The sequence below is a fragment of the Sinohyriopsis cumingii genome, chromosome 10 (genome assembly GCF_028554795.1).
Source record: "Sinohyriopsis cumingii isolate HCF-2022 chromosome 10, ASM2855479v2, whole genome shotgun sequence".
Classification (NCBI taxonomy): Eukaryota; Metazoa; Mollusca; class Bivalvia; order Unionida; family Unionidae; genus Sinohyriopsis; species Sinohyriopsis cumingii.
In genome coordinates, this window is record NC_142970.1 from 67,201,169 (window position 1) to 67,265,054 (window position 63,886).

Consider the following 63,886-nt stretch of genomic DNA (forward strand, 5'->3'; position numbering starts at 1 on the left):
CTGGATGGTATATATAATGTTATACTAGATGGTATATATAATGTTATACTGGATGGTATATATAATGTTATGCTGGATGGTATATATAATGTTATACTGGATGGTATATATATTGTTATGCTGGATGGTATATATAATGTTATACTAGATGGTATATATAATGTTATACTGGATGGTATATATAATGTTATGCTGGATGGATGGTATATATAATGTTATGCTAGATGGTATATATAATGTTATACTGGATGGTATATATAATGTTATGCTGGATGGTATATATAATGTTATACTAGATGGTATATATAATGCTATACTGGATGGTATATATAATGTTATGCTGGATGGTATATATAATGTTATACTGGATGGTATATATATTGTTATGCTGGATGGTATAAATAACGTTATACTGGATGGTATATATAATGTTACACTGGATGGTATATATAATGTTATGCTGGATGGTATATATAATGTTATACTGGATGGTATATATATTGTTATGCTGGATGGTATATATAATGTTATACTAGATGGTATATATAATGTTATACTGGATGGTATATATAATGTTATGCTGGATGGATGGTATATATAATGTTATACTAGATGGTATATATAATGTTATACTGGATGGTATATATTATGTTATGCTGGATGGTATATGTAATGTTATACTGGATGGTATATATAATGTTATGCTGGATGGTATATATAATGTTATGCTGGATGGTATATATTGTTATGCTGGATGGTATAAATAATGTTATGCTGGATGGTATGTATAATGTTATGCTGAATGGTATGTATAATGTTTTGCTCGATGGTATGTATAATGTTAAACTGGATGGTATATATAATGTTATACTGGATGGTATGTTATGCTGGATGGTATATGGAATGTTATACTGGATGGTTATGTAATGTTATACTGCATGGTATATGTAATGTTATACTGCATGGTATGTATAATGTTATGCTGGATGGTATATGTAATGTTATACTGGATGGCATGTATAATGTTATGCTGGATGGTATATGTAATGTTATACTAAATGGTATGTATAATGTTATGCTGGATGGTATATATAATGTTATACTGGATGGTATATATAATGTTATACTGGATGGTATAAATAATGTTATACTAGATGGTATATATAATGTTATGCTGGATGGTATATATAATGTTATGCTGGATGGTATATATAATGTTATGCTGGATGGTATATGTAATTTTATACTGGATGGTATATATAATGTTATACTAGATGGTATATATAATGTTTTGCTAGATGCTATCCGTAATGTTATACTGGATGGTATATATAATGTTATACTGGATGGTATATATAATGTTATACTGGATGGTATATATAATGCTATGATGGATGGTATATATAATGTTATGCTGGATGGTATATATAATGTTATGCTGGATGGTATATGTAATTTTATACTGGATGGTATATATAATGTTATACTAGATGGTATATATAATGTTATGTTGGATGGTATATATAATGTTAAGCTGGCTGGTATATATAATGTTAGGCTGGATGGTATATATAATGTTAAGCTGGATGGTATATATAATGTTAGGCTGGATGGTATATATAATGTTATGCTGAATGGTATATATAATGTTATGCTGGATGGTATGTATAATGTTATGCTGGATGGTATATATAATGTTATGCTGGATGGTATATATATAATGTTATGCTGGATGGTATATATAATGTTATGCTGGATGGTATGTATAATGTTATGCTGAATGGTATGTATAATGTTATGCTGGATGGTATATATAATGTTATGCTGGATGGTATGTATAATGTTATGCTGAATGGTATATATAATGTTATGCTAGATGGTATGTATAATGTTATGCTGGATGGTATATATAATGTTATACTGGATGGTATATGTAATGTTATACTGGATGGTATATATAATGTTATGCTGGATGGTATGTATAATGTTATGCTGGATGGTATATATAATGTTATGCTGGATGGATGGTATATATAATGTTATGCTAGATGGTATATATAATGTTATACTGGATGGTATATATAATGTTATGCTGGATGGTATATATAATGTTACACTGGATGGTATATATAATGTTATGCTGGATGGTATATATAATGTTATACTGGATGGTATATATATTGTTATGCTGGATGGTATATATAATGTTATACTAGATGGTATATATAATGTTATACTGGATGGTATATATAATGTTATGCTGGATGGATGGTATATATAATGTTATACTAGATGGTATATATAATGTTATACTGGATGGTATATATTATGTTATGCTGGATGGTATATGTAATGTTATACTGGATGGTATATATAATGTTATGCTGGATGGTATATATAATGTTATGCTGGATGGTATATATTGTTATGCTGGATGGTATAAATAATGTTATGCTGGATGGTATGTATAATGTTATGCTGAATGGTATGTATAATGTTTTGCTCGATGGTATGTATAATGTTAAACTGGATGGTATATATAATGTTATACTGGATGGTATGTTATGCTGGATGGTATATGGAATGTTATACTGGATGGTTATGTAATGTTATACTGCATGGTATATGTAATGTTATACTGCATGGTATGTATAATGTTATGCTGGATGGTATATGTAATGTTATACTGGATGGCATGTATAATGTTATGCTGGATGGTATATGTAATGTTATACTAAATGGTATGTATAATGTTATGCTGGATGGTATATATAATGTTATACTGGATGGTATATATAATGTTATACTGGATGGTATAAATAATGTTATACTAGATGGTATATATAATGTTATGCTGGATGGTATATATAATGTTATGCTGGATGGTATATATAATGTTATGCTGGATGGTATATGTAATTTTATACTGGATGGTATATATAATGTTATACTAGATGGTATATATAATGTTTTGCTAGATGCTATCCGTAATGTTATACTGGATGGTATATATAATGTTATACTGGATGGTATATATAATGTTATACTGGATGGTATATATAATGCTATGATGGATGGTATATATAATGTTATGCTGGATGGTATATATAATGTTATGCTGGATGGTATATGTAATTTTATACTGGATGGTATATATAATGTTATACTAGATGGTATATATAATGTTATGTTGGATGGTATATATAATGTTAAGCTGGCTGGTATATATAATGTTAGGCTGGATGGTATATATAATGTTAAGCTGGATGGTATATATAATGTTAGGCTGGATGGTATATATAATGTTATGCTGAATGGTATATATAATGTTATGCTGGATGGTATGTATAATGTTATGCTGGATGGTATATATAATGTTATGCTGGATGGTATATATATAATGTTATGCTGGATGGTATATATAATGTTATGCTGGATGGTATGTATAATGTTATGCTGAATGGTATGTATAATGTTATGCTGGATGGTATATATAATGTTATGCTGGATGGTATGTATAATGTTATGCTGAATGGTATATATAATGTTATGCTAGATGGTATGTATAATGTTATGCTGGATGGTATATATAATGTTATACTGGATGGTATATGTAATGTTATACTGGATGGTATATATAATGTTATGCTGGATGGTATGTATAATGTTATGCTGGATGGTATATATAATGTTATGCTGGATGGTATGTATAATGTTATGCTGAATTGTATATATAATGTTATGCTGGATGGTATGTATAATGTTATGCTGGATGGTATATATAATGTTATACTGGATGGTATATGTAATGTTATACTGGATGGTATATATAATGTTATGCTGGATGGTATGTATAATGTTATGCTGGATGGTATATATAATGTTATGCTGGATGGTATATATAATGTTATGCTGGATGGTATATATAATGTTATATGGAATGATACTTCTGTTGTCATACTGAATGTTATACTGAATGAAATCTTTAAAGTTGTGGTGAATGCTATACAGGAAGATGTTTTTGATGTTTTGACATGATGAAATCACGACATTTTACTTTCGTTTTAAATGAATATTGTTCAGATGATAATATGATATTTATTAAAATGATTCATTATTAAAACCTCAATACAGTTTAATGAAGTGCGGCTAAAGGTAATGAAAAGATGGTTGATTTTGGAGGCATTATAGTCATAATTCTGTGGTTGTATAGTGACAATCTCACTTGATTGTAGTATAAGGAATTTCCATTGACAATGGTGTGACAAAACTGTGTCATTCTGCCTTATCACCACTGATATCTAACAGCTCTGATTGTATAAGGTTTGGTCGATGTGGAGAAAAACAGATGGCGCCTGAAACAAAATTAAAAATTTAGAGTTAAAATTACTATAGGAGAAATTTAATAGTCATATATAATCAAAATTTATGTTTTAGGGTTCCATATTTATTGTCCTAATGGAAATAGCATTATATTAAATTATAGACATCATATTTGCAGTACACATAGACCGATATACAAATAATGTATGAATACGCGTATGAATACGATTTCAACAATAGACTATTACTTCTATACTCTCTCAAACAGTGCTGAAACTCCACTTATGAAATATAACTGACGTAAGAAATAAACGAGAAACATTGTAACGGTACCCATTTTCTAAATAAACTAAACATAGTGCAAAATTTCATATAAATCCCTATGCGTTTCCTTTTATCTGTCTCTCTCACTCACTCACTTACTCACGCTATCTATCTATCTATCTATCTAGCTATCTATCTGTCTGTCTACCTACCTACCTACCTACCTATCTATCTATCTATCTATCTATCTATCTATCTATCTATCTATCTATCTATCTATCTATCTATCTATCTAATGCATAAAGAACAAAATGTAGAGGTGGGGGGGGGGGAGAGGGGATGGAAGAAACCCTAGAACTTGCATCAAGTAGCCTAGGGGAAGCTTGGTCGTCTTAATATAATGATGTTCACAATACCAAGGACATACAAACAGCCATGCCAAGACCGAATATACATTTCTTGGCTATGAGGCACACACATACTGTAATCTATTTAATACTTCCTTTGTTGTTTTTTTTAAAGCCATTAATATGGTGTTAATAAACAAATAATTGTTAAATATTAACATGTTCAACCTTTCATATAAACTATTTTTAGTTAGGGTTATGTTTTATTGGTATTGCTATTACAAGTATAATATTTCGTATGTACCTATTGTGCCAAATCTATTATGTATTATTATACCAACTTAGAAATGAACTCGTAGCAAATCGAGTGCTGGAGACCTCATATTTTGCAACAACCAGGTGAAGTGTGTCCTTGATTTACCTGGAATCTGTACATAGATAATCGTAACTTCATTACCAGACAAGGCTATAAGTGAGGTTGGAAGGGCGTCTTTTTGTTTTGTGTGGATCCCTGGAGTTTTCTTTTTTAAAGTGGCATAAGTAGTATGTATATTGTAAAATCTGGATCCCACATATTCTGTATTGATCTAGTGGTATGAGAACATTGCCAGTCAAAATGAGCAATGAGGTGGACTTAAAGATTCTTTAAAAATCGAGAAATAAAAATCGTCTTCCACTCATATTTACTGCATGTCAACATTTCCTATAGGTATACGATACTTAAATGTCAACAGCTTCGAATGAGAGATCTCCCGGCTGGAATACCATTTTTATATACGATGTAAATTGTCTTGCACAAACTATTTACTAAGACCATTTAAGCGCATGCAAATTAGCTCTTAAGAGAATCAAAACTTGTCAAATCTCAAGTTTTAAATGCTCAAGTAATTTTGTTTGTATTTATTTCACTACTATTATCTTAAGTACAACAGCTTAATATACATGTTTTAAACGTATATTATATGTATGTAATCTTTAAACCTGAACCTTTAGAATGTATAAATTTTATCAAAGTTCCGACCTTGATGTCTACAGATTATGACCAAGTGTGTAGTTATTTGCAACCTGCAACACTGCGTACGCATGTATAGTGTTGGTATCATGCGACTTGTGCACTGCGTACGTATGTATAGTGTTGGTATCATGCGACTTATGCACTGCATGCGTATGTATAGTGTTGGTATCATGCGACTTGTGCACTGCGTACTAATGCATAGTGTTGGTATCATGCGACTTGTGCACTGCGTATTAATGCATAGTGTTGGTATCATGCGACTTGTGTACTGCGTACGTATGTATAGTGCTGGTATCATGCGACTTTATTACAAATGGTTAGAGATGTTCATTTTTTCTTTTATGCTGTTCATGTCATCAAAAATAAAATGTGGACTATTTTGTCCGATATCTTAAAATATTTCCAAGCTCTTTTTCAGGTTGTCGTTCATGTCATCAAAACTAAAATGTGGACTATTTGATACCGCCTCTTAGAAAGTATTCAAGCTAATTTTTGAGAATGTTATAACATGGGGATATAGCTAAATAATTTTATTGAGTTGTATTACCATGAAATTTTCATCTTTGAAAGATCTATTAAAAACTGAACAATTAAGAGAAATAAGGATCGAGATTATGAAATTGTTTAAAACAAGTGAGATTCTAGAGCTGGGTACCACGAACAATTTGTATCGTGGTAAACCGCGTTATTTCAGAAAATACCGCGATACACTACTCAACTATTAGGGACCAACAATTTATTGCCCTGGAGCTGCGCCTGACACTTTGTAAAAACAATTCCGTCTGTCGATGGCTTTGATTTACAGCATAATGGCATCAAAGTATATGCATTATATTATTTGAAAAAAATATTCGACTCCAAAAACAATCGCAGCTCCCAGCCCCATTCTCCAATATCAAATGATCAGTACTTTATAATATATGAATTTCTATGTGTATATTAATTGCTGTAATTTGCAATCTAAAACCTGTAATTAAAGTGCGACGATTAGGTTTACACAATAGCTGACACCTGTCAAAAACATTGTGCTGACATTAGAGAAGTTGTTGATTAAAATAGGAAGTTTTGACACCGACGCAATTTACTAGCAACACAATGACATAATATGCAGGGGTGGGTTATGTTGCCAACATTTGCAGAAGATATGTTTCTGATAGATCCAGTAACATAAAACACTCTTACTAAACAATCGAGAACATTTTAAATGGACTTGATATTGATGTAAAATATTGTCCTAAAAATCGATGGATGATTCGCAGTACACAGAAATACATGTACGTAACACATTAACATATTCTACTAAATGATGACAAATTGTAAGTAATTTTTTTTAGCGTAATTCGGATTTGATCCGAATATCGTTCCTAGCATCCACTTGGTAATCACGTTATCATAACTGACACGTCTCAAAACGGTTAATAAAGGATCAAAAATATAATTATATATGTAACAGTTAACATTAATTTATGACAAATATAAGTTGTGTAATTTTTGTTATTTGTTATGAAAGAACGAAACGGGGATCGAGCTCGCTGAAACTTCTAATATGTATACCTATAACAATGTGGAGTATGTGGTAATATCATACAATGACTTCGGGAGGTTTCTCTTCCGGATCTGCGATACGAGGAATCACAAAAAATATGAGCAGATTAAAGATTTTAAAATGTTATATTTAGTACCCCAAATACCATAGATTTTAAAATGTTATATTTAGTACCCTAAATACCAAATATGAGCAGACTAAAGATTTTAAAATTTGATATTTAGTACCCTAAATACCATAGATGGTTCTTACCTAAACATCTCCATCACGTGTCTTTGACCACCTGTCTAAGAGTTTTCTCCACACAAGTCTGGCAATGTGCCATGGTGCAGCATTTCTCCAGTTTTTCCTTTTCATTGAAAGGTTGAATTTCTCCATCGCCTTGTCTATCTGTCCTATCTTCAAATAACAGTCACCAAGCAAATTTAGGGGTGTTGGAAGATGGGAATTTGGAGGCTCACTACAGATGCTTTCCATTATTCCTATGATTGTGTATGTAGCTTCGTGATTTCCCATATCGTAGTAGGCTTGAAATGCCAGAAATGTAACGTAGAAGTATGAGTCAACCAACAAACACTGTCGGAATTTGGACAAAGGGTTTAAACGATCTTCGTCACGCCCAACCTTAAACATCTCAACCTTCACATTGCCAGGGACTGCATATATCTCGTTCTTCGCGAATATGACATCATTACTGGAAACAAAATTCACGATGCAATCGACCAAATATCTCGAGATATTTGTCAAGGATAACGTTCCAACCATATCCTCCATAATGGCGTTTAATATGTGTGACCTATTGTGAATACATTGTACGTTTAGAGGAACGTCAACATTCATCGCCTTTACGCGGAGATGGAGATATCTCTGAAGCAAGTCAAAAGCAGTTGAAAGAGTGGACTGAAACTTCCCACACATGTATGCATAGTTTGCATGTTTTGCTAAACAATCCACATGGTTTCGCCAGCATGAAATTTCTGTATATATTTCACCAGCAAATTCCTCGGGTCTACTGTTGTCTGACATGCATGAGACTGGAAGGCGTTCTAATGAAAGGCATTGCGTTCCATAACTACTGCACAATCTGGCGATAACATTCTTCAGAACATCCTTTAGTCTTTCGTCACGAAGAGAATATACCTTCATAGTAAGTTTATTTATGATCTCGCTGAATTTAGAAGTTATCCTACCTGTCTCATGGATTTCGTAAATGTCTAATTCGGCAAGATATATTTGTAGTATCCATGTCTCAACATGTGGAGCACATAGCTGATGGAAATCAAGCAAATAATTGATATTTTGCCACATCTCATCCCACTCTGTCCAAAAATCTTGTTCGATAGTGCTGATGACATTATAATTCATGGAAAAAGTGGGGAGTCTGAAAAGAAGTAACCATCCCTCTGAAATTATGTCATGCATTTTAGCTAGCACCTCTTCTTTATTCTCCAGGGTAGCTCTTTCCTGGAAAAGATTTTCGGTGGGTATGAAATAACTCGGACAATTGTTTTCTTCGATGCACTGGGCTAATCTCTTCAAAACAAGAAATATACACTCAACTAAGTTGGCTGGAATCCATGCTTGAAAGTCAATCTCTTCAACCGTCCAGAACATAAGGGTCTTCAAGTGATATGAGGTTATGACGTCATCGGTGAAACAGGGTGTTACAAATTCACATATTATTCTCTTTAGCAGGACATAACATTTTGCTTGGGTGGAGTTGAATGAGTTCACAAGTCGTCTTTCAGCATAGTTGAAGGAATATCTCCATTGTATTTCTTGAGAAGGATCTTGCTTGCAACCAATGGGAGCAAGACATATTCCTTTTCCTACTATTTCCTGCTTAAGTTCTTGACACGGCCAGCCAGATCGACTTTTTCTTTCGACCCATTCCAATGCAGATGAAGGCCAGTTTGGACAGTGGACGACATGCACGATATCAAATTTTGTTAAGCTCATGAGCATGTCTATGCTTTGCATTTGGGCTTTGAAACGACAACATGTTGCTGGTCCATGCTGATCCAATTCCTCCAAATCCAAATCAGGTTTATTGCACATATCACGAATATTATTCAAAAACGAAATGGGTGCGTTACAATTGTGCATGCAACTTTTAGAAATTTCTTTCAACGCCAACCCCGAAAAGTAATGACATCCATAAATTTCCTTAGTTAATGGAATCATGGTGTTTGGAGACACCAACAAGGAGCCCTCATTTATCACACGAAGGTAGCAATAACCGGGTCGACTTGGGACGTTTTCAATTAAATATATCCTTATTTCAGACGCATATTGATCTGTCTCAAAAACATTTTCTATTGCTATATTATTTGGCAAGATACTTACTAAGTCTATATCTCTTTCACATTGAGTATTGAGCGGATACACAAGGCCTTCACCCATGCTACCGTATATTTGTACATTTAACATTAGAGGTGTGTCACACAATGAAAAGATGGTCTCATGCCATGAGACTGATGCTTGAAATATTCTTCTCAAAAAGTCAAATCCCTCGAAGCACATCATCCTTTCAATATTGGAACTTATTATTTTCAAGCCTGGTAGTATATTTTCATTCCTTTCTACTTCATTCGTTATTTGAGACGCCATTGTAGGTTTCTGATATAGATCGCGTAATGTTATATGGTGATAATAGTTTTCGTTTCCTCCCTGCCATTCTTGTCCTGAAAAGAAACCAGCTTGAAAAAGATAATGGTTTACAACCTGAACAACTTGGATTCTCAAAACGTTGTTCTTTATTCAATATCAATTATGTTGATTGACTACTTCTTAAAATGTAATTAATGCAACTGTAGTTAATTTTCGTTTTCATCTAATTTTACGAAAACTGTTTTTACTACTACGTAAGGCAAATTCTCCCCAGTAATGTTTTCTCACAGTTTATGATAGTATGGCGAAAAAATAGTGAAATAACAATGAAAAAGTGCAGTTTCAGCAAAATATAAAAATAATTAAACACTTATAACGTAAATCTTCCTCTCGAAACCGACAGGGCTGGTGACAATTTTCAAAGCCGATGTGTAATAAAGAATCAATTAAAAAATGCACCGCATGATACTTTCTTTGAACGTATAAGGAGGGGGAGGTAATTTGCTTGATTTTATGACTGACACGTGTTCATAGACTCCTTGAAACTACAACAAAATGTTTGGCTGAAAACTAGGAAGACACACAGACGTGAACAGGAAAAGTTTTTCGGAGACACAGGTATTGACACATGATCGAGACAAGTGGAGGGAACTGGTCAGATGTTCAGCAGCACAGTGCCTCAACGACTACACTAGGTCATGAGACTGATGATGATGAGCCTGTTTTGCCTTACCCCACGTCGTTCTACTGGTCATTATAAAACCTACTCTGCATGCAACATAAATATAAATACAGCTTTGGTGTAGGATTCAGAACAGTTTTGTTTTATTAATGATCTCGGGACAAATGCTGAATGGCCGTTTCGTGCAATGAAAGTATGTAAAGCTACCGAGTTTGGATCTCAATGAGTGAGTCAAAGGGTGGATCACAGAGTAGAGTTTGAAGGCGATTCAATGATCTATCTTGACTGCGTGTGTTAATTTAACTTGTCATGAAAAGGCATGGCATATGATATCATGATGTAACTGAAGTGCGCACATTTATTTTTCCAGAACACAATACGTTTTCACGCAGCTTTTAAGTTAGATTTTTATTGTGGTTATCAATACAAATGTGGCCTTTAAATCAACGTCTACTTTTAAATACTACTTTTACAAAGTTCTAGAGATTCGTTTAGTTCTTCAGGTAGATCTAAAATTACAGCTTAATACTGCAAATCTGAACTCTTGAAAATGTTTACTAAATTGACACATTTTCTTCCTATCTATATAGAGCTTAAGTTTCATCGTTTTACTTTTTTAACATTATTTATGCTCTCTGCAAAACGGTTATTGAATTACACTTATGTAATTGTTTTTATTTCGTAAGTGCAGTTGATGAAGAACGTAGCTTGGTACGTTTAGTTTCTAACTTGAAGAATACTGAATCTACATCAAGCAACTGTCTAACCCTTCCTAGTTTCCATTGTCAAGGATTTACCACCATGTTAAGTTGAGTACAAATAGATACCTAACTGCAGTATACGTTAATATGGTTGGGCAATGTGACTTTTTCCCAAACCACGAACTTCTGTAACATATTATCAGAGTCTAAGAATCATACGATCCTGTCAATCTATGTGACATGTGAATATTTACGTTTGCCCCAAAAATATGGTTGTGCAGCTGTTTCTGAAAATCGCCGAAGTTCCTCGTCAACATTGTCTTTGTATATAAAGAAGCATATTTCGTGAAGATCAACCCGATCATGCCAAGTTGCTGTACAAAGCATATTTCGTGAAGATCAACTAGATCATGCCAATTCACTAGTAGTGAATGGGGACAGATTAGCCTCAGTGGGAATTAGCATTACAGCCCCCCCCCCCCGGGACAGATTAGCCTCAATGGAAATTTAACATGGAGAAAAATCGTGGGACAGATTAGCCTCAAGGGAAATTTAACATGGGAATATGGGACTGTTGAGCCTCAAGGGAATGGAACATGGGACTGTCATTCTCTTTTCGAGACCTATGAGTGGCCCTGAAAAGGGCCTTTGGGTTTCTTCTGCTTCTAATTTTTTCTATTTCTCCACCAACTTCTTATTTTCTCTCCTACACTCTTTCTCTTCTTTTCTTCCTTTTTTTCTCTTCTTTCTTCTTCTCCTCCTCTTCTTTCTTCCTCTTCTCATTTTCTTCTTCTTTTTCAATTTTTTCATTCCATGTTCTTATTCTTATCCTTTCCTCTTCATCCTCCTTCTCCTCCTTTATTTCTTTCATCACAGCACTTATCATTTCCTTTACTTTTCTTAAGTTGTTAATCTCCATCTTTACTCGATGGGGGCTATAAGAATAGTGATCTTCATTTAGTCTCACTAGCATTTGTTCCATCATGCCCAAATTGTCCAGGACGTCTTGCAATGTTTGCATTTTATCGAGGTGGTTTGAAGCCATCTTCTCTGTAGAATGGTTTGAATGACGAATACTGTGGGTTCTTATAGTGAAAGCGCGGACGTGATGGAAAACACCCCCCTAAGACATAAAATTGATATTACCTAGATCATGACCAAACAACGCGCGGACGTGAAGGAAAACATCCCCTATTTTTCTCATTTCATATGATCTACTATCCATATACGTGAATCAGCAATAAACAAACCCCAAATCTACTGTTTACACACGCAAATCATTTAAACTAAATCCATAATCTACTATCCACACAATCGTACGTGAGCGGTTACAAAACCCTAACTATACTCTCCACATACGCTAACAAACAATAAACAAACCCATAATCTACTATTCACACAAACGTACTTGAGCGCTTACAAACACAAACACACAAACACAAACACACAAACTCAAACACATACCCTCACACTAGGAAAAAAAAGAGTCAGTGTTTATATTCACACTACTCTACATACACACACACACATTGGCAAATCGATTGTTATTTCTTTTCTAGAGTATTGGGTAGCCCTGAAAAGGGCTGTTTGTTTTTTTAACTCCAGATGCACCTATCTAATGATGGCACCTTCCAGGCCTGGCACCGCACACACATCTTCTTCCCCAGTCTCCTTTTACCTTTCTTCTTGGGAGTGCAGAGGGGGGATAAGTGGCTTCAGAATCCCAATTTTCTGTCTCTGGGATTCTGAAATGTTCTCTCTAATTTTCCTCCTCTTCTTTTTTTCTTCTTTCGTCCTCCTCTTTCATCCTTGCCTCTTCGACAATGGCCTCCGCGGCCAGTTCATTTAGTATGCGCCTGGCATATTCCAGGTGCATCTGGAGTTCTAGCAGTTTCACAATTCTGGTATTCATTGTCTTGTCAACGTATGAACAGGATAGCTAGACTGCCCAGCGAGTTTAAATTTATACTGAAAGCGCGGACGTGAAGGAAAACATCCCCCTAAAACGAAATTGAACTTACCTAGATCATGATCCTAATGTGACGTCATCGCTGCCGACCAATCGTGGCGGGAGTCACATACTGCTTGATTTGACACCTGGGGCATTTCAATCCAACTAAGAAACACGAGTGTGTGGTGTGACTATTCCCACTCATGTCTATTAGCCTTTCAGTCAGGTTGTTAAGGACTAGTTAGTCCTACACCTGAGTGGCTAAATTAAAAAGTACTCTTTGAGTACATAAAAGCCTGGGGGATGAGGCTCCTTTTCCTTCCCCCAGGAGTAATTAAAAATCACGCAGTGCGTGAATAAAAAAGTGGTACATGTTCAAAAGAACGAAAACCACTATAATCCAACTAACTAACTATGACCAAACAACGCGCGGACCTAAAAGAAACACTCACTCACTTTTTTATACTGCCCATCACTATTCTAAAAAATTTTCATTAATCACTTCAATATACTATCCACATACCCAAAGCAATCCAATCAAACCCCAAATCTACTCTTCCACACCTCAAACAGCAAAAGAAAAAACATGATTTTAATCTACTATCCACACCAACGTACGTGAGCACTTACAAACACACAATCCTATACACAAACACATACACTCACATCACAAAAGAGTCAGTGTTTATATTCACACTACTCTACCTACACACATTGGCAAATTGATTGTTATTTCTTTTCTAGAGTATTGGGTAGCCCTGAAAAGGGCTGGGTTTTTTTTGTTTGCTATGGCAATCTTTTAGTTTCTAAGAATGCGTCGTCCTCTGAGGATAGACTTTCTGACGATAGGTCTGCTTCTTCGGAAAGAGAAGAAGAACTCTTTGGTGTCGATACAACAATCGACAAAGCCTCTGTCAGGTTCAGGTTCCTGCTGCTGCTGCTGCTGTTGTTGTTGCTCTTGCTGCTGTCTCTGAAGTCTGTACTTCTCTGTCCATTCTTCTTTCTCCCTGTTCACTTCTTCTCTGAAGAGCTCTTCTATTAGGTCTTCAGTGACTTTTAACATTCTCACATTCTCTATCTCTTCTGGCTTCGGTATCAGACTGTGTCTGACCCTGTGCAAATTCAAGTAGGCTTCGTTTAGCTTAGCTAGTTTGGAGCACATCTTCGTAGGAGGATGAGTCGACAATGGATGGGTAGACTGGAAACTTCCCGGTTCTTAAAGTCAAAGCGCGGACGTGAAGGAAAACATCCCTCCACGCTTTTCGAGCCGCAACGTTCAGTGAGTGTCATGAGAGAGATAGAGAGAAGTGAAAGAGCATGAATCAACATTCTTATAGCCAAACAAAAGACAAAGGCATTTTTTCAAAACACAACATTTTTTTATTCAAAAATCACGTAACACTAACCAACAACTCTAACATTTTAACAATAATCCAACAATATAACATCAAACATTTTTTCAAATGACAAACATTTTTTTTCAATTCACACTCTACTTTAAACAGGGCTGACAACGTTGTGAATGAAATTGTGATTTCCACTGTTGGAAATCATTAGGCCATTGATGGACACTACGTTTCCTAGCTTGAGACAAAAGATAAGCATAATGGTCACAAAACCATCGATCTACTTTCACATCGTTTCTTGAAGAAGAACGAGGATCAAAATGAGTCACTAAATGTTCTAAGGAATAGCCCAGGCTGCGATGATGCAAAAAATACACACAATATTGTCCACACACTAAGGAATCTGTGCCCTGTAATTTCACATTATTGAATCGGGTGGTCTGAGCATTTCTTCTCATAAAGTCAATGATATCGTCTTCCAAAGGGGGCAATCCGTACGAATCGAAATATTCCACACATCCTTCTTGAGGAAAGTAAACGGCTACCCAGTGGGTTCCTGGGAGATGACTGTCGTCCTTGTTGATCACATAAGCTTGATGGTCTTGAGGTTTGCGATGAGGGAGTTCATCTTTAGAACAGACGACAGGATTCCAAGAAGCCGTATACGAACTGTGGTTCAAAAGGTAATAAAGTTCCCAGGTATCCATGTTTTTTTTCTTCTTCACAGGTAATAATAAGTCATCAATTCGATCCTGACTTTTTGCTTGAAAATGTCTGACGAATAACCGTTTCTTCGCTTCGTCTCCTCACTCTGATTCAGGAGAGCTTCGATAAGATCGATCTCTTGAGTGGTTAATGGTGGACAAGAATGTTCACGCAAGTCTTTATACCACTGGTGCAACAAGTCTTCGTCCGAGATGAGACTCCAAGCATCGTCCAGATACTCGTCCAATTTTTCTTCTTGACTCAGCATCAGGTATTTATCGTGTTGAATTTGACTGGGATGATCGTTTTGACATCCATAGCAATTTTTCTTGATCAATTCCGTCATTTTTTCGAGCAAGTGTTTGGCAAGACAGCAGACTAAATGGGATTCTTGTTCTGGGCATCTTGACTTCATCATGATAACTTCTTCTTTTTCCATGGTCTCCTCACATGCCATGTCTAAAGTTTCTCCACTAGGTAAAGACGGATAACAGTCTTCCATGGCTTCTAATAGTCTAGAATGACTTCTCTCAAACTGTTGATTTCTATGGTATTATCAAATTCGGCATACAGGAGGACGTTCACCGTTTCATCAGGATCCCGGATTGCAAACTGAATTTCCACACGAATTTGGCCAGATTTTATAGGGTGGAAATGTCCCTCGTCGCTGCCTTGGTCAGGAGTGAAATCGAAAGCCCACAAAGCATAGCCTCCTGCATACTCCTCGTACGTAATGCCATGACTGGTGTTGGTTCCTAACTGTCCCGTGGCTTCGTACAGGGACAAGTACGATCTCAAGTAATTCTTCTTCTCAAAGTTAGGTTCGAAAGGTCGGGTACACAAGGTTTTGCGATCGCGACTGACTTCGATCTTGGACACGCCAAAGTGTTGAAAGTAGAAAGGATTTTTGGCGATAGCTCCGTTGAAGGCTGTATTCTCGACGATACCAAGTATCAAACGTTTGGGTAACTGTCCTTGGAACAGATGATCTTCGACCATGGATCGCTGTCCCTTGGGAATGCTGAAGGTTTTCACTTCCACGCGTCGTATCGGATACTTGGCGGTCGTTCTGCTCAACGTCTGACTGATGTCGTTTCCCACTTTGGGTAACACTTCCACGCGTCGTACGTAGAGTCTAGCTTCTGGGATTTTGGTTTTGTATTCGTCAGTATCAGCCAACAAATGGAAAGCGGTACTGCTCCGATTCAGTCTCAGGCGGACATCCACCCCGTTCAGCAAATACTTTTCTTGCAACCACATGTCCAAATGCAAACGATACATCAGTTCTAAACTTGTGTTGGCTCCCGTGATTCTGTTTCTTCGTTCTACAAATCCATCATTGTTGTCTTTGGTTGTACTAGTTTCGAATGTTTCAAACTTGCCCGCTTCTTCAGCTTCCCATACCACGCAAGCATTGAGATGAGTGTTCTTGGCGTCTATTCCGTACGTCAAGAGATTTTCCAGGTAGGCACGATAAGGGTAAGTATCCATGCTGCTACTGACAAGTTTGTTATTCACTCCACTCCACTAAACAAGGAATGCATGAAATTGTTGACGGGAGCTACTGCTTCATCGTCTATAGGACCTCCAGTCTTATCTAGAACTTTGACTTTCAGGTACAAGTAACTGCTTTTCAGATCGATGTGATCTTCGGGCTGTCCCTTGATGTCAAACTCGATCGGAGCAGAATCGGTCAAAGAGGAGACGGGATGAAATTCCACCCACTGGGATTCTTGCATGGTCATCATCGTGGGGGGCATGGCAAACAGATCCAGTTCCGACTTGGAACAGGCGCAAGACTCTCGGTGCATCAATTTGTTCTTTCTCAATAATCGAAAACGTCTAAGTCTCGAACGGTTCTTCTTTTCTTTGCCTTTCTAGCTTGAAGTCTGGTGAAAGGGTGTTTTCTTCGTCGTCTCCTTCTGCCTTGTCCTTGCTGAATGCCTGACTCGGTAGCGTGCAAGGCATTTATAGGTGTGTCTCGTCGGCCCAAAAGGTCTTTACCCGTTTGCAGCAAGACATTTTTGCCTGCCCTCATGAAGGCTTCTTTAGGATTTTGTTTGTCGATGATGACATTTTGGAGAAAGTCTTTGCCTTGCGTCAGTGCCGCATCTTTCAAGGCGTGCAATCCGCGTGTCACCATCGGTTTCAACACCGGGGCCACCGAACGAAAGGCCGATTTTAACATATCTCCTAAACCGTGTCCTCGCTGTCGTGCAACCCCTCGATACACTGGATACATGACTTACGAGTCGTCAGAGAACCGTTTTCGAAAATGGAGTTTCACCGTGACTTTTCCTTTGGTGAATGGAATATTTTGTCCCAAATCTCCTTTTATAGCAATGTTGACCGTGTCCAAATACGACCTGCTGACTGGCAAATAATGAGGATGTACAAATTCGCGGTGGACGTGATAGGTCTTTCCACCTTCCTGGTCACTGGCCGTGGTACTATCCACTTTGAAAGGAATGACACGCAGTAACGGCACGTAGGTGTGTCCCACCACGTTCTACTCCACCACATCGGAGGACACAAACATCAAATTCAGTCCTTGGTTCCGTTCTACAGGAATCGAACAAACTTGTAAAATTCCGTATTGCTGTTGATCTTCGGTTTAAAATTTGGAGCCATTTTTGTGTCTCCACCTAAAATATGAAACATGTCACGATTGAAACTGATGGACAACGTTTGGGTATCCTGAAATTTGATCAGTAAGCGACGAGCCACTTTATGGTACTCCACGGTGACACTTTTTTTTTATTCTGTTCAGGACTTTGCCAAAGGCTAAGTCGAACCTGGAAGCAATGGTGTCCACCAAATGTTGGCCACTAAAATAAAACCCTGCCGGAATTTTCAAGGTGTAGATAATGAAGGGTGAATTGTTGGATGGTCTTGTGTCCCCTGAAAACCCCATTTCATTCATGGTTTCTTGCAATTGTTGGTTCAGGATTTCGACCTCAAAAGTGTTTTGCTTTTCAGTGATGTTTTGGATTTGTGTAGGGTGAATCATTTCTACCAAAGCCACTTCCCAATGGGCTTCGTGATCTAACTGGATGGCCTGAGATAATTTGGCCGTGTAACAACACAACGTGTTGTAGGAAAACACCTCCATGGAACTGTCACTGTGTAAGTTTAAGTAAAATTGGTTTTGGTGACTCATTATTCCAGAGTTCTGTGGCTGTCAGAGGGGTTACTGGACGTCAGAGGCGTGTCTCCGCCCAAAATAGGGTCGTTGTTGTTGTTGTTGTTGTGGTTGGAGTGGTGACTGGCACTGACACTGGACACAAGGTTTCCGTGGTTCCCGTTCGAGGAGAATTTCAGGGAGGGATTGGGAAGCAGATAACCGATGCAACTGCTCAATAAAATGGTCCACAATTGTTTGTCTCCTTGTTGCAAACTCAAATTGGCAATGGCTGCCCCGATGACACAATACACCACGAAGATTTGGCAGAAAAAGACGATTTGCGTTTTAGGCACACGTTCTCCACACCAAACCCACAAAGGTTGTTTTTGTAAATCTTGCACAGCAGAACTAGGTGAAGGAGTGGTCGACGTAGCTGCGTCTGTGTGCAAGGGCATGATGGTCACTTCTTTTTATAGTCGATGACTTGCAAAGCGTCGATCCAAGAATCAAAACTGGGTGGATATCCTTTCCAACGTACTTTGACTTCTTTGACACATCGTTTGCCCACTTTACGGGTTCTGCGTTCGAGAATGCTTTCGATGTCGTACACGTCGTCTTCTTTTTTGGTGACACGTTGTAAATTAGGGCAAATAAAACGTTCCTTTGAGCACTTCTCCGTTCACGTCTTCGAATTTATAGACGGCAGGATGACGGCCATGCACTCGTCTATTGACACGAAACAATTCGGTAGTCCAGTTAGGTAAGTAACCTTTGTCGAAAGTGCGTTTGATTTTGCCAATGCGCACCCAATCTCCTACGGCCAACTCTCCACTTTTCTTGGGGACAGCCCTCGTCGGGGACGTACCAAACAGGCGCTCAAATACCAGCACTTCGTTCTCGGGAGTCACTTCTTGCGGGGCACGTCCGATGCTTCGATGATAAGATTGGTTGTACGCGTGCACCAGGTGCGGTAAGATGTCGATGTACTTCAGAGTGTGGTGATGCGTAAAATATTTCCACATGCGTTCTTTCAAAGTGCGTTGAAAACGTTCCACGATGCTGGCTTTGGTTTCGGGATTCTCGGTGGTAAAAAAATGAATGTCACGTTTCTTTAATTCTTTTTGGAAAGCTTGGTTCAGAAATTCGGTACCTTTGTCCGTTTGCCATCGAAGAGGGTGACGACCGCTTTGTTTGAACACTCGTTGCAGGGCTCGCACTAACTCGCTGCTCGATTTGGAAGTCAAGGGCACGACCCAGGCAAATTTGGAAAAGACGTCGATGACACTAAACAAATATTTGTAGCCACGATTGTAGCTGGCCAAATGAGAGACATCGGCTAAATCGGCTTGCCATTGATGATCGATGCCTTCCACTCGGGTGCGACTTCTGGCAAACTTGCGTCGAATGGGTTTCTGTAAAGTGTAGGTAGCTTGTTCTTGTAACCATCGTTGCACTTGAGGTAAACGGAGACTTTTCAGTCGCGTTTTGGCAGCACGATACAATTTTTGAACTCCTGCGTAACCTGCAGGATGGGAGGGATCGTAGTAAATGCTGACTAACACTTTTACCATTTTTTTTTGTGTTTGTGTGTTAATAAGACACCCACTCTTGAAGGATGCTACTCTTTTTCTCTTGGGGTACTTTCTTGGATTGCAATGCTTTGCGTGTGCGGCCGGCAATAGGTGTCGAAGAGGAGGAGGATGTCTGAGCGGGGGATATCGGTTCTTGTTTCACTTCTGTCTTCACTTCTGTCTTCACTTTCTTTTTCTCTTGTGATGAAGAAGGGGTGGCCATCATCTTTTTAATCCATCCAATTCTGGAGGTAGGTGGTGTTGTTAACTTGCGTACTTTTTATGGTGGAGTTTGAAACCCTTCCTCTTCTTCTTCTCCTTTTTCTGTCTTGGTCACTGGTAGTGGTGGTACTGGTACTGGTGATGGTGCTGGACTTTTCGTCAAGGTCTTAAAATCTTTCAGAGTGGGTAGAGCTGTTTCGCCTAAAGCTTTCTGGTGAAAGAGTTGCAGTCGTTGCAAGAGTTGACCGTACTTTTGCGATTTTTATGTTTCGGACAAATCTTGGCGATCCATCAAGGACTGCAATTCGTGTTGTAACTGGGACATCTCGCTCAAATTGGGATTGGGAGGTACATGCGGGGTGCGTTGTTCTTGCCACCGATGATATTCCATCCATCGTTTGTAAGGCACTAAAGCTAGTTTTAGTCCTTCCATGGGGTTGTCAGGGGTCGATTCTGAGATCTTGGGACTTCCGAGGGTCTTTTTATCTTGCTCCCACCAGTCCTCCGAACATGGTTCCCAAGACTCCTTTCAGTATGGGGCCTGACAAGAGGGGTAAAATGCCTCCACGTTGGACCAACATCTTCTTCTTTTGACGAATGGGAATTTTCTTTCGAACCATTTGGCGAAGAACGTGACGATGTTTGCCTAAGCATTGTTTCTGGTGTTTGGACAAAGGGATCGTGCCTTTCAAAACGTTCAAACAACATTCGCACACGGTATCGATGACCTCTTTGGAGGCCGATTGAATGAGTTTTTTTCGTAGAGGTGGAGAGGCTTTGGACAGGACAGATAACATGTCTCCATGTTTGACTAAACGAGGAGGCAGTCCTTTTCTTTTCTTTCCTTGGGGTTGTTTAGAAGAGGGATGTTTTCTGGAGGGTGACATCTTTGAGTCTTCAGCACCAAAAACACTGATACCCCGACTTGGTCACACACCTTTTTTATACTGGAACGCGTCGCCACTGATTGTCTTTACGTCGTATCAATTTGAGGACAGGCATGACACGTCGTACAGGGGTACGCAACGGACTAAATCGAGCCAGTTCTTGCTTGGACAAATCCAGTAAACTTTGTAACATGCTCGATCTTTCTTGAACTTTGATTTTGGGAGAAGGTACTTTGTGAGCAGCAGCCAGTGCCACTAAATTGGAGGGTCCTGCCACTGGGGAAGTTCTTTTTGGGGTCATCAACGGAGAAGTTCTTGGTGTGATCAACGTCTCCAAGTACTCTTCAGTTCTTGGTGTCATCAACGGAGAGGTGGATGAACGTGAGGATGCCGGAGACGCAGTCACTGCCGTGGCAGATCGTGGTTTGCGAGTGTAAGGTTGCGTCCTGGCCGAAGTGCCTCTCTTGCGACTAGTTTTCTTCTGTGGACTTTTCTTTTTCTGGGGACTTTTTCTCTGTTTCTTTTTCTGGGGGCTTCTTTTCTTTTTCCGGGGTGGTGTCTGGTAAGAGGAGGGTCCCGCCACTGGAGAAGTTCTCCTTGGGGACCTGGTCTTTTTCTTCTTCTTCTTGGGGCTTCGTTGGACTTTTTTCTTGGGGAGAAGTTTGGGGGCATTAGGATCCCATCTTAAGAGAGAGCGAATGATGACCCCTCCTAGAGTACCGCTCCCTCCAGGTTTCAAAATGATTTGTTTTTTGGTTTGAGTGTCGATGCGGGGATCGGCCAGTTGGACCAAAGCGACTTTGTTTTGATCAAAAAAGCGTTTGGTTTGATGAGGAATCTGAATGAACCCTTGGCGTAATTGACGTGCCGTCACCGTGAACCATCGTAAGACTTCTTTGAGACTAGCTTCTAAGACACGAGCTCGTGTTTGTGGATTTTTTTCTCGACTGATGCCATACAAGGCACGAATCAATTTGACGGGAAGATGCGACTGAAGGGACGTCATGTTGACGTTGTGTGAGACAGACGAAAAAGGGTCTGAGGTTTTTATAGATTTTTTGTGGAGTGAAATTAAGTCGAGGACGGAGACGTGTACAGGACAGGCCCTCCGTCTTGGCACCAGTGGTGAAACAAGTGGGTACGAAATCGCAAATCCTCGGGGGTCGTAGGTTTCAAATCGACGAGTAAATAGGCGTGTGGCGTTTGAGTGGCATCGTCGTACGCCTGAGTCAGGCAAGGCGTTCCTAACTGTTTGGCTAAGACTTGCACTTGCGATTTATCTCGAGGGCTTTTAAACAAGACCACGTAATGCGCATTGAGACTGATGGTGCGATGGGCTTTACTTTGTTGAAACAAATTTTGGGTGATGTAAACGACACTGGCATTACGGTGATGCCCTTTCCGCGTGAACTACAGTTTAATTTCTTCTTCGTCTTCTCCTAACATGTCGTCAAAAATGACCAAATGGGTTTGACGGGAGTCAGAGACGATGCCGTCGTCTTCTTTAGGAATGCCTTCCACAAACACGATGGAATCGCCTTGAGTTTCTCGCAAGAGGCTGTACGCCGATTGCCACTCTTTGTAACACCACACGATCCGCTGAGGTGGTCGATCGATCAAATGATGTTTATGTTCGATCAAACGTTTGACGAATTCGGTTTTGCCTGAACCGCTAGGTCCAGCAATGAGCATGTTAAAGGGATGGCGAAGATACAAAGCCTCCCAACTGGCACGATCTAAGTGTTCGTCGATGACTTTGACAGTAGAGGAAGAGGGAGCAGAGACAGCAGAGGTAGCCATAGTGTGAGGAATGTCACTTGTGACACGAAAACAAAAAAGACAAGAGTTTATATACTTTTTTCAGAACACGTTTATTGAATGTTTCAAATATGAACAACACGAAAGACAAAAATACATAAAACCCAAATAGTGATGTACAAGAATAAAAAACACATCAAAACGATCAAAGTGGAATATAAACAAGTCTCTGTACAACATGTTTTGGGTAACCAAGATGTCCTAGGGATAGTGTGTAATGTTCTTACAGTCTCTACATGAGGTATTGTCTCACAAGTGTCCTCCCGGAATGACCTTTCAGGAATGTCCATGACAGTCCTGTCCTGAAGCGAGTGGTTGTTCTCGGTGACGGGTTCTTCTGGCACTGTCACTAACACAGGTTGAAAAGTAACTTTTTTCCTTGAACAACTCTTGTGCATACTGGGCCACTTCTTGGGTCCAAGCCTCAAAACCCCCCTTTTTGCAGTCACGAACATCTGTCCAATGGGGGTGTAAGTCACAAGCTACACACACATCGTCATACACGTTTTCGGTAGCTAAAAGTTGACGAATCTTTTTTTCCTGTTGAGGTCGAGAAGTATCCAGATGAAACCGCAAGGCTTTGAGCAAAAGGAGTCTTTCGTGACCATTTAAGGCCATTGTGTGGTAAGTACTGATCGTACAGAGTCCACAAGGAATCGGCTGGCAAACGAAATCCCAGAAAACAAGTCACTAAGACATACACCACTTGTCGACCCAAATTGATGTTGTTGTTGTTGTAGGGCTTAACGCCATTTTTCAGCACAAGATAGGCCATACATGGTGGCCAGTATTAATGGTGGAGGAAGAACCCGGAAAACCCCCGGAAAGAACCACCGACCCACGAGAAGCTACTGGCAAGCTTTCTCACATAACCACATTAGCCGAATCCGTGACTCGAACTGACGCAGACAGAGGTGAGATGGTAGTGATCCGTAACGGTGAGCGCTTTAGACCACTCGGCCACTCGGGGCCCCCCCGACCCAAATTGAATGGATACAGTTCTTGTAATAATCGATGGTAATGATCCACGGTTTGAATATGGTCATTGAGTTCCTTCCACGGAATCTTTTCAATCACTTGTGACCTAAGCCGTGGCATGGATTCCTGTTTTTATGCTATCTTTTTTTCGGAAGCAATACCCGTACATTCTACCCAGACATCTTCGTTCTCCAGTAGGAAATCTAGAATACTGTAACCTACAGTTCAAACTTCGGTTAGAAGTTTCCTCTTCCACTAAGCAGATGAATATTTCGTTCATTCACTAACTCACTAACAAGGTCTGACCACTGAAACAATTTCTGACGAATCAGTCCTCTTATACCATTCAGGTACCAGTGGTTAAAGATCTGGTGACGTAACGGATGCAATTATTCTTTACGTTTGACTTGTATTTTGACCAGCTCTCGATAAATCCTTTCTCTCAACTCCACAGGCAAAGCACGAATGTTCTCTTGTAAAGTATCCATAAGTATATACACTGTTTTTGGAATCCTTGGGTGGTGGCCAATAGCCTCGTTTACCTTTGTGCCTGATGTAATATCCACTCATAATCAGCCTTCTTATACTTTGGAACAGAGCATAATTTAAAAACGGTTGAATAACTTTGCGTTTGCGTTTCACTTGTATTTTGATCAGTTCTCGGTAAATGCGTTCTCTCAACTCCACAGGCAAAGCACGAATGTTCTCTAGCAAAGTATCCATGAATAGGTCATACTAAATCCTCTTTGGTCTGACACAAGAAATGTACTGTTTGCATAGAGATGGTTTTAGTTCAGTGTCGAATTTAAATTGTTTAGTCACTAATTTACACATTACAATTCGTCAGAAGTTTCCTCTTTCACTAAGTTGACATTGTGTACAAGATGTTGGTAATTTGTTAACTCTTCCTCTGGAATTCGATGCAGTAAGTTTACAATGTAGTAGATAGAATCGTCCATAGCAAACCAACTCCTTCTTAAAACTAGGGAATGGTTGATCAATGTCTGTCCAATGGAACACTTTCGACTGAATCAGTCCTTGTATAGCATTCAGGTACCAGTGGTTCAAGCACCGGTGACGTAACGGATGCAATTGTTCTTTACGTTTCACTTGTATTTTGACCAGCTCTCGGTAAATCCTTTCTCTCAACTCCACAGGCAAAGCACGAATGTTCTCTTGTAAAGTATCCATGAACAGATTATGGTAAGTTACTTCAATGTCTCGGTCCCACTAAGGGTAAGCAATGACAATTCGGTGACCATCGAGCATGTTCTACGTAGGCCGAATCTTGCGGTTCCCAGTGGTGAAGTGACACACCGCAACTGAAGCACTTGACTTTATCTCCTTCGCCCAAGTAGAAAAATCCGGCTCTGGCTAATTCTTCGGGGATCGGTCCTGCCAGATACTTAGGCCATTTTCCTTTAAACGATTGAAGACGATTTTCAAAGTCGCAGTATTCCGACAAACGCACAGGAAACGAATATTCGTTTTTCACAGGTTCGTTTCGATGAGGGTTGGGTGACATGAACAGGACTTTGCTCAGGGCTGGATGACATCCGTAGGGAGGTAAACGTGAAGGTTGACATTCCCCTTTAAAACGAAACCCAGTAAAATGTCCAAGAGGACGAGCGGCATCGCTTTGGCATCCCTCAGGTTTGACACGCACAGCATCACTTTCCATGATAAGGGTAGTGACACTAAAGTTCCCATGATGCTTTACGGCATCGCTAATGTCACAACGTACAGCATCGTACCCATCGCAAGGCTCACAATCGCATTCCACTTCAGAAGCCCCACACTTGAAGTGTACTTGTCTAAACTTGTTTTGTGTTTCTCTGAAAGTATTCATCTTGTTCGCTCGGTCTTGGTAGTCCCAATGAACTATCGATCTTGACCATAGCCCTTTTTATACCAGTCGTAATGCAGTCTCCAGCTTGTACATCTTTCCTTTTTTATGTTTTTTATGTCTTGTTTTGGAAGGTACCGTCTCTAAGGTACCGTCATCATTGTACCGTAATGTCATGGGTGGAAAGGCCATAGAAAGGTAAGGGCAGTGCGGAGACCATCGAGTATGTTCCAGAATAGCTGAATCTTGATAGATACATAGATCCATTCGTAACTTCAGGCCACAAGCGAAACACTGTACTTCATATCCCAATCCTGACTCAGGTCCCAAGTAGACAAATCCTGTTCTAGCTAAAACATGCGAAGAAGGTAATCCTTTCCTATCCGTAGGCCACTTCTGAAACGTGTCCAATCTACGGGCACAATCACAATAGTCAGGTAAGAAGACTGGAAAATGGTAGGGTTTGAACTTGGAGTTCTCATCCGGTTTCTCACTCGATTCTTGCTGTGGCGAAGTCATCCTTCTAGTGGGTGGCTATCCTTTTACAACCAATGTTTTATACCAACGTGTCCATACGGCAACGTAAAGTGGTTGGGTAGTCGCACTCGCTTCTGGTACACGATTTGATAGACTTTTTCCAGGGGTCGACTGATGATGTGGTGAGTGGGTAAACGTACAATCTTGTTCGGTTGATAGGTGGTCACTTTAAAGTTTCCATCCTCTCCCGATTGAAAGGCTTCTTTCAGTACGCCAAAGTTGACCACACGACTGGTACGATAATTCAGAGTCAGTCCTTTCACTTTGCACGTTGTGTGCACTTCTCCTTGCTTGTCCCGGTATTCGTAGCCGTAATGTTTGGGACCGCCACTAACGAAACTTAGAATCTTGTCGTCGGGATGCTCGTCTGTCCAGGCTCCTAAACGGTCTCCTTCGATGTCAGGGTGCTGTTGACTCGGGTGATGGATGTAAATGCAACTGTCCGTGTCAAAGTACAGGACACGTTCCCCTAACAGTTCTAATGCTTCGTACAATTTTAAGCGAGCATGAGCTGTCACGTAAGCCGCAATGATGACATTTCCAAAAGGGTCGTCTTGTACAAAGTCCAGATCTTCTTCGTAATTGACCAAGATCAAATTCTCTCGAATGACGTCCACGTGTTTCATGTATTTGGTTTTGTCGTGAATCATCTGGAAGTAGCGGGAAGGTTCTGTCAAATATTCCGTCTTGGGTAAACACGGTCGTTGTGCCATTTTACCCCACAAGCAATTTAACATCACTTTGGCAAACGATCGCCTGCCTTCGTTTTTCTCGATGTGGTCTAAAGAGATGCCTTCTTGTTCATAGTATTTCTCTTTGAATTGTATTTGGTCTTCGGGAGTGTGACACCAGGAAGGATAGCCGCTGGCTTCTTGTTTCAGTTTCAAAAAGGCATCCACGTAGTCGGCGAAAATGCCTTTCTGCGTGGGGTCACCCTTGTGGTATTGTTGTGTCTTGGGAAAGTGGCAAATTTCGTACACTTCTAACAGTTGGTATCCCATGTCCAGAGCTTTGAACAATTCCACGCTGACCCAGGTTCCCGTCAAGGCACGTTCTTCCTGGGTGTGCTGACAAGGTTGGTCTTGGTTGCACGTTTCGGCACAAGTTCGGCACAATGGAAACATCAGTTTGCCTTGACAATGGTGAGGTAACACGGGATGGTACAAGTCCGTGGGCGGCAAAACTTTACACTTGATCAAGCCTTCGTATTGTCGAATGTTTTTCAGGTCGATGTGTTCCGTTAACAATTGCGGGTGCCCTACAGGAAAGCGACAATATTTGCACACGTAGGGATAATGCGAACACACGTCCAAGTATTTGATTTCTTCTCCTTTCTCTTCGTCGGCTTGGTACAGCAAACAGGTGGCATTGGTCCTTCCTCCGTACAAACAATCCCTCGGGTTCAGCGTGTCCATGAACTGGTAACTTTCCACGAGGCGTTTAAACTCGGGATCGGTTTTCATACGGTGATCGTACTCGTGTTCCCACATTTCAACCACTTGGTATCCTTGCTGTTCTAACTTTAGGCGTCGCTGACAAGTGTCCTGGTACAAGTCTTCCATGGTTCGTTGTACAAACTGATCTTTAGTGCTACGATCAGGGTAACAGACGGGACATCCGTGAAATAAACAACCGTTAAACTCGTACACGAACTTGGGGTTTTCTAAGTCCCAGCCATCTACCGAATACGTTCCGATGGTCTTTTCACCCCCTCCGTTGCGGACATGCTGAATCCATTTGTCTTCCTTGTCGCACAAGTAATGTAACCAACGTAGGGCTTTGACCGAGTATTGACGTTTGACAAAGTTGGTCGTTTGAGGGCTGATGACAGCCACGGTGTTTTCAGGCATGAATCGTTGTCGATACACTAAAGAACACGCTTTGGCAATGGTGCAAGCTTCTTTCAAAGGATCGACCCCTCCATGTTCCATGAACAGTTCTCGAAATTTACCACAGCAACGCCGTAAAATGTCCACGTCGGAACGACAATACTTTAGCATTTCTTCCTGAAAGTCGAAAGGGTCGGAGGCGTGAGCCTGGTACCAAGCGTAGAAAGCTTCTCGTTGTTCGGTACGCATGTTGTCGGGGTCGTAATAGTGAGCCTCAGGCAAATGGGGTAGAACGGCGTGTTGATTGGCTTCCGTATTGAAAAAGTGTGGAAAGTACCCTTTAGCCATTTCTGTCATTCCAAACGTTTTAGGCATTCGACTCAAAAGCATGGCCAAATAGCTCATCGAATCTTTAAACTGTACTTGTCCCACTTGCATGAAAATGATTTTGGCTCCGTTCAAAGTGACTTTAGGACGTTCGGTGCCTTGTTCCGTATAGTATCTCAAAAGAAACTGTCCATCGTATCCGGAGAAATTGTGAGCCATCACCGTGGCATGACGATGACAATCTCCGTAACGTTCGATGTCCTCTTGACTCCATGTCTTGTCGATGGGGTCTAAGACCCATTGGGCAAAATCGGCAAACGTGTTCGGTCCTCGAAAGATTCTTTCACGCCCTCCGGGAATCTTACTGCAGTGAGGGCAATGACTGAAGATAGGTTCCTGAATGCACTTCTCGCACGCTCGATGAGCCACGCAGAAATTAGGAATGTGAATGCCGGTCTCTTGCATGCATTCGAAATCAAAAAAGATGAAATTGCCTTTCTTCTTGTGACCGTCCTCTTTCTCTGGTGGGGGTTGGTATTTTTGCACGTAGCATTGGTATTCCAAGTCCACGATGTGATGACAAATGTGACATTTTTTCTTTCCTGAACATACGTGTGCCTTGGCACTGTTGGTACGTAGGCCTTGTCCACACGTAGGGCACAATCTCAGGAGTTGACAAGCGCATTTCTGCTGTGAACCTTGCGTCTTCAAATGTTGTTGGTAACAGGTAGGGCTGACAAACGTGCGCAGACAAGTTGAACAAGGCACTGGTCCTTCGCTCAGACAGGGTGAAGAGGCCAAACATCCTGAGCATTTCAATCCGCAATGTTTGTGTTGCTCTCGATTATTATAACCATGGTCACATTTCTCACAGTAATAACCGTATCCCAGGAATCCGGTGATGCTGGTAATGGTATCAAAATGGTCATCGTGATGATAAAGGTGAATTTATTTTCCGTCCTTAAAATCTTTCCCTCGATACAACAGAGGCCCGCGCATTTCTTGAGGGTGCACTTTCAAGGTGTAGCGTGGAGCTAGGACATCTTGCAATTTTTGCATTTCAGGAATGCCACAGGGTGTGTCTTTGGACAGGCCGGCTTGTTGCAACAGGAGTTCTGCTTCACTTCGTTGTTTGGCTCGGTCGGATCGTCAAATAGTTTTCGAGGCTCTTTTCCATTCTGTCGTGTCGTTCTTGTTGGCATAGGTTCGTCCCACCACGATGGCTCGGGCTAAACACATATGGTCTTGAGAATTGTTAATTTGGACGAGACTCTTTTTGGTGCTGCTAAGCTCGTTCACCAGTAACAACTTATTGCGTTGTCCGGTCCCTTGAGGAGGAGAGACGTGGGTCATGTCCAGTGTGGCTTTTCCATCGGTGATGTCAATCTGGTCATTAGATTGTTGCACGTGTTGTATCTTGTCCATGACTTTGGAAGCGGTCAATTCTGCAGGGGTGCTAAACTCGATCCAAACAGGGGATTTCAAACCGTCGTGTTGTATGGAAAGTCTCAAGCTATCGTCTTCTTTGGGTTGACATTGTCGCTTGAGTGCGGTGAGCAAGGAATCCCACACCCCAGTGATGAACCCTTCTGCTTTCTCTAACGGTACTTCAGCCTTGAAATCTTTAAACTTCACTGTATATTTGTTAGCCGTGGTTCTAAATTTTCTAGAGGAGCGCTTTTCCGTCTCTCGAATGGAATAGTATTTTTCAGGGTTGACTAAGGGTGGTGAACTTGGTTTAGAGGGTTCGAATTCTGGTTCACTCATGTCCTCTTCAAAATCACTGGCATGAATTTGTGCCAAGACTTCAGCTCTGGTACGAGGCGATAGATCACGTTTCTGCCTCTTACTTTCTTCTTCTTTCTTCTCAAATGAATAGGATCGTTTCATCTTGAGTGCAAAACGTCAAATGACTCAAGTTTAAACACCATAGACTAATTTATAGTCATGGCAGACCATCGTATATAAAAGGGTGTGTGTCTTTGTCCTTTCACTATTCATTTCACTCTCTAACCGAGCACAACGATGGAAGAGACTACCCAGATGGAATATTTCATCAGAGCTTTGCGAGGGGTCATTAGAAAATTCTCTTCAGACCAGCCGACGGACTACTCTCCTTCCTTTCGAGATAAAAGTCAAGATACTTGCTATATCTGTCAGAAGAAAGGGCATTGGTCTTCAGAGTGTCCAGAACGTCAAAAAAGAAATAAAACAGGGGCTAGAAAAGACAGAAGTCAAGATACCTGTTATTATTGTCAAGAAAAAGGACATTGGTCTCCAGATTGCCCCAAAAAGAAACAAGAGGAGTCAGAAGAAAAGAGAGATTCTTCAGAAGAAGAGAGGGATTCTTCAGAGGAAGAAAGCCGACAGGTGAAGAAAAAGAAACAGGAGAAGAAAAGAAGAAGGGAAGAAAGCGAGGAGGAAGAAGAGGAAAAGGGTGTGACGGTGAAGAAAATGAAAAACAGAGAGACTAAACAATGAGACAGAAGAAGTGTATGAACTTTTTTAAAGTGCTCTGTTGTGAATTGTGAATTGGATTGTAATTATGGATAAAAGAATAAATTAATTATATAAGGTAAGTGTCTTTGAGTTTTGATTTTAAAATAAGAAGCTACACTCACGCACTCATATACACGTACTATAGGGTAAAATGGTTTTTTTTTGTTGATTTTTGAGTTATTGGCAAATTGAAAGGCTATCTCTTTTCGGGAGACGTGGGTGGCCCTGAAAAGGGCCTTTGGTTTTTATGGTGTAGGGGTGAGTTTAAGCAATCAACTTTAACTGTCTTAAGCCTTTGCCACGGCCAAGGCCTACTTCTGGACTGCGTACTGTTGATAATGTTGATTGGGTTGAAATCACTAAGGGTGGTACGGTGGGCTTAGTCACAGGGTTGACGTGTTTAGCTCGGGAAGGTCGTATTCTCTTCGGTCGTAATAAAGAAGTCTGATACATTTGTTTCAGACTTCTCAACTCTGCTAAAATGTCCAACAGTACCGTGACCGTTTGATTTTCACCCTCTTGTTTCTTTGCTGCTGCTTCTTCTTCTTGTTGTTGTTTTTTTCTTACCTCTTCTTCTTGCTGCTGTTGCTGTAGGAGAAAAGCTTGTTCCGCTTCCTTTTGTCGTTGTATAAATTTCTCCAATTCTTCTTTCTGTCTCTGTCTAAAATTCTCCACTTGCGGTAATGAAGGTGACGAAGGTTCCGGAACAAATTCTTGCGAGGTAAGAAAATCCACAAAATCCCAATTTACCTCTTCTGAAAGTAAGTCCGGGTTCCCTTGGGTGGTCTCCACTGCTGGTGCACCCCAATGAATCGTTTTCTGAGTTTCCGTCATGTTGAATCACTGTCACAGGCGCTAGCGAATCTATATAGACCACGTGACGTCACAGACTGTTCTTTTCGGATTGGATGCGGGCTGACTGAATTTTGTAACGCATGTTCGGATTGGTGAATGAACTCAATCCGTTTCAATCCTTCCTCTACCTATAAATAAGCGCAGTTCACTGCATTGATTCACCTGTTCTCGTCGCCTCAAGATGTGGACCACAGTTGAATCATCCACCCTTGTGTCTTCAATGATGTTTAGGACGGACATGCTCATGTATGTCCGATCAAAGTGGACCGTTGTCCACAGGACAGACACCAGTCTGTGGATACGTAGGATCTACGTAGAAAGACAAGGATGCCTCAAAAGAGTGCTGATTTACGGTCCTACAGTGAGGCGCAGCCTAAGGACAAGAAGAAGACCAATGCAGTGCCACTTATGTTAATGGATACATTAACATAAACCCAAAGGCCCTTTTCAGGGCCACTCATAGGTCTCGAAAAGAGAATGACTTTCGATTGCCTACCCCTTTTTTATTTTTATTTTTATTTTTATTTTTTTTTTAAAAATCCCATGTTAAATTTCCCTTGACGCTATACAGTCCCATGTTCCATTCCCTTAAGGCTCAACAGTCCCATATTCCCATGTTAAATTTCCCTTGAGGCTAATCTGTCCCACGATTTTTCTCCATGTTAAATTTCCATTGAGGCTAATCTGTCCCAGGGGGGGTCTGTAATGCTAATTCCCATTGAGGCTCATCTGTCCCCATTCACTACTTTCGCTATACAAAGCATATTTCGTGAAGGTCACTCAGATGATGCAAATTTGCTTTACAACGCATATTTCGTGACGATCAGTCAGATCATGCCAATTCACTGTACAAAACAGGATCTTGAGGGCTACGACATTAATTCGAAAAATATTTTAAATATACGTACGTCCTGAACCGTCACTACACAGTGACTGATTATCTAAACTCCGTTCTACTCTGCTCTTTGAATATTAAAAAAAAAAAAAAAAACGCTAATCTAAATGTACATGCGAAAATCTCTTATATTGGCAACAATACTGATTTATTTGTAATCAATAAAAATCTGTTCTAAGGCTAATATGCAATATATTTTGGTCGTATTTTTAAATACTCGGTTTCATTTAGAACACTGGGAGGAAGAAGTTATAACATTTACATTGTATCCAATAAAGTACAAATGTTTAAAAATATAAGATGTATATTTGTGTGGAATCAAATAAAGGTAAATTCCTCGAGCTAAAATTAAACATAATGGCTTCATGTATGTATGTATGTATGTATGCATGCATGCATGTCTGTCTGTCTGTCTGTCTGTATGTATGTATCTATGTATGTATGTATGCATGTCCGATCAGTTTAGTACATTTTCTTTAATATCAATTATTTTTCCTTTATTTGCCCAGAAAATCAAAACGCATTACTTGGAAGTGGTTGCAGCATTGCCCATTTCAACAAATGTTATGATCAAAAAGCATAATCTTTGCGCATGATTAATTTTATGATAAACGTCATCATTTTTTGAAGTATAACTTTCTGTCAGTAAGTACATATCCATACCACGTGATGTATGCAACTTAACTTGAGTAATCTTCAGTGAGGCATTATTTATCATCCTTAGCTCTTGAGTTCAGGATCAGGATTGTAGTTCTAAAGACATGTATTTCTACGTTCTTGAAATATATATGTAAGTTTTTGAATATCGCCTGCAACATAACTCAGGCGGTCTTGAATTTAAAGTAGTTAAAAACGCTGTGAACATAATAATATTCTTTTTGGATTATATTTTCATCACTTAATAAAATAACATTGATATGATGATACTGATATGGAGATATTCCAGGTTCATATCGACATATATCCTTCTTCAAGAACTCTGATGGCATATTCTTTCTTTTGTATGGAATATTTTAATGTATTTAAGATTTTTAGTTCTAGTCCGTGATATGAAATTACAGAAATCAAGAAGCGTTTCTCTTTTGTATATTATAATCTACATACCATGTTTATCACCTAGTGGGTACACCTTGCCTATAGTGTCTGCAGATTAGTATTTTTGATATTACAAAATGTGAATATATAACTGTATGTGATTTTGATTGGTCCAAATAGGCTCAAGAAAATAGTGTGCAGTATTCTCTTTACTGATTGCCTGCGATCGTGGGAAACCTTTGCTGATGAACATTATGGCGGCCATCACGTGACTATATGACCTCTGATGTCATTGACATGTTAGTTGTGAGATTTGTATAGTCATGTGACTCAGGATGCAAATAACCAGATCCAGGTTAAATTTAGGCAACGACATACTTTTGTCTCGTCTGTCAGCGGATTAAAGACATGACGAATGCTATACTCACGACTTTTGAGAAAATAAATCATATTCCGATCGATTGCATGCAGGTATATCTCAATGAAAGGTCGTTCAAGTTTGTTGGGCCGGCTAGTAAGCGACTACCCCATGCCGACCCCAAATGGTGTCGGCGAATTCCAACTTTTCGATAGGGAATAGACTCAGACCCTACACCCCAACATGAATATTCAGATATCAAAAATGGGGTGACAAGGGTCAGAGGAAACTCGGACTATTTGCTCCCCATTTTGTTGTAACCCTTAACGACTGTAAAAACTAAAAGCATAAACTGATATTAAAGTCACAAAACTTAGTTTAATCATCAAGTAATAAATGTTTCACTTAATTGTCGACATCTAACACTGTCATCTTGTTCGAGTTGCAAGCGAATGGGTAGTTTGTTTAATAAAACGGACTCTTATATTTGCATTTTATTTATTCAGACAACAGGGTTATTCTGATCATCGTCTGCGATAAGTTCCGAAGAATTCAGCAAATTTCCCCAACGTTTAGTTATACATCCTTTTGGACCCATGCGTTACACGGTTTTACATTCTTATTTTGTTCAATTGTTTTGGGAAATAATAAAGCTGGACGCTGCAAATAGTGGATGCATGCGTCACATCTTTTGTCTTCCATGTATCACTAAAGAATTACTTTTTTAGCAACCGGAAATGAACATCAAGCATGTTCGTTGTAACCCTGAAAACTTGCGATCAGGTTGGAATGCGTACAAGATGAGAGTGCTAGGGAACCCTGTCGATAATCAGGTTAGAACATATTATATATCATTCGTGCTTGATTGTTTACAAGTCTGCAGAGGGTTACAAACAAACGGGAGGGTGGAAGAGAACTATACATATAATCTAAATATTCATTTGTTTTCAATTATGAGTGAAGATCCTCATTAAGCATAATATCAGCAATTATGCATTCTATCAGTTCAAATTATATTATATTCGTGTTCTATATAATTTCCCATAATATTGTATTCGTGTTCTATATCAGTTCACATTATATTGTACTCGTGTTGTATATATATATATATATATATATATATATATATATATATATATATATATATATATATATATATATATATATATATATATTATTTCCTATTATACTGTACACGTGTTCTATACCAGTTCACATTATATTGTACTCTTGTTCTATATCATTTTGCATTATATTGCACCTATCTTCTATATCTTTACTTATCTTCTATACAAGTTCACATTATCTTCAGTGATAAAATAATTGCTTTTCAGGCACAGGTTCAGAGCAAGAGACAAAGCGTCTTTACAATATTCACAAGTCATTACTCAAATTCCACTTGCCATGACTCAAATGCCTCATTTTTTTCCTATCATTTTTGGCACAACGTTGCAAGTTTGCCATACATTAAATATGAGAAGAAGTGAAAAAAAAAAAAAGAATCAAAAATAAATTAATGCATGAGTGTATTCGCCTTTCAAGATATTTCACATAAAGCACGTATTACCTCCAGGTCCTGATGTCAGTTATTGTCCGATTGCCCCTGTGTTTAAGGGCTATCGGTAATGGGAATATACCTATCAGGCTGTGTGAGTGCGGTGTAGCCAAATAGCACGTATAGTACGTAACAAATGAAAAGTTATAAATTGGTAAAATATAAAACTATCAATAAAATGTATTTTTATATGAGCTAAAATATGCAATCTGATAATGCATTTTACGAGCAACGGATCATTATTGTTGACCTTGTTTTGGGTTTAATGACATTTCTAAGCGCAAGATAGGCTATACATGGCAGCCAGTATAATTAATCGAGAAAGAACCCGGAGAAAACACCGATAATAACCACCGACCCACTGGAAGCTACTGACAACTTTCTCACATTGGTCGAGTCCTGAACTAAACTGACCTTGATCAGGCATCGGCCCAGTATAAATCTTTCAAAACAGTCCAGAAGAAGGCCATATTATTTACTATAATATTGACACGTCCACCACCTCCATAACAAAACATAAAGTGTTTGTCCCTTATATTTGTGACATTGGTCACTGAATCCTCTTTCATGTTCTGCTGAAAAGAGAATAACAACGAACTAGTTTTTAAAGATATTCACAATGTATGCATGCTCACGTAACAAATTCTGAATTAGTTCGTGTGACGGTACTACTGATGAGTCACAACTACAGTTAACACTCCGCATACATAAAATCAACGGCTATCAACTTTTTAAAACTAAATGGATTTAAATATAATGTAATGGTATCGGTTCCTTTAAAGCCTCACAAAAACAACGTTAAACTGGGGGTGGGGTGGGGTGAGTGCTTATAAATCGATAGTCCTTACACTTGGCTGAATTGACAGACAACCTCAAAGGTGCTTCTCGAAATATTTAACCAGCAACGCATTCATTACGACAGTGTAAAGAAGGACTGTTTGTTTTATTCATGTTGTAAATATGAGCGCTTTTATAGGTAACCAGTGAAATACGGAGATATAAACACAGCACTGTGCCTTTTTCATAGGTTACATGCAGGGCCGGCGCTACCATATAGGCAAACTAGGCAGACGCCTAGGGTGCTGATTTCAGGAGGCGCATTTCTCCAAATCAACAACAGTTTTGAAAAATAAATAAATCTATTTCAGTTTTATTGAGGGTCGTTTTTTATCCTGGTTTATTTCATACAGGGACAAATAATCTGGTAGATTCAGTCTGACCGAAACACCAGGCTGACCGGAACAAGCCAAATGAGTGAGCGAAAATCGCGCGTATACGAAACTTTCAGGACGTAATTACGTTCGCGCGTTTTTATAGGCCACGAGTTTTTCTGTGGAATCACGCGTATACGAACCCACCAGTTTGCCGCGGAAACCAAATTGAGGGGGCTAACTCCTTATTTTAACGGTATAAACAAGGAAAGAAATGGCCTGTGTGGGGTATTTAAATGTCCGTCTTTATGTTTGTTTATTCTTGTCTTAATATTGCAAATAAAATAGTATCAAGTAGTGCTTTTGGTGGGTGGGTGGGAGGGGGTCCGGACATTTGAGCACAGAGCAAATTATCCTTGGTCTCTGCTCAAATGTTTAATTTTTTTTATTATTATTTTGAGTTGTTTATAAATTTTATAAATTTTAAAATTGATATTTTCGGGGGGGGGGGGAGGGATGTCGCCAGAATCTAACCTTGCCTACTTGCCTAGAGCGCCAGATAGTCTGGCGCCGACCCTGGTTACACGCTTCGCTTTTTACACATCGTTTATTGCTTTATACAATTAAGAAGACGATCCACATAATGTGGAGGGATTTAAGGACTGGGCCAAGCAGTATTAATAATTTACCAGTGTCTTTTATAAAGTTCAAAAGAAAATCCAGCATTTCGTTGGGAGTTTCAAGGGTTTTTTTTCCAGCCAACTTTGATGCCACAAATTCTTCGACAGGCTCGACGGGTAACTAGCTAATAATACGACAGGGGCCCGAAAAAGATTTATTGAAGCCCCTGGCGTCTGGGATCGGTCTTTTCAGCTCTTTAATATCATACCTATCGTCTACGTCAGTTCAAGCTATAGTGTTCCTATCTTTTATTTACAATTTTCAACTGCGTTTACTCTTTTGTTCAAATTAAATCAAGTTCTCGTTCAGAAGACTGTTGAATAATGAGTTTTACATTCATTTTAATTTGAAACTTGGTTTCTGTGTAGCTCTTAATCGCCTTGTAATTAACATCTGTTATAGTTTCTTTCATTAAGCTGAAATAAGCGTATCTATCGGAAACCAGTTTGTAATCTTGTAACCAAGGTTACTACGCTGAGATGGTTTTCCATGGTCTACTTTTGGTGTATATATTTTAATTAGCTCATTATTAGCTAAGTTTCTGAAAAATGTACGTACCTATTCTAGTGTAAGATTTCTTCCTTTTACTAAATCTCGTTGTGTATACTCTATGCGAGATTCGCGCAATAATTCTGTGAACTTGGATCTAATAACTCATCTCGTATCCTAGTGTTTGTTGAAGTATTATTTCTCGAAGATTTGCTACTAACCTTTTTCAAAGGTTTTTATATGTGGCGATGTCTAAATCAATCAAAGATTAGTAAGTTGTAATGCACACACATAAATATGACATTATCTATTTGTAGAGTAGTTTATGTTGATCAATAAATTATATTCAATGCTAATCACTACTTATTTCGCGAAACTGAAAATTGTTTATGTTAAGGTTTCTATATAATAGACACTTTGTTGTTATTAAGCTATATTCACATTTTTAACGGTTATTTATGCAATCTTTGTACACTGGCATGAGTGATGATGTCCTCGTTTATCGTGAGTAGCGAATATATCGTACCAGATAATACAATTACGTTTTCTCATATCGAATTAACGGTGGACGTGAAAACATCTTACCTTGACTAACAATCCCATAAAAGGACTCAAATGTATGTGTGCCATCGCTGATAAGTTTCAACGCCCATTCCAGTCCTTCATGATTCGATTGTATATTGAACCTTCACGACCGTGGTTTAAGGAGCCTTAACGTTTTTCAGGTATGGATACTCCAGAAGCCTGTAAATCTCAATAGTCTGCTTTATCAATAACCTAAATTGACTTAGTCACCTGTATTTATGGCATATTTACTTCCGTCTTAGTCGTGGAAAAACCAGCTTAATTTTTGTTTTACGCTGAAGGCAGACAATGCTTTCTTGTCATCACGTATCAATTATATTGACACTCCCCTACTGATGATCAATTAATAGCTGTTGAATACGATAAGTTGTTGTTGTTGTTATGGCTTTAGCGCCATTGTTCAGCACACAGTAGGTCAAACAGTATAACTGGCCGTAGAAATACCTAAGAAAAGCCAGGTAAAACGGGCCGATCAACTAATGTGGTTCCCTGCTTCGTCTAGTCCCTGTGTTGTACTCCGTTATACGATATCAGGTGGCAAGGGACAATTCGCATATTGGCAAATTTCTGACCTTAAGGGTATACTGTGACTTTTTGAACTATTATTGTGCAAGAATTAAAGATATGTACATATCTGTGAATTTGGTTTTTCCAGCTTGTGTTGTTCTTGAAATTTATGTTTAGGCATGTACACCGCATGTAGGCAATGCACATAATGTAGTCAGGGAAATACCAAGAAGCAGAGCTAGCTACTTATAGCCAGACAACGTAACTAGAGGGCGCTTCAGTCGGGCCGAGTGCCACCATCTTACTATTTTTGTACAGAGAGGGTACCCCTATTTACGGGGCTCCCATTCTTTTAACTTTGATCGGATAATTTCATAAATAGCGGGAAAATTTTACGTGATAACCTGCGCAAAGGAAACCAGCTGGCTTTTCTTTTAAACTGTACGTTATTGGTAAGAATTTGATACGGCTCAGAGAATATTTTCATGAAAAATCCACAAAACATTTGATCATGGAGGGTTTCACGCGGTAGAGGTTTTATTTATGTATCTAAATATAGAATGTGCCAAGAATATTGTGAACAACATTTCTTAATTTGTCTTGCCAGTTTTGGTAAAGGCGGGACACAGGCCTTACTCATTCCATCTATAGTAATATTGTCTTCAGCAGGTACATGTATAATGGTAGGTCATAACTTACTATCATTTTTTTTCTAACTCTGCATAAATTGGTGTCATTTTTGGACTAGTGAATAAGTAAGCATTTCCCTTTTTGTCTACAAATTCCTTATCTCCTTCTATTTCTGATGCAAGTTCAAGTTCATCTGTGAATCTTGAATAATTTTATAATTAAAGTCAAATCCCAAACCAGTGGGGGGGGGGGGGGTGATGGTGGGAGGGAGACTGGGTCTTTCACGTCATTTTTGAATTAGAACACATGTCCATGTTTCTTCTCCATTGTTGGCAACATCATAGGCCAGAAAAATTAAAATGGATTTTGATTAAGCAGGGGGACAGGTGAGACATTTATTTGATTGAACTGAATAACTTAACGTTATAAGTAACAAGTACTGCATTAAATGAGTCTTCAATGTACCTGAGTATGATAGGTATGCTATCAAATGTTATGTTAAATGTTGAATTAAATCATCAGTCATGTGAAAAGCAATTTTACCAAATACATCAACTTTGACAATTCCTTTAAAATAATGTGTGACATGTATCTATCTGACTTTGTCCATTACGAATTCTATACCAATTGCACTTTTCTATGTACATCATTGTGACAATGGTCACAACATACAACTTCAGCAGCCTCATATGGACTGTCTCAGTAATCATTCAAACATCGGTTTCTGCAGCCAGTCTCCAGTGTTAGATATTCTCTCAGGTCCTTCGTGGGCATTTCTAAAAGAAAGACATTTTTTATATAAAAAATAGAATAACTTAAGCTTTAACACCACTGCTCCCTGTTTGAGCAATCGCTTGAACATAAGCTGAAGATAAAACTTGTTATCTTTATTCTCCAAAAATGCCACAGCTCTTAACCGGGAATATACTAAATAGAACATTTTATACAATATTTGGCATCTTATTTGATGACCCATTAAAAGCCACATTGACCAGAATATATATATATATATATATATATATATATATATATATATATATATATATTCTTATGTTACGTGTTTCGGCTCCAATAAACAGTAACAAAAGAAAGAGTGAAAACAACAAGCTTTGAAAAATTTAATAAATAATTTATTTTCCTGGAAAAAATACTGTAAATATAATTTTTTTTAGACCTTACGGTTTTAAGAACCAAATCCAAAAATAATCCAAGAATAATCCACAAATTAAATTTTTAGAAGTCCTAGGAATGACATTTTCTAACGAATTCAAGTTGGAGTCCCGACGAAAATCCAAAATGGAAGGTGATGACATATGCTATAGCTTTTATAGTACAGATGTGTCTACACTTATTTGATGGTCCACACATAATATTCTGGAATTAATCTTTTAGAATCCAAATAATTTGAATAAAAATTAAACTATAACTCCAAACTGGTCGCAAATAAACACTTTCAGTGTAAAGTAAAAGCCCAATTTGAGCAATATCTATATAAGCAGCACTAATAAAACTAACTACTGTGCAATTTCGGAAAACATAATTACGAAATAGAGGATGTTTACATATAAAAAAATCACTTACTCCTAGTATGACCTTGATAAAAACCAATCATTTTACCCACAGAATAAAATAAAAAATACAAAGTTCTTTACTTGTCTCGGTGATTTCTGAATCAAGTTCGGAAACTAAGTCAAAATTAGAAACAGTTTTTGTTTCTATTATTAGGCATTTATAAAAAAAAGGTCAGGTCAAACTGAATTGTTTGGAAAGTATCAAATTTTTAGCATGACTCGGCAAGGGTTCGGACCCGCGACCTGTTTCATCCGAGGCGGACGGTCTAACCACTTAGGACACTGGAGCGGTCTGGAATAATTTTGAGTAATGACGGTGTTAATATAATAATGCACTTAATTTGATTTTTTTGAACTCACAGAAGACAATGTAAAAAACAATTATAAAAATATACGAAACACTAAACCATATTTCAGTTTTTCAGCTTAAAGAACTTCGCTACCAGTACTTTTCAGAAGTTTTGATCTATTTATGTTATATATATACTACATCCATTAAAAACAACATGGCATTTAGTGTTTGTATAAAGCAAATTGATATAAGTAGTGAAGGGGGATACTATACGTACAATGGGAATTAGCATTACAGACCCCCCTTGGGAACATATACGTACAAGGGAAATTTAACATGGCGAAAAATCGTGGGTCAATATACGTACAAGGGAATTTAACATGGGAATAAATCGTGGGTTAATATACGTACAAGGGGAATTTAACATGGGAATAAATCGTGGGTCAATATACGTACAAGGGGAATTGAACATGGGATTTTTTTTTTTTTTTAAAAAAATTTTAAAAAAAGGGGTAGGCAATTGAAAGGCTATCTCTTTTCGAGAAATATGGCTGGCCCTGAAAAGGGCCTTTGGGTTTTCTTCTTCTTCTGCTTCTAATTTCTTCTTTTTCTCCACCAAGTTCTTATTTTATCTCCTACACTCTTTCTCTTCTTCTCTTTCTTTTTTTTCTCCTGCTCTTCTTTCTTCTTCTCTTCCTCCTCTTCTTTCTTCCTCTTCTCATTTTCTTCTTCTTTTTTAATTTTTTCGTTCCATTTGCTTATTCTTATTCTTTCCTCTTCATCCTCCTTCTCCTCCTTTATCTCTTTCATGACACCACTGATCTTGTCCTTTACCTTTTTTAATTTATTAATTTCCATCTTTACACGATGGGGACTATATGAATAATGGTCTTCAACGAGTCTTATTAACATCTGTTCCATCATTCCTAAGTTGTCTAAAACGTCTTGCAATGTTTGTATTTTGTCCATTTGGTTAGAAGCCATCTTCTTTGTAGAATGGTTTGAACGACGAATACTGTGGGTTCTTATAGTGAAAGCGCGGACGTGATGGAAAACATCCCCCTAAAACATAAAATTGATCTTACCTAGATCATGACCAAAGAAACAGCAACGCGCGGACGTGAAGGAAAACATCCCCCTACTTTTCTCATTTCATATAATAAAACCCAAACTATACTCTCCACCTACGCTAAGAAACCCATAATCTGCTATTCACACAAACTTACGTTAACAGTTACTAACATAAACACACAAACACATACCCTCACATTTTTTTAAAAAGAGTTAGTGTTTATATTCACACTACTCTACCTACACACATTGGCAAATGGATCGTTATTTCTTTTCTAGAGTATTGGGGTAGCCCTGAAAAGGGCTGTTTTGTTTTATAACTTCAGAGGCCCTCGTTAATGGTGGCACCTTCCGGTTCTGGCACCACAGACACAACGCCTACTCCAATCATTGGTCCAATTGACTGAAGTTGTTGGAAGAGCTGACGGGGGTGAGTGGCTTCACTATCCCACTCCTCCGTTTGCGGAATAGTGAACACTTCTTCTTCTTCCCTTTGTCTTCTTTGTCTTCTATTCCTCATTCGAGGATGAACAATTGGTCTCCTTACCTCTTGTTGTGGTTGTAACTGTGGTGCAGTCATTGCCTGTGGAGGTTCCATCACCCAGGGCTTCGCCTCACATTTCTCTATCATGATCACGTGAGGTCTTATCCCTCTCTTTTTTTCTTCCTCTTCTTTCAGTTTTCTTTCTTCTCCCTCTTGTTCTATTCTGGCTTCTTCCACAAGGGCCTCTGCAGCCAGCTCATTCAGGAGGCATCTGGCATACTCCAGATGCATCTGAAGTTCTATCAATTTACTCAGTCTGCTGCTCATTCTACTCCTTTTTACTGTTGAACAATCAACAAGGGTAGCTAAACTGTCCAGCGAGTTTCAATTTATACTGAAAGCGCGGACGTGAAGGAAAACATCCCCCTAAAAAACATAAAATTGATCTTACCTAGATCATGACCCAACAACGCGCGGACCTAAAAGAAACACTCACTTTTTATGCTACCCATCACTATTTTAAAATTTTTTATAAATCACTTCAATAGACTATTTACATACCCAAAGCAATCCAATCTAACCCCAAATATACACCTCAAACACCAAAAAAAAGACATTATTTTAATCTACTATTCATATAAACTTACGTAAACTCTTACAAACACAAACACACAAGCACATACACTCTCACTATCAATAAAGAGTTAGTGTTTATATTCACACTACTCTACCTGCACACATTGGCAAATCGATCGTTATTTCTTTTCTAGAGTATTGGGTAGCCCTGAAAAGGGCTGTTTTTTTGTTTGCTATGGCATTCTTTTTTAGTTTCTAAGAATGCGATGTCTTCTGATGATAGACTTTCTGGCGATAGGTCTGCTTCTTCAGAAAGAGAAGAAGAACTCTTTGGTGTCGATACGGCAATCGACAAAGCCTCTGTCAGCTTCAGGTTGCTGCTGCTGCTGCTGTTGTTGTTGTTGTTGCTGCTGCTGTTGCTGCTGTCTCTGAAGTCTGTACTTCTTTGTCCATTCTTCTTTTTCCCTGTTCATTTCTTCTCTGAAGAGCTCTTCTATCAGGTCTTCAGTGATTTTTAACATTCTCACTTTCTCTATTTCTTCTGGCTTCGGTATCAGACTGTGTCTGACCCTATGCAAATTCACGTAGGCTTCGTTGAGTTTAGCTAGTTTGGAGCACATCTTCTTAGGAGGATGAGTCGACAAAGGATGGTTAGACTAGAAACAACCCCGGTTCTTAAAGTCAAAGCGCGGACGTGAAGGAAAACATCCCCCACACGGTTTTCGAGTCGCAACGTTCAGTGAGTGTCATGAGAGGGATAGTAAGAAATGAAAGAGCATCAATTCAACATTCTTATAACTAAACAAAAGACAAAACCATTGTTTTCAAAACACAACATTTTTTATTAAAAAATCACTTAACACTAAACAACAACAACTCTAACATTTTTAACAATAATCCAGCAATATAACATCAAACAATTGTTTCAAATCACAAACATTTTGTTCTCAATTTACAATCTGCTTTAAACAGGGCTGACAACGTTGTGAATGAAATTGTGATTTCCACTGTTGGAAATCATTAGGCCATTGATGGACACTACGTTTCCTAGCTTGAGACAAAAGATAAGCATACTGGTCACAGAACCATCGATCTACTTTCACATCATTCTAGAAGAAGAACGAGGATCAAAATGAGTCACTAAATGTTCTAAGGAATAGCCCAGGCTGCGATGATGCAGAAAATACACACAGTACTGTCCACACACCAAGGAATCTGTGCTTTGTAATTTCACATTATTGAATCGGGTGGTTTGAGCATTTCTTCTCATAAAGTCGATGATATCGTCTTCCAAAGGGGGCAATCCGTACGAATCGAAATATTCCACACATCCTTCTTGAGGAAAGTAGACGGCTACCCAGTGGGTTCCTGGGAGATGACTGTCGTCCGTGTTGATCACGTAAGCTTGATGGTCTTTAGGTTTGCGATGAGGGAGTTCATCTTTAGCACAGACGACAGGATTCCAAGAAGCCGTATACGAACTGTGGTTCAAAAGGTAATGAAGTTCCCAGGTATCCATTGATTTGTGTGTGCTTTTTTTTCTTCTTCACAGGTAATAATAAGTCGTCAATTCGATCCTGACTTTTTGCTTGAAAATGTCTGACGAATAAACGGTTATTCGTTCTGTTTCCTCACTCTGATTCAGGAGAGCTTCGATACGATGGATCTCTTGAGTGGTTAATGGTGGACAAGAATGTTCACGCAAGTCTTTATACCACTGGTGCAACACGTCTTTGTCCGAGATGAGACTCCAAGCTTCGTCCAGATACTCGTCCAATTTTTCTTCTTGGCTCAACATTAGGCATTTATCGTGTTGAATTTGACTGGAATGATCGTTTTGACATCCATAGCAATTTTTCTTGATCAACTCCGTCATTTTTTGCACCAAGTGTTTGGCAAAACAGCAGACTAAATGGGCTTCTTGTTCTGGCCATCTTCACTTCATCATGATATCTTCTTCGTCTTTGTCTTGGGATTCTTCTTTTTCCACACTCTCCTCACATTCCATGTCCAAAGTTTCTCCACTAGGTAAAGAGGGATAACAGTCTTCCATGGCTTCTAGTAATCTAGAATGACTTCTCTCAAACTGTTGATTTCTATGGTGTTATCGAATTCGGCATACAGGATGACGTTCACTGTTGCTGATAGTTCTTTTGCAAACTGAAGTTCCACACGAATCTGGCCGGATTTTATAGGGTGGAAATGTCCCTCGTCGCTGCCTTGGTCTGGAGTGAAATCGAAAGCCCACAAAGCGTAGCCTCCTGCGTAATCGTTGTACTCAAGGCCGTGACTGGTGTTGGTTCCTAACTGTCCTGCAGCTTCGTACAGGGACAAGTACGATCTCAAGTAATTCATTTTTTTGGGATCAAAGTCAGGTTCGAAAGGTCGGGTACACAAGGTCTTGCCATCGCGACTGACTTCGATTTTCTTCACGTTGAAATGTTGAAAGTTGAAAGGATTTTCTTTGAAGGCTCCGTTGAAGGCTGAATTCGAGACCATACCAAGGATTAAACGCTTGGGTAACTGTCCTTGAAACAGATGATCTTCGATCATGGAATGATGTCCAGCAGGAATGGTGAACGTTTTCACTTCCACGCATCGTATGGGATACTTGGCGGTCGTTCTGCTCAACGTTTGACTGATGTCGTTACCTACTTTGGGTAACACTTCTACGCGTCGTACGTAGAGTTTGGCCTCCTCGATTTTGCTTTTAGGAATGCCAGTCTTATCAGGATCAGCCTGCAAATGGAAAGCGGTACTGCTGCGATTCAGTCTCAAGCGAACACTGACCCCGTTCAGCAAATATTTCTCTTGCAACCACATGTCCAAATGCAAACGATCCATCAGTTCTAAATTCCTCTTATCTTTGATTTTGTCTTCTCTTGCCTCAAAGCCGGAATTGCTTTCATCTATTTTGTCGAACTTGCCCGCTTCGTCAGGTTCCCACAGCACGCAGGCATTGAGATGAGTATCCTTGGCATCTATTCCGTACGTCAAGAGATTTTCCAGGTAGGCACGGTAAGGGTATGTATCCATGCTGCTGCTGACTAATTTGTTATTCAAGTACAAATCCATTGAGCTGAACAAGGAATGCATGAAATTGTTGACGGCAGCTATATTATCACCGTCTTCTACTGGACCATTATCCTTATCTAGAACTTGGACTTTCAAGTACAAGTAACTGCTATTCAGATCGATGTAATCTTCGGGCTGTCCTTTGATTTCAAACTCGATGGGAGCGGAATCGGTCAGTGAGGAGACGGGGTGAAATTCCACCCACTGGGATTCTTGCATCGTCATCATCGTGGGGGGCATGGCAAACAGATCCAGTTCCGTCTTGGAACAAGCGCAAGACTCTCGGTGCATCATTTTTTTCTGTTCTTTCTCAATAATCGAAAACGTCTAAGTCTCGAACGGTTCTTCTTTTCTTGGCCTTTCTCGCTTGAAGTCTGGTGAAAGGGTGTTTTCTTCGTCGTCGTCTCTTTCTGCCTTGTCCTTGCTGAATGCTTGACTCGGTAGCGTGCAGGGCATTTATAGGTGTGTCTCGTCGGCCCAAAATGTCCTTGCCCGTTTGCAGCAAGACATTTTTGCCAGCCCTCATGAAGGCTTCTTTAGGGTTTTGTTTGTCGATGATGACATTTTGGAGAAATTCTTTGCCTTGCGTCAGTGCCGCATCTTTCAAGGCGTGCAATCCGCGTGTCACCATCGGTTTCAACACCGGAGCCACCGAACGAAAGGCCGATTTCAGCATGTCTCCTAAACCGTGTCCTCGCTGTCGTGCAACCCCTCGCTATACTGAATACATGACTTACTTACGAGTCGTGAGAGAACCGTTTTCGAAAATGGAGTTTCACCGTGACCTTTCCTTTGTTGAATGGAATATTTTGTCCCAAATCTCCTTTTATAGCGACGAGCTACTTTGTGGTACTACATGGTGACACTTTTGTTCTTGACCTGCTCGAAAGCTTTCCCAAACACGCCATTAAACTTGGAGCTTATGGCGCTGACCAAATGATGACCACTAAAATAATAGCCTGCGCGAATGAACAAGTGGTAGGTCCACGTTTTAAGGCTTTCATTATAGGTTTTCTTGTCAGGTATGGTTCTCTTATTTAATTCCTGTTGCAATTGTGGGTCATGAACTTCCACCGTAAAAAAATTTTGATTGGGAAGGACATTGAGAACTTGGGTCTGGTGAATCATTTCTACTAAAGCCACTTCCCAATGGGATTCGTGATCTAAGGGGATGGCTTGAGGTAATTTAGCCGTGTAACAGCACAACGTGTTGTTCGGAAACACCTCCATGGAACTGTCACTGGGTAAGGTTAAGTAAAATTGGTTTTGGTGACTCATAATTCCAGAGTTCTGTGGCTGTCCGAGGGGATATTACTGGACGTCAGAGGCGTGTCTCCGCCCAAAATGGGGTTCTGGTTGTGATTGTTGTTGGAGTGGTGACTGACACTGGCACTGGACACAAGGTTCCCGTTTGAGGAGAATTTCAGGGAGGGATTGGGAAGCAGGTAACCGATGCAACTGCTCAATAAAATGGTCCACAATTGTTTGTCTCCTTGTTGCAAACTCAAATTGGCGATGGCTGCCCCGATGACACAATACACCACGAAGATTTGGCAGAAAAAGACGATTTGCGTTTTAGGCACACGTTCTCCACACCACACCCACAAGGGTTGTTTTCGTAAATCTTGCACAGAAGAACTGGGTGAAGAAGGAGTGGTCGACGTAGCTGCGTCTGCTGTGTGAAAGGACATGATGGTCACTTCTTTTTATAGTCGATGACTTGCGAAGCGTCGATCCAAGAATCGAAACTGGGTGGATATCCTTTCCAACGTACTTTGACTTCTTTGATACATCGTTTGCCCACTTTACGGGTTCTGCGTTCGAAAATGCTTTCGATGTCGTACACGTCGTCTTCTTTTTTGGTGACACGTTGTAACTCGGGCAAATAAAACGTTCCTTTGAGCACTTCTCCGTTCATGTCTTCCAATTTATAGACGGCAGGATGACGGCCATGCACTCGTCCAGTGACGCGAAACAATTCGGTCGTCCAGTTAGGTAAGTAACCTTTGTCGAAAGTGCGTTTGGTTTTGCCAATGCGCACCCAATCTCCTACGGCCAACTCTCCACTTTTCTTGGGGACAGCCCTCGTCGGGGACGTACCAAACAGACGCTCAAACACCAGCACTTCGTTGTCGGGAGTCACGTCTTGCGGGGCACGTCCGATGCTTCGATGGTAAGATTGGTTGTACGCTTGCACCAGGTGCGGTAAGATGTCGATGTACTTCAGAGTGTGGTGATGCGTAAAATATTTCCACATGCGTTCTTTCAAAGTGCGTTGAAAACGTTCCACGATGCTGGCTTTGGTTTCGGGATTCTCGGTGGTAAAAAAATGAATGTCACGTTTCTTTAATTCTTTTTGGAAAGCTTGGTTCAGAAATTCGGTGCCTTTGTCCGTTTGCCATCGAAGAGGGTGACGACCGCTTTGTTTCAACACTCGTTGCAGGGCTCGCACTAACTCGTTGCTCGATTTGGAAGTCAAGGGCACGACCCAGGCAAATTTGGAAAAGGCGTCGATGGCACAAAACAAATATTTGTAGCCACGATTGTAGCTGGCCAAATGAGAGACATCGGCTAAATCGGCTTGCCATTGATGATCGATGCCTTCCACTCGGGTGCGACTTCTGGCAAACTTGCGTCGAATGGGTTTGTGTAAAGTGTAGGTAGCTTGTTCTTGTAACCATCGTTGCACTTGAGGTAAACGGAGACTTTTCAGTCGCGTTTTGGCAGCACGATACAATTTTTGAACTCCTGCGTAACCTGCAGGATGGGAGGGATCGTAGTAAATGCTGGCTAAGACTTTTTCCATTTTTTTGTGTGTTAATAAGTCATCCACTCTTCGGTGATGCTACTTTGGGTGGGTCGAAAGGGTGGTTTAGAAACGGATTTACGTGTCCGATGGGCTACGGGAGTAGAAGTCGAAGATAGTGGTGGTGGTGAAGGTGGCAATGGAATGGCTTTGGTTTTCTTTTCTTTTTTTACTTCTGGTTTCCCTTCTTTCTTTTTCACTTCTGTCGAAGGAGGAGTGGACATCATCTTTTTAACCCAAGCTTTCATTTCTTCTCGTTGGGGTGTTGGGGACGGAGTCAACAAAGATGCTGCAATCTTACTCGAAATGGGAGCTGCTGACGGTGTTTGAAACACTTCTCGCATCTCGTCTTCCTCAGGCCTTCGTGGGGTAGCATCTCTGGTGACCCCAGGGGATGGGAGTAGTGGTGGTGGTGGTAATGATGATGGTGCTGGACTTTTCATCAAGGTCTTAAAATCTTTCAGAGTGGCTAAAGCTGTTTCGTCTAAAGCTTTCTGGTGAAAGAGTTGCAGTCGTTGCAAGAGTTGACCGTACTTTTGCGATTTTTCTGTTTCGGACAAATCTTGGCGATCCATCAAGGACTGCAATTCGTGTTGTAACTGGGACGTCTCGCTCAAATTGGGTTTGGGAGGTAAATGCGGGGTGCGTTGTTCTTGCCACCGATGGTATTCCATCCATCGTTTGTAAGGCACTAAAGCTAGTTTTCGTCCTTCCATGGGGTTGTCAGCGGTCGATTCTGAGATCTTGGGACTTCCGAGGGCCTTTTTATCTTGCTCCCACCAGTCCTCCCAACATGGTTCCCAAGACTCCTTTCAGTATGGGGCCTAACAAGAGAGGTAAAATGCCTCCACGTTGCACTAACATCTTCTTTTTTTGACGAATGGGAATTTTCTTTTGAACCATTTTCCGAAGAACGTGACGATGTTTGCCTAAGCATTGTTTCTGGTGTTTGGACAAAGGGATCGTGCCTTTCAAAATGTTCAAACAACATTCGCACACGGTATCGATGACCTCTTTGGAGGCTGTTTGAATGAGTTTTTTTCGTAGGGGTGGAGAAGCTTTGGACAGGACAGATAACATGTCCCCATGTTTGGCTAAACGTGGTGGCAGTCCTTTCCTTTTCTTTCCTTGGGGTTTTCTGGAGGGTGACATCTTTGAGTCTTCAGGAGCACCAAAAAAACACTGATACCCTACTTGGTCACAGGCCTTTTTTATGCTGGAACGCGTCGCCACTGATTGTCTTTACGTCGTATCAGTTTGAGGACAGGCATGACACGTCGTGCAGGGGTACGTAACGGACTAAATCGAGCCAGTTCTTGCTTGGACAAATCCAGTAAACTTTGTAACATGCCCGATCTTTTATGGACTTTGATTTTGGGAGAAGGTACTTTGTGAGCAGCAGCCACTGCCACTAAATTGGAGGGTCCTGCCACTGGGGAAGTTCTTTTTGGGGTCATCAACGGAGAAGTTCTTGGTGTGATCAACGTCTCCAAGTACTCTTCAGTTCTTGGTGTCATCAACGGAGAAGTGGATAAACGTGAGGCTGCCGGAGACACAGTCACCGCTGTGGCAGTTCGTGGTTTGCGAGTGTAAGGTTGCGTCCTGGCCGAAGTGCCTCTCTTGCGACTAGTTTTCTTCTGTGGACTTTTCTTTTTCTGGGGACTTTCTCTCTGTTTCTTTTTCTGGGGGCTTCTTTTCTTTTTCCGGGGTGGTGGTGTCTGGTCAGAGGAGGGTCCTGCCACTGGAGAAGTTCTCCTTGGGGACCTGGTCTTTTTCTTTTTCTTCTTGGGGCTTCGTTAGACTTTTGTCTTGGGGATAAATTTGGGGGCATTAGGATCCCATCTTAAGAGAGAGCGAATGATGACCCCTCCTTTGAGTACCGCTCCCTCCAGGTTTCAAAATGATTTGTTTTTGGTTTGAGTGTCGATGCGGGGATCGGCCAGTTGGACCAAAGCGACTTTGTTTCGATCGAAAAAGCGTTTGGTTTGATGAGGAATCTGAATGATTCCTTGGAGTAATTGACGTGCCGTCACCGTGAACCATCGTAAGACTTCTTTGAGACTAGCTTCTAAGACACGAGCTCGTGTTTGTGGATTTTTTTCTCGACTGATGCCATACAAGGCACGAATCAATTTGACGGGAAGATGCGACTGAAGGGACGTCATGTTCACACTGTGTGAGACAGACGAAAAAGGGTCTGAGGTTTTTATAGATTTTTTTTATGGGGAGTGAAATGAAGTCGAGGACGGAGACGTGTACAGGACAGGCCCTCCGTCTTGGCACCAGTGGTGAAACAAGTGGGTACGAAATCGCAAATCCTCGGGGGTCGTAGGTTTCAAATCGACGAGTAAATAGGCGTGTGGAGTTTGAGTGGCATCGTCGTACGCCTGAGTCAGCCAAGGCGTTCCTAACTGTTTGGTTAAGACTTGCACTTGCGATTTATCTCGAGGGCTTTTAAACAAGACCACTTAATGCGCATTGAGACTGATGGTGCGATGGGCTTTACTTTGTTGAAACAAATTTTGGGTGATGTAAACGACACTGGCATTACGGTGATGCCCTTTGCGCGTGAACCACAGTTTAATTTCTTCTTCGTCTTCTCCTAACATGTCGTCGAAAATGACCAAATGGGTTTGACGAGAGTCAGAGACGATGCCGTCGTCTTCTTTAGGAATGCCTTGCACAAACACGATGGAATCGCCTTGACTTTCTCGCAAGAGGCTGTACGCCGATTGCCACTCTTTGTAACACCACACGATCCGTTGAGGTGGCCGATCGATCAAATGATGTTTATGTTCGATCAAACGTTTGACGAATTCGGTTTTGCCTGAACCGCTAGGTCCAGCAATGAGCATGTTAAAGGGATGGCGAAGATACAAAGCCTCCCAACTGGCACGATCTAAGTGTTCGTCGATGACTTTGACAGTAGAGGAAGAGGTAGCAGAGACAGCAGAGGTAGCCATGGTGTGAGAAATGTCACTTGCGACACGAAAAACAAAAAAGACAAGAGTTTATATACTTTTTCAGAACACGTTTATTGAATGTTTTTTTTCTTTCTTTTTTTTTTTCAAACATGAATACGAAAGACAAAAATACATAAAAGCCAAAGGCTTAAGTACAAGGATAAAAGGCACATGATAACCATGAACGTGGAATAAAAACAAGTGTCTGTACAACATGTTTTGGGTAATGTTCTAATCAGTTCTATAGTAGTGGGTAAGGTCACACAAGTGTCCTCCCGAAAGGGTCTTTCAGGTCTGTCCAGGACAGTCCTGTCCTGGGTGACGGGTTCTTCTGGCACCGTCACTAACACGGGTTGAAAAGTAACTTTTTTTCCTTGAACAACTCTCGTGCATACTGGGCCACTTCTTGGGACCAAGCCTCAAAACCCCATTCTTTCCAGGCACGGACATCTGTCCAATGGAGATGTAAGTCACAAGCTACACACACATCGTCATACACGTCTTGGGTAGCTAAAAGTTGACGAATCTTTTTTTCCTGTTGAGGTCGAGAAGTATCCAGATGAAAACGCAAGGCTTTGAGCTAAAGGAGTTTTTCGTGACCATTTAAGACCATTGAGGTGGTAAGTACTGATCGTAAAGAGTCCACAAAGAATCGGCTGGTAAACGAAATCCCAGAAAACAAGTCACTAAGACACACACCACTTGTCGTCCCAAATTGAATGGATAAAATTCTTGTAATAATTGATGGTAATGATCCACGGTTTGAATATGGTCATTGAGTACCTTCCACGGAATCTGTTGAATGATATGTGACACAATCCGTGGCATGGCAACTTGATTTTATAGTGTCTTTGTTTCGGAAGCAATAAAGGTAATTTCTAACCAAACACGTTCGTTCTCCAGTAGGGAATTTAAATGTTACATACTGTAACTGAAACGTCAGAGTTTGTCTAGATGTTTCGTCTTTTTCTAAGCAGATTCCATGTAACAAATGTTGGTAATCCTTTAACTCGTCTTCCTCAATACGTTGCAATAAGTGAATCTCGAAGTAACCAAAATTACGAACGTCTAGTCCATCATCATCATCATCATCATTCATACACTGAAAGTGTTCAACAAGGTCTGACCACTGAAAAAATTTCTGACGAATCAGTCCTCTTATACCATTCAGGTACCAGTGGTTAAAGATCTGGTGACGTAACGGATGCAAATGTTCTTTACGTTTCACTTGTATTTTCACCAGCTCTCGGTAAATCCTTTCTCTCAACTCCTCAGGCAAGCCCAAAATGTTCTCTTGTAAAGTATCCATAAGTATATACACTGTTTTTGGAATCGTTAGGTGGTGGCCAATAGCCTCGTTTAACTTTGTGCCTAATGTAATATCCACTCATAATCAGTCTTCTTGTACTTTGGAACATAGCATAATTTAAAAACGGACGAATCACTTTGAGTTTGCGTTTCACTTGTATTTTGATCAGCTCTCGGTAAATGAGTTCTCTCAACTCCACAGGCCAAGCACGAATGTTCTCTAGCAAAGTATCCATGAATAGGTCATACTAAATCCTCTTTGGTCTGACACAAGAAATGTACTGTTTGCACAAACATGGTTTTACTTCAGTGTCGAATTTAAATCGTTCAGTCACTAATTTGCACATTACAATTCGTTCAGAAGTTTCCTCTTTCGCTAAGTTGACATTGTGTTCAAGATGTTGGTAATTCGTTAACTCTTCCTCTGGAATTCGATGCAGTACGTTTACAATGATGTAGGTAGAATCGCCCATACCAAACCAATCCTTTTTAAAACTAGAGGATCGTTGATCAATGTCTGTCCGATGGAACACTTTCAATTGAATCAATCCTTGTATAGCCTTCAGGTACCAGTGGTTCAAACACCGGTGACGTAACGGATGCAATTGTTCTTTACGTTTCACTTGTATTTTAACCAGTTCTCGGTAAATGCGTTCTCTCAACTCCACAGGCAAAGCACGAATGTTCTCTTGTAAAGTATCCATGAACAGATGATGGTAAGAAGTTACTTCAATGTCTCGGTCCCACTAAGGGTAAGTAATGACAATTCGGTGACCATCGAGCATGTTCTACGTAGGCCGAATCTTGCGGTTCCCAGTGGTGAAGTGACACACCGCAACTGAAGCACTTGACTTTATCTCCTTCGCCCAAGTAGAAAAATCCAGCTCTGGCTAATTCTTCGGGGGTCGGTCCTCACAGATACTTAGGCCATTTTCCTTTGAACAATTGAAGACGATTTTCAAAGTCGCAGTATTCCGACAAACGCACAGGAAACGAATATTCGTTTTTCACAGGTTCGTTTCGATGAGGGTTGAGTGACATGGGTAGGAGTTTGCTCAGGGCTGGATGACATCCGTAGGGGGGTAGACGTGAAGGTGAACATTCCCCTTTAAAACTAAACCCAGTAAAATGTCCAAGAGGACGAGCGGCATCACTTTCGCATCCCTCAGGTTTGACACGCACAGCATCACTTTCCATGATAGGGGTAGGGACACTAAAGTTCCCATGATGCTTTACGCCATCGCTCAGGTCACAAGGTACAGCATCGTACCCATCGCAAGGCTCACAATCGCATTCCACTTCCGAAGCCTCACACTTGAATTGTGCCTTTCTAAACAACTTGTTCTGTGTTTCTCTGAAAGTATTCATCTTGTTCGCTCGGTTTTGGTAGTCACAATGAACTATCGATCTTGACCATAGCCCCTTTTTATACTAGTCGCAATGCAGTCTCCAGCTTGTACATCTTTCCTTTTTTACGTTTTTTATGTCCTGTTCTGGAAGGTACCGTCTCTAAGGTACCGTCAACATTATACCGTAGTGTGATGGGTGGAAAGGCCATAGAAAGGTAAGGGCAGTGCGGAGACCATCGAGTATGTTCCAGAATAGCTGAATCTTTATAGATACATAGATCCATTCGTAACTTCAGTCCGCAAGCGAAACACTGTACCTCGTATCCCAATCCTGACTCAGGTCCCAAGTAGACAAATCCTGTTCTAGCTAAAACATGCGAAGAAGGTAATCCTTCCCTATCCGTAGGCCATTTCTGAAACGTGTCCAATCGACGGGCACAATCACAATAGTCAGGTAAGAAGACTGGAAAATGGTAGGGTTTGAACTTGGAGTTCTCATCGGGTTTCTCACTCGATTCTTGCTGTGGCGAAGTCATCTTTCTGGTGGGGTAACTATCCTCTTACAACCAATGTTTTATACCAACGTGTCCATACGGTAAGGTGAAATGATTGGGAAGTCTCACTCGCTTCTGGTACACGATTTGATAGACTTTTTCCAAGGGCCGACTGACGATGTGATGAGTGGGTAAACGTACAATCTTGTTCGGTTGATAGGTGGTCACTTTAAAGTTTCCATCCTCTCCCGATTGCAAGGCTTCTTTCAATACCCCAAAGTTGACCACTCGACTGGTACGATAATTCAGAGTCAGTCCTTTCACTTTGCACGTCGTGTGCACTTCTTCTTGTTTGTCCCGGTATTCGTAGCCGTAATTTTTGGGGCCGCCACTGACGAAACTTAGAATCTTGTCGTTGGGATGCTCGTCTGTCCAGGCTCCTAAACGGTCTCCTTCGATGTCAGGGTGATGTTGAATCGGGTGATGGATGTAAATGCAACTGTCCGTGTCAAAGTACAGGACGCGTTCCCCTAACAGTTCTAAAGCTTCGTACAATTTTAAGCGAGCATGGGCTGTCACGTAAGCCGCAATGATGACATTTCCAAAAGGGTCGTCTTGTACAAAGTCCAGATCTTCTTCGTAATTGACCAAGATCAACTCCTCACGAACGACGTCCACGTGTTTCATGTATTTGGTTTTGTCGTGAATCATCTGAAAGTAGCGGGAAGGTTCTGTCAAATATTCCGTCTTGGGTAAACACGGTCGTTGTGCCATTTTACCCCACAAGCAATTTAACATCACTTTGGCAAACGATCGCTTGCCTTCGTTTTTCTCGATGTGGTCTAAAGTGATGCCTTCTTGTTCGTAGTATTTCTCTTTGAATTTTATTTGGTCTTCGGGAGTGTGACACCAGGAAGGATAGCCGCTGGCTTCTTGCTTCAGTTTCAAAAAGGCATCCACGTAGTCAGCGAAAATGCCTTTCTGACTGGGATCACCCTTGTGGTATTGTTGTGTCTTGGGAAAGTGGCAAATTTCGTACACTTCTAACAGTTGGTATCCCATGTCCAGAGCTTTGAACAATTCTACGCTCACCGAGGTTCCCGTCAAGGCACGTTCTTCCTGAGTGTGCTGACAAGGTTGGTCTTGGTTGCACGTTTCGGCACAACTACGGCACAATGGAAACATCAGTTTGCCTTGACAATGGTGAGGTAAGACGGGATGGTATAGGTTCGTGGGAGGCAAAACTTTACACTTGATCAAGCCTTCGTATTGTCGAATGTTTTTCAGGTTGATGTGTTCCGTTAACAATTGCGGGTGCCCTACAGGAAAGCGACAATATTTGCACACGTAGGGATACAGCGAACACACGTCCAAGTATTTGATTTCTTCTCCTTTCTCTTCGTCGGCTTGGTACAGCAAACAGGTGGCATTGGTCCTTCCTCCGTACAAACTATCCCTCGGGTTCAGCGGGTCCATGAACTGGTAACTTTCCACGAGGCGTTTAAACTCGGGATCGGTTTTCATACGGTGATCGTACTCGTGTTCCCACATTTCCACCACTTGGTATCCTTCCTGTTCCAACTTTAGGCGCCGCTGACAAGTGGCCTGGTACAAGTCTTCCATGGTTCGTTGTAAAAACTGATTTTTAGTGCTACGATCAGGGTAACAGACGGGACATCCGTGAAATAAGCAACCGTTAAACTCGTACACGATCTTCGGGTTTTCTAAGTCCCAGCCATCGACCGAATACGTTCCGATGGTCTTTTCGCCCCCTCCGTTGCGGGCATGCTGAATCCACTTGTCTTCCTTGTCGCACAAGTAATGTAACCAGCGTAGGGCTTTGACCGAGTATTGACGCTTGACATAGTGGGTCGTTTGAGGACTGATGACAGCTACGGTGTTTTCAGGCATCAATCGTTGTCGATACACTAAGGAACACGCTTTGGCAATGGTGCAAGCTTCTTTCAAAGCATCGACCCCTCCGTGTTCCATGAACAGTTCTCGAAATTTTCCACAGCAACGCCGTAAAATGTCCACGTCGGAACGACAATACTTTAGCATTTCTTCCTGAAAGTCGAAAGGGTCCGAGGCGTGAGCCTGGTACCAAGTGTAGAAAGCTTCTCGTTGTTCGGTACGCATGTTGTCGGGGTCGTAATAGTGAGCCTCAGGTAAATGGGGTAGAACGGCGTGTTGATTGGCTTCCGTATTTAAAAAGTGTGGAAAGTACCCTTTAGCCATTTCTGTCATTCCAAACGTTTTAGGCATTCGACTCAAAGGCATGGCCAAATAGCTCATCGAATCTTTAAACTGTACTTGTCCCACTTGCATGAAAATGATTTTGGCTCCGTTCAAAGTCACTTTAGGACATTCGGTTCCTTGTTCCGTATAGTACCTCAAAAGAAACTGTCCATCGTATCCGGAGAAATTGTGAGCCATCACCGTGGCATGACGATGACAATCTCCCTAAAGTTCGATGTCCTCTTGGCTCCACGTCTTGTCGATGGGGTCTAAGACCCATTGGGCAAAATCGGCAAACGTGTTCGGTCCCCGAAAGATTTTTTTCACGTCCTCCAGGAATCTTGCTGCAGTGAGGGCACTGACTGAAAATAGGTTCTTGAATGCACTTCTCGCACGCTCGATGAGCCACGCAGAAATTAGGAATGTGAATGCCGGTCTCTTGCATGCATTCGAAATCGAAAAGATTAAATTGCCTTTCTTCTTGTGACCATCCTCTTTCTCTGGTGGGGGTTGGTATTTTTGCACGTAGCATTGGTGTTCCAAGTCAACGATGTGGTGACAAATGTGACATTTTTTCTTTCCTGAACATACGTGTGCCTTGGTATTATTGGTACGTATGACTTGTTCATACGTAGAGCACAATCTCAGGAGTTGACAAGCGCATTTCTTCTGTGAACCTTGCGTTTTCAGATGTTGTTGGTAACAGGTAGGGCTGACAAACGTGCGCAGACAAGTTGAACAAGGCACTGGTTCTTCGCTCAGACAGGGTGAAGAGGCCAAACATCCTGAGCATTTCGATCCACAATGCTTGTGTTGCTCTCGATTATTATAACCATGGTCACATTTCTCACAGTAATAACCGTATCCCAGGAATCCGGTGATACTGGTAATAGTATCGAAATGGTCATCGTGATAATAAACATGAATGTATTTTCCGTCCTTAAAATCTTGCCCTCGAAACAACAGAGGCCCGCGCATTTCTTGAGGGTGCACTTTCAAGGTGTATCGTGGAGCTAGGGCATCTTGCAATTTTTGCATCTCAGGAATGCCACAGGGTGTGTCCTTGGACAGGCCAGCTTGTTGCAACAGGAGTTCTGCTTCGTTTCGTTGTTTGGCTCGATAGGAACTTTGAATAGTGTTGCAGGTTCTTTTCCATTCTACCGTGTCGTTCTTGTTGGCATAGGTTCGTCCCACCACGATGGCACGGGCTAAACACATCTGGTCATGAGGATTGTGAATTTGGACAAGGCTACGCTTAATGCTGCGAGGCTCGCTCACCAATAACATCTTTTTGCGTCCGGTCCCTTGAGGAGGAGAGACGTGGGTCATGTCCAATGTGGCTTTTCCATCGGTGATGTCAAACTGGTCATTAGATTGTTGCACGTGTTGAATCTTGTCCATGACTTTGGAAGCGGTCAATTCTGCAGGGGTGCTAAACTCGATCCAAACAGGGGATTTCAAACCGTCGTGTTGTATGGAAAGTCTCAAGCGATCGTCTTCTTTGGGTTGACATTGTCGTTTGAGTGAGGTGAGCAAAGAATCCCACCCCCCAGTGATAAACACTTCTGCTTTCTCTAACGGCACTTCAGCCTTGAAATCTTTAAACTTCACTGTGTATGTGTAAGCCGTGGTTCTAAATTTTCTAGAGGAGCGCTTTTCCGTCTCTCGAATGGAATAGTATTTTTCAGGGTTGACTAAGGGTGGTGAACTTAGTTTAGAGGGTTTGGATTCAGGTTCACTCATGTCCTCTTCAAAATCACTGGCATGAATTTGTGCCAAGATTTCAGCCCTGGTACGAGGCGATAGATCACGTTTCTGCCTCTTAGTTTCTTCTTCTTTCTTCTCGAATGAATGGGATCGTTTCATCTTGAGTGCAAAACGTCAAATGACTCAAGTTTAAACACCATAGACTAATTTATAGTCATGGCAGACCATCGTATATAAAAGGGTGTGTGTCTTGTCGTTTCACTATTCATTTCACTCTCAAGCCGAACACAACGATGGAAGAGACTAACCAAATCGAACGTTTCGTCAGAGCTTTGCGAGGGGTCATTAAAAAATTCTCTTCAGACCACCCCACGGACTACTCTCCTTCCTTTCCAGATAAAAGTCAAGATACTTGCTATATCTGTCAGAAGAAAGGGCATTGGTCTTCAGAGTGTCCAGACCGTCAAAAAAGAACGAAAAAAAGGGGCTAAAAAAGACAAAAGTCAAGATACCTGTTATTATTGTCGAGAAAAAGGACATTGGTCTCCAGATTGCCCAAAAAAGAAACAAGAGGAATCAGAAGAAAAGAGGAATTCTTCAGAAGAAGAGAGGGATTCTTCAGAGGAAGAGAGTGATTCTTCTGAGGAAGAAAGAAGACAGGTGAAGAAAAAGAAACAGGAGAAAAAAAGAAGAAGGGAAGAAAGCTAGGAGGAAGATGAAGAAGAGGAAAAGAGTGTGACGGTGAAGAAATTTAAAAAACAGAGAGACTAAACAAGGAGACAGATGAAATCAATGAACTTTAAATTAAAGTGTTGTGATATGAATTGTGAATTGGATTGTAAAAAAATGGAGAAAAGAATAAATTAATGATACAAGGTAAGTGTCTTTGAGTTTTGATTTTAAAATAAGAAGCTACACTCATGCACTCATACACAGACACGTACTATAAAGGTAAAATGGATGGTTTTTTTGAGTTATTGGCAAATTGAAATTGTATTTCTTTTCGAGAAATGTGAGTGGCCCTGAAAAGGGCCTTTTTTCTTTATGGTGTAGGGGTGAGTTTAAGCAATCAACTTTAACTGCCTTAAGCCTTTGCCACGGCCAAGGCCTACTTCTGGACTGCGTAATGTTGATGATGATTATTGGGTTGAAATCACTAAGGGTGGTACGGTAGGCTTAGTCACAGGGTTGACGTGTTTAGCTCGGGAAGGTCGTATTCTCTTCGGTCGTGATAGAGAAGTCTGATACATTTGTTTCAGACTTCTTAACTCCGCTAAAATGTCCAACAGTACCGTGACCGTTTGATTTTCACGCTCTTGTTTCTTTGCTGCTACTTCTTCTTGCTGTTGTTGCTGTTGTTTTTTTCTTACCTCTTCTTCTTGCTGCTGTTGCTGTAAGAGAAAAGCTTGTTCCGCTTCCTTTTGTCGTTGTATAAATTTCTCCGATTCTTCTTTCTGTCTCTGTCTAAAATTCTCCACTTGCGGTAATGAAGAAGGTAACGCAGGTTCCGGAACAAATTCTTGCGAGGAGAGAAAATCGACAAAATCCCAATTCAACTCTTCTGAAAGTAAGTCCGGGTTCCCTTGGGCAATCTCCCCTGTTGTTGCACCCCAATGAATCGTTTTCTGAATTTCCGTCATGTTGAATCACTGTCGTATAGATTGACTGCACACAAGCGCTAGCGAATCTATATAGACCACATGGCGTCACAGACTGCTCTCTTCGGATTGGATGCGAGCTGACTGAATTTTGTAACGCGTGTTCGGATTGGTGAATGAACTCAATCCGTTTCAATCCTTCCTCTACCTATAAATAAGCGCAGTTCACTGCATTGATTCACCTGTTCTCGTCGCCTCACGATGTGGACCACAGTTGAATCATCCAGCCTTGTGTCTTCAATGATGTTTAGGACGGACATGCTCATGTATGTCCGGTCCAAGTGGACTGTTGTTGATAGGACAGATACTAGTCTATGGATGAGAAGAGTTTACATAGAAAGACAAGGATGCCTCAAGAGGGTACTTGTGTATGGACCTGCAGTTAGAAGGAGTTTAAGAAGAAGAAGAAGTGACAGATGCCGTCTATGTTAATATTAATATTAACATAAATCCAAAGGCCCTTTTCAGGGCCACCCACATTTCTCGAAAAGAGATAGCCTTTCGATTGCCTACCCCTTTATAAAAATTTAAAAAAAAAAAAAAATCCCATGTTCAATTCCCCTTGTCCCTAAAGTAGTTTTTTTTCTAACATGTTCAATTCCCCTTTGTCCCTAGACAAACCCAAACTCTATTCCCATGTTCAATTCCCCTTGTCCCTAGACAGACCCAAACTCTATTCCCCATGTTCAATTGCCTTTGTCCCTAGAATCGATATTTTTTTTTTCCATTGTTCGAATGCCTTTGTCGCTAATCTCAGTATTTCCTTTTTTTTCCTTTCTCCAATGTTAAATTCCATTGTCGCTAATCTTACCCAGGGTTTTTTGCCCATGTTAAATTTCCATTGTCGCTAATCTTACCCAGGGTGGTTAATGTTAAATTTCCACTGTCGCTAATCTTACCCAGGGGGTGTTTTTAATGCTAATTCCCATTGTCGCTAATCTCACCCCTTATACTACTACTGAACTTCTGCCATGTAACGTACACTAATCTGGTTCGTCGTAATGGTGTGTTTACGCTTTCCTTGGGATCTATCCAGAGTGTTCATAATATCAATCATACATAGCTGAAATTGCCAATCGACACTAGGCCTATATGTTAAATTTATCGGTTACTAGGCACACATACTGTAGCATATTTAATGCTTTGTTGTCTTTAAAAAAAAACTATTGTACTGTTCTAAAACTCGATTATATATATATATATATATATATATATATATATATATATATATATATATATATATATATATATATATATATATATATATATATATATATATAAATTTCCAAATAGTCGCTCGCGTCCCTTCCTCTCTGGATTATAGTAGCTAGTTAAGGGCGAAAATTCATAAAAATACGAGCATTGGGGATTTTTGCTTGTGTCATGCAACGGTGTCTCTGGCCCATCCAGAGAGAGAGAGAGAGAGAGAGAGAGAGAGAGAGAGAGAGAGAGAGATGTTAATTAAATCAGAATAATGACTTAGATCAAGTTTAAATATATTACAATATTTTAATTACCTCATGTTGATTCTATTCCACATTAATTGTATTGCGCCTGTACGTCAATGCATTGATGAGCGTTCAGTATTCAAGAGTCTATGTGTCTGTAGGCTTAGTGCTCTTCTTTCTTCATGAAATCATATTTCATGTATAAAACATAAGTGTAATTATATATTGATTTAATCAATGTGAAGAAAAAAAAGAAACTCAAATATGAAGAAGAAAAATTATTTATTAACATGAAAAGGTGATTGTGAATAGGCACGAAAAGACAAGGATACATTTTGTAGCGGACACAGTCGACATGGATGTGAGTTCGCTCAACTAGTCAATACACAGTTGTCTCCCGTCAATCTTACTCCGTTCAAATAACAAATATGTCTCTGTATGCGATATAAATAAAATATATGTATAGTATGTACGCTGTATCAATGATCTACTACTCGTAGATATTTTTCATTAAAAGGAAACTCAACAAGCCTCGTTTTCTTTTAATTAATTTTTTTTACATCTCGTGGTATATCGTCAATACAGCGTACACACTATACATATTATATATACATATATATATATATATATATATATATATATATATATATATATATATATATATGCTTATTTTGTTGGATAATACTATAATAATTATTTATTTAGGTTGGATCGATATATAAAAGCAGCAATAAGATATAATATACTTAACGCGCACATAGAACACAGGAGGATTATTTATTGTATATACATGCTACAACACCTACACCATCACCACCACTACATATCACTAAACGTGTACATTTATTAAATTTACTGGAAATACCGTTTTGCCTTTCCATATTATCATAATCGCTATTATTTAATAAAAAATAAATTAAGAATAAGAAAGTATATTGATTCATCAGCTATCACCCATACAAGTTTAAAAAAGATGA

At 40.1% G+C, this 63,886-nt stretch overlaps 1 protein-coding gene across 1 annotated transcript; it reads right to left on the bottom strand.

The window, feature by feature from the left end:
- Window positions 1-3,910: 3,910 nt before the first annotated feature.
- LOC149790318 (uncharacterized) lies at window positions 3,911-39,201 on the bottom strand. Its single transcript, XM_089973444.1, has 3 exons — window positions 38,733-39,201; window positions 7,748-10,179; window positions 3,911-4,355 (listed from the first exon to the last, which is right to left on the bottom strand). The coding sequence occupies exon 2, from the start codon at window positions 10,103-10,105 to the stop codon at window positions 7,748-7,750; it is 2,358 nt and encodes a 785-aa protein (XP_089829570.1). The 5' UTR covers window positions 10,106-10,179; window positions 38,733-39,201; the 3' UTR covers window positions 3,911-4,355.
- Window positions 39,202-63,886: the final 24,685 nt, after the last annotated feature.

Excerpts from the sequence above, each read along its gene's own strand:
- LOC149790318 (XM_089973444.1), bottom strand. The coding sequence starts at position 10,105 with ATGGCGTCTCAAATAACGAATGAAGTAGAAAGGAATGAAAATATACTA.